At 36.1% G+C, this 72,089-nt stretch overlaps 3 protein-coding genes and 4 non-coding genes across 8 annotated transcripts; 5 read left to right on the forward strand and 2 right to left on the reverse strand.

Moving 5' to 3' along the window:
• Window positions 1-11,944: 11,944 nt before the first annotated feature.
• LOC122044235 (11 kDa late embryogenesis abundant protein-like) lies at window positions 11,945-12,964 on the reverse strand. The gene is made up of 2 exons (XM_042604758.1): window positions 12,636-12,964; window positions 11,945-12,008 (listed from the first exon to the last, which is right to left on the reverse strand). Exons 1-2 carry the CDS (start codon window positions 12,962-12,964, stop codon window positions 11,945-11,947), a joined length of 393 nt encoding a protein of 130 aa, XP_042460692.1.
• A 233-nt stretch (window positions 12,965-13,197) lies between these two features.
• Window positions 13,198-26,621, forward strand: LOC122043183 (citrate synthase, mitochondrial-like). 2 transcript variants are annotated; one of them, XM_042603676.1, is made up of 20 exons: window positions 13,198-13,261; window positions 13,458-13,523; window positions 13,665-13,727; window positions 14,427-14,468; window positions 15,074-15,139; window positions 15,251-15,316; window positions 15,429-15,542; window positions 21,734-21,797; window positions 22,343-22,425; window positions 23,055-23,104; window positions 23,175-23,252; window positions 23,561-23,689; window positions 23,777-23,819; window positions 24,378-24,464; window positions 24,613-24,714; window positions 24,907-25,014; window positions 25,105-25,155; window positions 25,632-25,705; window positions 26,119-26,170; window positions 26,253-26,621. In XM_042603676.1, the coding sequence occupies exons 2-20, from the start codon at window positions 13,473-13,475 to the stop codon at window positions 26,343-26,345; spliced, it is 1,416 nt and encodes a 471-aa protein (XP_042459610.1). In that variant the 5' UTR covers window positions 13,198-13,261; window positions 13,458-13,472; the 3' UTR covers window positions 26,346-26,621. The 2 variants fall into 2 exon arrangements, with proteins under 2 accessions (XP_042459610.1, XP_042459609.1); XM_042603675.1 differs by having other exon boundaries at window positions 13,232-13,365.
• A 2,066-nt stretch (window positions 26,622-28,687) lies between these two features.
• On the forward strand, window positions 28,688-28,759 carry TRNAQ-CUG. Its single transcript has one exon. It is a non-coding gene; the product is annotated as a tRNA-Gln (tRNA).
• Window positions 28,760-28,951: 192 nt separating this feature from the next.
• Window positions 28,952-29,023, forward strand: TRNAQ-CUG. Its single transcript has one exon. It is a non-coding gene; the product is annotated as a tRNA-Gln (tRNA).
• A 175-nt stretch (window positions 29,024-29,198) lies between these two features.
• Window positions 29,199-29,270, forward strand: TRNAQ-CUG. The gene has a single exon. It is a non-coding gene; the product is annotated as a tRNA-Gln (tRNA).
• Window positions 29,271-33,311: 4,041 nt separating this feature from the next.
• TRNAQ-CUG lies at window positions 33,312-33,387 on the forward strand. Its single transcript has one exon. It is a non-coding gene; the product is annotated as a tRNA-Gln (tRNA).
• Window positions 33,388-41,406: 8,019 nt separating this feature from the next.
• Window positions 41,407-43,069, reverse strand: LOC122040263 (exopolygalacturonase-like). Its single transcript, XM_042599592.1, has 6 exons — window positions 42,937-43,069; window positions 42,728-42,868; window positions 42,482-42,658; window positions 42,128-42,417; window positions 41,823-42,051; window positions 41,407-41,739 (listed from the first exon to the last, which is right to left on the reverse strand). Exons 1-6 carry the CDS (start codon window positions 43,066-43,068, stop codon window positions 41,515-41,517), a joined length of 1,194 nt encoding a protein of 397 aa, XP_042455526.1. The 5' UTR covers window position 43,069; the 3' UTR covers window positions 41,407-41,514.
• Between the last annotated feature and the right edge of the window lie 29,020 nt (window positions 43,070-72,089).

Consider the following 72,089-nt stretch of genomic DNA (forward strand, 5'->3'; position numbering starts at 1 on the left):
GGCCAATTTGCTCCAAAGCTCCTTGGCATCTTCGAATTCTCCAACTCGAGCCAAGATGTGGCTAGGCAATAAGTTGACCAGAAGCTTGGTCACTTTGTCATTTGCCTCGCCCCTTTGAATTTACTCTGAGCTCCATCTGCTTTTCTTTAGAAGCTTGCCCTTGGAGTTCGTTGGAGCTTTGAAGCCTTCCATTAGAGCAAACCATTGCTCTATCTCCATCATAAGAAAGTTTTCGATTCTTGATCTCCAAGAATCGAAGCTTGCCGATGTGTATGGTGGAGCCACCCTTGTGTCAAATCCAAGTCCATCTTGGAATTGCATCTTGAAGTTGAGCTTGATAGAATCTTGAACTTGAAGAATTTGCTCCAACTTCTTCACCCTCTAGCTTTTCTTGATATGTTTGCCCCTTCCGGCGGTGATTCCGGTGAAGAGCAACCTTGCTCTGATACCACTTGTTAGGACCAAAAGTAGCTAGAGGGGGGGGGGGTGAATAGCTCGTCGCGCTTCGCTCATTGCTCGGCGTTGCTTGTTCCTTCAAAGATGTGCAGCGGAAAATACAGAAACAAACACACAACGCTAACACGGTTGGTTTTACTTGGTATCCACCTCACAAGAGGTGACTAATCCAAGGATCCACACCAACACACACACCCTCCACTAAATAAAACTCTCCTTTGTGGTAACTACCAAGGGCGGAGAAGCCCTACAATACTCAATACAAGAAGAGAGGGAAGGGATACAAGAAATACAAGCTTACAAGCTCACAATGAGTACAAAACCCTAACCCTAGCTTCTCTTCTTGGCTTTGATCCGCCTCTTGACTTGGAGAGCTTCCAAGATCCTTCAAGAACTGGCGATCTGAGCTTTGTGAGCACTGTGGAGGAGTTGGCGAGAGCTCTGGAGTGAATCAGTGAAGCTATACCGCAGCCATCGAACGCTGCAGCTATAAACGACGCCAACGGTCGGATCCCGATCGATTCGAATGTTCCCAATCGATCGGGGAGGCTTTGGATCGATCCACAGATCGATCCAGAGCGCCTCTGATCCACGGATCGATCCCGCATGCTGACACGCTCCCAATCGATCCACTGATCGATTGGGACCTCTGGATCGATCCACGGATCGATCCAGAGGCTCTCTGTTCGCTGGGACAGGTCTGGATCGATCCACTGATCGATCCAGAGCCTGGATCGATCCACTGATCGATCCAGCACTTGATTTTTGTCCAAAACCAAGTCCCAAACCTCCCAAACCAACATCCGGTCAACCTTGACCTGTTGGTATGTCATGCCTAGCATCTAGTCACTCCCTTGACCTGCTAGGACTCCCTTACCAAGTGTCCGGTCAATCCCTTTGACCCACTTGGACTTTTCTCTGTGCCAAGTATCCGGTCAATCCCTTTGACCTACTTGGACTTTTCTTTCATGCCAAGTATCCAGTCAATCCTTTGACCTACTTGGACTTCCCAGCACCAGATGTCCGATCATCCTTGATCCATCTGGATTTTCCCTTGCCTGGCTTCACTCACCAGGACTTTCACCTAGCTTCACTCACTAGGGTTTTCCATCTGCCTAGCTTCACTCACTAGGACTTTCACCTGACTTCACTCACCAGGATTTCCATCTGCCTAGCTTCACTCACTAGGACTTTCACCTGGCTTCACTCACCAGGATTTCCATCTGCCTAGCTTCACTCACTAGGACTTTTCTTCTGCCTGGCTTCACTCACCAGGACTTTTCTTCTGCCTGGCTTCACTCACCAGGACTTTCATTTTGCCTAACATCCCAGTTAGGACTTCCCAGTCAAGTATCCAGTCAACCTTGACCTACTTGACTCTTCTTCAATCAATATCTTATTGTCAAACATCTAAACCCAAACCAAGACTCAGCTTGGTTACCCAGGTCAACCTTGACCTGAGGGATATTGCACCAACAGAGATCAGATTGGGAAGAATTTCAGACGAAGGCAGTGACAACAATCAGACTTTGTCTTACAAATGATGTGATGCATCATGTCATGGACGAGGAGTCACCAGTAGCAGTTTGACAAAAGCTAGAAAGTCGGTACATGTTAAAGTCATTGACAAACAAATTGTATCTTAAGTAGAAGTTATTCAGGCTGAAGATGGCAGAGGGAACTGATCTGAGCCAGCACATCAACATATTCAATTAGATTGTGAGCGATCTAAAGTGGGTTGATGTGAAGATCGAAGACGAAGACAAGGCGCTGATGTTGTAGAATTCTCTACCTTCATCTCCTACATACGAGAATTTGGTTACTACTTTGATGTGGGGTAAGAAAACTCTTAAATTGGAGGAGATCACAGGTGCGTTGCTATATTTTCACCAAAGAAAGAAAACAAGTGATGAAGTTTCTCAGGGAGGACTTGTGGTAAATAACAACCAAGAGTGTAGTAGGAGCAAACCTCGAAATGAATCTGACAATAATAACAAAGCTCGTTCTAAATCGAGAAGGAAGAAGGTGATCATATACTACAAATGTTGAGGCAAAGTTCATATCAAGAGAGATTGTCCAGAGATAAAAAAAATATGTCGCAGATGTTAGAGTGTATACTAAAAGACTAGTTTTTTGTATAAACATATAAGAATCACATTGGTCAAATGCCTACATTTATATTAAGTGTAGTTGTCCATTTAATTTATATTGTAGATAACATGGTGTGAGGAGACACACAGAAGATCATGTTATCAGATCCTTATAAATTATAAACAGTTGCTCACAACCAAGATGGAATGAGACAAACCATTAGAGTGGTTGTAGTGTAATTAGGTATTAGTTTATCTTGACTAATAAATTACACTAGTACACTGTGAGTGTATTGAGCAGGACCAATTGAGGTAGTATTTTTTTATACTGACTATATAAAAGAACAATACCTCTGTTATTATGGAAGTGTGTACTCTTAATCATGATATAATAACAAACACATATACTTAGTATTTATTTCTTTGATTTATCAAAGGGTGTGATTTAACTCGTTAAATCAATAGGCGATAAGTTAGGAAATGATATTATTTATATGGTGTGTTATTGATTATAGAATAAAAATGTGTCCTAATAATCTAGGTTGATGATGTCCCCTTGAGGAGCTCATAAGGATTGTCATATAAACCCTGCAGGTGGACTTAGTCCGACATGACGATAAGGTTGAGTGGTACTACTCATTGAGCTAGATATTAATTAAGTGAGTTGTCAGTAACTTATTTAATTAGTGGGCATTCAATATCTTAAATACAGGGAGACTAACGCACTCATGATAAGGAGCCCATATAGTAATATGGGATTGGCGCGGTAGTGCAAAAATAACTCTGTAGTGGAATGAGATATTATTGATGAACTTGAGTTGGGTGTTCGGGGCGAACACGGGAAGCTCAAGCTCATCGGGAGACTAAAACCAATTCCTCTTCTCGGTCCCTATTGTAGTCTCTTATTTATAAAGTCTTATATCCACCAAAACCCAACTTCTTACCCACCTTAAGGTGGTCGGCCAAGCCAAGCTTGGAGCCCAAGCTAGGGCCGACCAAACCAAGGTTAGACGGGTTCAAGTTGTGGCCGGCCCTAGCTTGGAGCTCAAGCAAGGGTGGCCGACCACATTGAATTCAAAATGAAGTTTTATTTTGTAAAATCTTTCCTTTTATAGAGATCCATTAAAAGGATGATTTTAATATAAAACTTTACTTTTTTAGATCGGTCATAAAAGGAAATAAAAGGAAGTTTTTATTTGAAAACTTTCCTTTTATGTTGGTTTTAAAAGAGAGTTTTAAATTTTTAAAATCTTTCCTTTTATAGCTTTCTACAAAGGAATAAAAGATAGATTTGAAATCTTTCCTTATTTGTAGTTATCTATAATGTGAAAGAAAGATTTAAATTTTTTGATAAAACTTTCCTTTATTGAAATCATGTTTTATTTTAAATCTTATCTTTTATAGATATCCATAAAAGGATTTAAAAGAGAAAGATTTTAATTTATAAAACATTCCTTTTAGAACTATCCACAAAAGGAATTTTTAAAAGAGATATTTTAATTTTTGTTTAAAATCTTTCCTTACTTGGAGAACAAGCATGTGGTCGGCCATGACAAGAAGAAAAGGAAGTTTTAATTTTTTATTTTAAAACTTTCCTTTTTAGTCATTGGCAAGGAATATAAGGAAGTTTTAATTATGTTTAAAATTTTCCTTATTTGCCAAGACCAAGGAATATAAAAGAGAGAGTAGAGGTACCTCACCTCATAACAATACATCTTCTATTCCTCTCCTCTCTTCCTTGGTGGTGGTCGGCCCTTACTCTTTCTCTCTTCTCCTTTGTTTTCCCTCTTGGTGGGCGGCGGCATATTGGTGTGGAGATCCATTGATGGCCGATTGCTTGAAGGAGAAGAAGAAGAGAAGGAGGTTCTCTTGTCTAGCATCCCTTGGAGGAAAGTTAGTAGCCGAACTTCATCATCTCTTGGAGAAAGTTGGTGGTTGAAACTTGGAAGCAAGAAGAAGGCTTGGGTGGATTCTTGTCTTGGTAGATCGCCGCTCACACGACATTCGAGATAAGAAGAGGAATACAATAGAATATCAAGAGATCTATAAGCTATGAAAGGTATAACTAGTTATAAGTTTCTGCATCATAACTAGTGCATCCTTTTTGTATAGATCTTGTAAAACCAAACACAAGAGGTTATCGATTTTAATTATCGTTTTTGTTATCGATTTTCATTTCGATTTCATGTTTCGATGATGTGTTTCTATTGAGGTCTCTATTGTTAAACCTTGTTTACTGTGAGAAGTTTAAATATCCGATTTCTTTGAAAGGCTTTGTCTAACCAGTGGTAGATGATCCCAGTGGTAGATGATCCCATACCCAAGAAGGCCTAGTACATCGCCACGTTTGACCTAGAAGTCGATCCTTGAAATAGATATTTGATCAACTTCTGTAATATGATTTAACTTAGGAAGATCACATCGGTTGAACTTGAAGTAAGAATGTTAAGTTTCGTTCCCAATTCAAATTTAACTTCTAAAGGGAAAATTTGGATTAATAATGTTAAACATTGTTTGCAATCCAAATTTAACTTTAGTAGAACACATGGGTAGCTAGGATAGTTCTATGCTTGTACAAATTTTTATACAGGGGAACTAGGACGGTATTCCGAGTAGCAACCAACAACAGAGAACAAAGATAGTTCGATAAAGTCTGCAAACATAGTTGAAGAGGAAAATTCAGAGAGCGATGATGGAAATATGCTATCAGTTATGTCGAGTTCGGAGTAGCTGATGGATGCATGGATTTTAGACTCTGTATGTTCATATCACATGACTCCAAATAAGGATTGGTTTGACACCTATAGAGCAGTGAATTTTGGTTCAGTGTTGATGAGAAACGATGCATCATGTAAAGTTATCGGCATAGGGAACGTCAGAATCAAGATGTTTGATGGTGTGATCAGAATCCTATGTGATGTCAGATATATACCAGAGCTAAGGAAGAACTTGATCTCACTAGGCACACTGGATGATATTGGTTGTAATTACAAATCAGTGAGCGGGGTGATGAAGTCAACAAGGGAGCTCTGACGATAATGAAAGGACAAAAGGTGACAGGAAACATCTATAAATTGATAGGGATTACAGTTGTAGGTGGAGTCTGAATTAGACAGTATTGTATTGTGGCATATATGGCTAGGGCATATGGGTGAACGTGGAATGCTAGAACTTCACAAGAAAGATTTGTTGAAGGGTGTTAAGATGTGCAAGCTTGAATTTTACAAATTATGTGTTCTAGGGAAACAAGACAAAGTGCAATTCAAAATGGCAACAAATAAGACAGAGGAGATTCTGGACTACGTACATACGGATCTCTAGGGATCAGCCAGTGTAGCATCACGTGGAGGACACTTGTATTTTGTGAGTTTTACTAATGATTTCTCATGAAAGGTCTGAGTATATTTTATGCATCACAAGTCGTAAACTTTGTAAAGTTTAAACTGTGGAAAACTAAAGTGGAGAACCAAATCGGAAAGAACATCAAATGTCTTAGGTCTGACAATGGAACTGAGCACACAGATTTAAAGTTTTAAGAATTTTGTGAGCAGCATGGGATAATGAGGTATTTCTCAATTAGCAGACCACCTCAGCAGAACGGGGTGGCGAAAAAGTTGAACATGACAATCATTAAGAAGGCAAGATATCTCAGGCTGAATGCAGAACTTGCAAAGAATTTCTAGGTAGAAGCAGTTAATATGACATGTTATCTCATTAATACATAACTAAGGGTAGAACTAGAAGGTAAAATGTCAGAGGAAGTATGGACAAGGAATCAAGTGGATTACTCCCATCTTTGAGTTTTTGGATATCTAGCCTATATGCACATATCTAGTGAGGAAAGATCAAAATTGGATGCGAAGTTAAAGCAGTACATTTTTCTAGGGTATCAGAAAGGAGTTAAATGTTTCAATCTTTGGGATCCTAAGGCAAACAAGGTGGTGATCAGCAGAGATGTAGTGTTTGATGAAAAAACTATGCTACAACGACTCAAGAAGAAGGAAAGGAAATGCCACAAAACAACATGGAGAAAGATATTATGCAGGTGGAGCTCGAGACTCATGACTCCAATGATTATAGCTCAAAGCACAAGGAGCATTGCACTATAGTTGGTGGTAGAATGGGATGAGTTGTAAAACTGCCCACTTGATACAGATTCGAAGGTTTGGTATCTTATGTGTTTGTCACTAGTAACAGAGACCCTACATCTTTTCAGGAGGTGATACATAGCTCTGAGAAGTACAGGTGGACGGGTGCTATGGCAGAGGAGATGAAGTCGTTGCACAAGAACTAAATGTAGGATTTAGTGGAACTCCCTGGAGAAGAGAAAGTTATAGAGTGCAAGTGGATATTTAAGAAAAAAGAAGCAATGTCAGAGGGAGAAGAAGTGAAGTTCAAGATTCAGTTAGTAGCAAAGGGGTATTCACAGAGAAAGAGGATTGACTATGAAGAAATTTTCTCTCTAGTGGTAAAACATATGTCAATTAGAGCGGTGTTGGTTTTGGTGGCACATAATGATTTGCAGCTAGAGCAAATGGATGTGAAGACAACATTTCTTCATGAAAATTTAGAGGAGCAAATTTTTATGTCACAACATGAGAGATTTAGTCATCTCGGACAAGAGTGGTTGATTTATAAGTTGAAGAAATCGCTCTATGAATTGAAATGATCTCCTAGGCAATGATACAAATATTTTGATTCATACATGATTCAAAACGGATATATGAGATGTGAGTATGACTACTGCATATATGTGAAGAGCCTTGAAGATGAATCACTATTTTCTTACTACTATACGTAGATAACATACTCATTGTTGTGAAAAAGATGAAAGAGTTTGACAAATTGAAAAGGCTACTAAGCAAGGAATTTAACATGAAAGATTTGGGAGAGGCTAAGAAGATTCATAGGATGGAGATTCACAGAGATGGAGCTGTAGGGAGATTATGGTTGTCTCCACGTAGCTATGTGGAGAAGGTGCTGGATAGGTTCAATATGAAGAATGCAAAGTCGGTGAGCACACCCCTGATGCATCACTTCAAGTTATCCAGTATACAGTGTCCAAAGATGGTTGACGAGATCCAAGAGATGTTAAAGGTTCCTTATGCCAGTGCAATTGGTTATACTCGTATCACTATGATTTACACAAGACCATATTTGGCACAAGTAGTTAGTATAGTAAGCAAATTTCTCTCAAATCCTAGTTGACTACATTGGGATGCAGTGAAGTGGATTTTCAAATACTTGAGAAATACAATTGATTATGACATCATGTTCAGTAGATAATCGAAAGATCCTTCAGTTGCTGGGTACGTAGATGCGGACTATGCAAGAGATTTAGATAACAAAAGGTTTACTACAGGATACGTGTTCACTATGGCAGGATGACCTATTTGTTGGAAATCTATGATACAATCTATTGTTACATTGTCTGCTATGGAGTCAGAGTATATTGCAGCAGCTGAAACAACGAAGGAAGCTTTATGGCTTATAGGATTGGTTAGAGAACTAAGTGTTTAGCAAGGTGAAGTCAAGTTGTTATGTGATAGTTAGAGTGTTATCTATTAGGCAAAGAATCAGGTGTATCATGCGAGAACCAAACACATTGATGTGAGATTTCACAAGATCAAAGAGTTGATTGCTTCCGGGAAAATTCAACTTGGTCATTGACAAAGCTAGTGACCACAAAGAGGTTCAAGCATTGCTTGAACTTAATCCATATCGCTAGATGTTAAAGGAAGGAAGCCCAGACCCAGAAATCTAGATGGAGATTTATTCAGATACTCGTGTTCTTCGAAGGGGTGAATATTCGCCAAGGTGGATATTATTGATGGCTAACTCATATTTGGATGAAGGTCAATGCGATGGATGCTATGGAAAAAAAATCTGTTAAGGTTTTTCGTAATAAAATTCTGTTACGATTTTATATAACAGAATTCTGTTATGGTTTTTCATAACAGAATTTTGTTACGATTTTTTATAACAAAATTTTATTATGATTTTACCGAGTCTGGAGTTTATACATTATTTATAGAGATCATTGTAAACCTATTGTATAGTAGCAATCACAAGAATCATGTAATATAATTATCTTGTGTAGAGAGAATTCTAATAAAGTTTCGGTCATTTTGTGGAGTAGGCACGTCGCCAAACCACGGTAACTTTTCTTCTTCTTCTTCCTCTTCTTCTTCTTCTCCTTCCTCGTGTTTGCTCTCCTTTTGTACATCTTTGTCTTGTTACTCCGCGTGATCTCTTTCTCTCTTCCGCTTCTTCCGAACCACGAGGTTCAGAGGTGTTGCCCCCTTCTTTGCGCAACACTCTCCGATTATAACCAAGTAAAATCCGGTAGCTTCTTTCATTTCTATGTAATTTATTTCTATTTTTCTAACAAGTGTTTTTTAATCTAAAGTCGAATAATCGAGAAGGGTATATTTCTTTTTTTAGACAATTCACCCCCTTACCGTCCACACGGGGCCAACACTACTACAACTGAGTTGTCGCACAGTTGTAGCAACTATAGTTTCATAATTATTATAACATATATCCTGGTTAAATTTTGAGAGATCATACTTGAGTTGAACCATGAGACGTACAATATATCAAATCGAAGATTTCTGAATAAGTTTTAATTTGATATGTTATGTGTCCCGTGGTTTATCCCGAATAAAAAATTATGATATCTCAAAGTTATAAGTTGTAGTTATAACAGCTATTATTTCGTAGTTGCTACAATTGAGTTGTCGCACAATTGTAGTATATGCAATTTTATAGTTGTTATAACATATATATTGGGTAAATTTTGAGAGATCATAATTTTTGACAAATTAATTCATTGGGCACACAATATATCAAATTGAATATCTCTAAATGAGTTTCAATTTTATATATTGTACGTCTCATAGTTCAACTTGAAACAAAAGTTATGATATCTTAAAATTAAACTTGTAATTGTAGCTGTTACGATTTAATAGTAGGAGTTGTCATATAGTTGTAGCAGCTACGATTTCATATTAGGAGTTATCACACATTTTTAGTAGTTACGATTTTATAGCAGGAGTTTCATAGCTACCACAATGTGTGTGCTAGATAAATTTTGAGTCTATGAACAAACTTAGATATGATATACTTGTGTGTTTCACGATTCAGCTCGAATGCAAAATTATAAACTCTTAAAGTTGAACTTGTAATTGTAATAACTATGATTTCGTAATTGTTATAATATGTATATTGAGTAAACTTTGAGAAATCATAATTTTTTCTCTGATTGAATCAGAGGACACATATATCAAATCAAAGATTTCTAAATTAGTTTTCATTTGATATATTATAACCTTTTAAAATTAAATTTATAGTTATAATAGTTACGATTTTATAACTGCTACAACTGAGATGTTGCATAGTTATAATAGCTATAATTTCATAACTATTAATTGCTAGCTGTTACAACATAATCAAATTTAAATGGAAATACACGCGTTAGAAATATACAATGGGTTGAAAGATATTGGTATCATTTTACAAGATAAGCCCCTTTAGGCTTCTATAAGAAAAGAAATGTCCTTTCATTTTAATTTTTATTTTATATATATATATATATATATACCAACAAAAAATGATAAATAATTATGCATATTTTCCAATCCAAACACAGAGGAGCAAAATTAGTGATAAATTTTGTGACAAATAAATTCATCACAAAATCTATTAAAATTTATCACAAAATTCATATATGCGATAAAAATAATTTTTATCGTAATCAACGATAAATTTTATGACAAATAAATTTGTCAAAAAAATTTATCAAAATTCATTGTATTTGGGACAAAATGATTTGATTTTCATCCCTAATGAGCGACAAATTTTACAATACACAAATTTATCGTAAAATTAGCCAAAATTCATTGGTGATCTACGAAGAAAATGATTTTGTCCCAAATTTTACAACAAAAACTTTTATAGCAAAATCTACTAAAATTCAACACTGATATGTGACAAAAAGCGATGAATAAAGTTTGTTATTGATTTACAACGACAACGATTTCATCATAAATTAGTGATGAATTTTACTATGAATAAATTATTTGTTACAATTTTTTTTTATGAAGTCCTATTTTTTTCATTGCAAATTTTATTAGCCAAATCATAGTGTTTTTTTCCTCGTAGTGTTTTAATTTTTACCCCTTTTTGTTTATCTAAAAATATATATGATCTGGTTTGAAAGTGGAAAGGCGGAAAATTAAGAATGTAGCGGTTTCATTGAACGATTGAAGTCCTCGCTTCGCTCTGTAAAATAAGTAACGTCAGTGCCGGATCAGGGAAAGAATCCCCGACGTTGGCCCTCCGACGCTCAAGTCAATCGTCGGAATACGGAGAAAAGTGAAGCAACTGTAAAACAATACGCAAACAGTAGATAATGTCCACCTTCGCTGATGATTGACCCCCTTTATATAGTGACCTAGGGTGACATGCACGTTTCTCAAGGTATGAGTGCATTCTCCAATATATTCTATGAAAAGATGTGTCAGGAAAGTACCTCTGACATCATACCTTAATAGGACATACATATTCTGAGACTAAACTTCCATCGTATGATCCGCCTATCAACCATATCTCATGTCAACGACACTGTCTCCCAACAAGATATTGAGAGATACTATAGTGGTCCTGTTGCTTAGCGGAGCGGAGAAGCCGTTCGACCGGGATTCTGCTCCGTCCATGATTAGATCCCGCTGCTTGGCCGAGCGGGGAAGCCGCTTGACCGAGACTCTGCTCCGTCTATGATTAGGTCTCACTGCTTGGCCAAACGGGGAAGCCGCTCTGTCGGGATCCTTTCGCTCTGCCCACCTCAATGGCTCTTCTGTGTGGTGACCGTGTAATAACATGTCTTTCTCCGTTTGGACCAGCTATTCGGTCTTCATCGACATTCTACTACCCCATATTTAGCGTCGACTATCTTACATATCATTCCGAGCTGGACTGGAAGTCTGCTCGGACATATCTTCCATCGATCGAGACCTGACTATCCGATTGACTATTGTAATTGTCCTCCGTTCAACCTTTACACCCCGAGCGTTGACTACTTTAACTTGGACCTCCACTCTGGCAATTAATACCGTGTCAAGTAGATCTGGCAATTAATACCGTGTCAAGTAGATCTCCCTTCATGGCCGCATCAATGTAGATATTTAAAATCACCAACACAAGGGGAAAAATATGGTAAATAATTATGCATATTTTCCATTCCAAACAAAAAAAAAAAAAGAGAGGAACAAACCATTTATTTTTTGTTTATTTATTTAAGAAAACATTTATTTTCAAACGCAAGTACGCACTCCAACCGTCCTTATCGCTAATTAACACGAACGGTACATTAACAAATTACTCCGCGCTCTTGATTTCTAAGTGTCGTGGTCGCCCGTGCCACGCGCCACCGGCTCCTCCGATCCCACGAAGGGGTTATGCCCCGCCGATCATGGTTCGTCGGAACGGACGTGGAACGGCTGGAACGGCCGTTCCGGCACGGGAACGCCCCACAGCGTTCCAAAGTTCCGGTATATAACGTGGGCTGCTTTGGGACGCCGTTCTCTGGCGTTATAACGGCCGGAACGCCGGAACGGAACGGCTGGAACGTTCAGAACGCCTGGAACGGCCGAAATGTTTTAGCAGTGAGGGAGGGAACAGGCGGAATGTTTCGGTAGTGAGGGAGTGGCGGACGGGCGGCGGCGACAGGGAAAGCCGAAGAGGGAAGAGAGGCGCGAGCGATGACGGCGCTTTAGGAAAATAGCAGAACGGGACTTGAAGAGAAAAATGAAAACAATTTCGGACAAAGGAAGAGAGAATGAGAGATGAGGGATTAAAAAAACAAAATCACCAGCTTTACCACGTGGGATCGTTGCCCACAGTGTCCATTTAGTGGTTGTCGTAAAATATTATATATATATATATATATATATATATATATATATATATATATATATATATATATATATATATATATATATATATCGCGCCGCGACCGTTCCATGAAATGATATTGGAACTGGAACGATAGAGTCCGTGACGGTTACCGCGACCGTTCCGACGAACCATGCCGCCGATGGCCGCCCCGTCCCCGTCGCCCTGCCGATCGGCCGTGACTCCGTCACCCCCTCTATGCCTTGCCCGCCGATCGGGTGCCCCGCCACCACCCCCGGCTCTTCGTGGCGCCACATCGCCTCCTGCTTCACAATCTCGGCCTCACGGACCTTCTCCTGCTTCTTCGCCTCCGCCGCGGCCTTCTCCGCCGGCGTCCGGGCCGTCGCCTTCTCCACCTTCTCCTGCACGGTCGCCTTGGTCTTCTCCATCCCCGCCTGCGCCGAGGCCGCGATGCCGGCCGCCGCCTCCTTCACGGACTCCGTCGCTCTCTTCCCCGATTGCATTTCGGGCGATCGAAAGTTACGAGTCAAAGTTGTCGCTCGAAGCATAAATAAACGAAGAGATATAAATTAAATTATTCTTAATTCACGACACATGACACGTGCTTAGTTCAACGAGCGACGCGAGTCGATGCGGAGCCTCGGTGTCCAGCCACGTTCCATGAAAATTCAGGGGGCCGTCAAATATTTTAAATAAAAATTCAAGTTTAAAATAAAAAGATAAAGAAAATTAATATAGAATAATATTGATCTATTGCCTCTTTCATTTTCTTCGGCCTCTTTCTTCGTTCTGTTCTACAGGTGATCAGCTCTGCGATCGCATCCATCTCCGCATTTCTCGCTTTCTAAAGCCTAAGCGCTCTCCTCCTTTCTCTTTCTGCCTCCTTTTCGAATTCCTTCGAGCCGTGCGATTCCGGATCGAGTCTTCCTTTTTGTTCCATTTTTCATCCGGTGATTTCCCGACATTTTGATACGGTTTGATGTTTTATACGCGCAGGAAATCCTCGGATCGATGGTGTTATTCCGGAGTGTGTCGGCGCTCTCTAAGCTCCGGTCTCGTTTAGTGAGTTTTCCTTTTTTTTTTTTTTGAAAAATAGATGGTGTTTAGAGACTTGTTTGCGGTTGAATCTTAAACGATGTTTCATTAGCAGTATTTTCTTTATTTGTCGTTATATATGTGTTTTTTTGTGGCCTTTGTTTACAGGCACAGCAGTCGTCCTCATTGGGTTCGATTCGATGGTTGCAAGTCCAGAGCGCAACGGATGTTGTGAGTTTTTATCCTTCTTTGTATTAGTTTAACAAATTGCAGTTGTTCAACTATTAAATGATTGTAGGCGATTGTGATATGAGATTTATTCGCTGTTATGCTTCATTTTATTTATGTTACAGACTGAATGTGAAAATCGAAGTCTGCAAAACCCTTGTTGGAATTCCAATTTTATGATTTAAACGATTTCTTCTTATTTGGACCATGGGAAGATAGGGATACAAATTCGAATTGCAAACGATATGCTATTCCTAATCCCATCAAAATATCATGTATGTAAATACTACATAATTTCTTATCTTCATTACCTATTTAATTTTTAACAGGTAACTCATGATAAAAAGTGGAAAAGCGCAACAACAAATAGTTCTTATTCCCAACTACTTGGGCTCCGTTACAAGAATAGCAAAGATAATTTATTAATATTTTTCTAGACTTTCTATTGGTTCAACATAAAATATAAGATCTATGTTGTTGAGAGTTCAATTCTACTATAAAAGTTCATATGATTTTTCTTTTGAAATTTGTTTCCAAAAAAATTGGAGTTTGTATTTACTCAGAAAAAATAATTAATTGCTGGAAAGACACCACTTTTTCACTAAGTATGGCCCATGTAATCTTGTTTGCAAAATTATCCTCATTTTCTGTCATTTGTTAAAATATTTTTCTTCTATATTCATGATTATGTTTCTTTTTCAGGATCTTCATTCTCAGTTGAAAGAATTGATTCCAGAGCAGCAGGTTCATATTTCCCTTTAAGTTTTGATTTTCTTTGTGAAAACCAATTGACGCATCACACATCCTTTGGTGTTCCATTCAAATAGCATTCTTCAACTAACAGATACAATTTTCTTCCTTTGAGTCAGCTGTTTTTTTTAATGGTATTGTACATTGTAACAAAAGAGTGTTGGGCAACAAATCTATTAGATTGTAGACATACGGGAACCAACTCATTTCGAATAAGTAAGCATCTTCATATTAACATTTTCTGCTTCTTGGGAGATTTAAATCCAAATTCCAATCATATATGAATGTGCACATGCTCACACTGGTAATGTTTCTATTAAGTTATAATTACATTGAGACTATGGTCTTTACTATGTGCTTAAGGGAACCTGAAATCAAGGGGCTAATCTAATACGTATGGAATTAATTTTTTCTTTGCCTTCAAGACATGGTTAACATGCATCTATGGTCTTATATGTAAGAGAAAACATATGGAAAATAACATTAATCCCGAGGAGTATAAGCTTTAGCTCCTGTTGAATCACAAATAATATATAGTGAACTCTTGAAAACCTTGCTTCTTTATGTATTTTTGGTAATTCTATTCTGTTTTCTTCCAGGAACGGTTGAAGAAATTGAAATCTGAACATGGGAAAGTTCAGCTTGGGAATATCACTGCAGACATGGTACAAAGACTCATATTGACACCATGAATATCACACCACAAGTCCACAACAAACTCACAATGGCCTGCATTTCCATATTCATGGTTTTACTATTTTATTTTTACATGGCAGGTCATTGGTGGAATGAGAGGAATGACAGGACTGCTATGGGAAACATCATTACTTGATCCAGACGAGGTGCATTTTCTTAGTTCTATAGACAATTTGCTTAGGTTTATACTTTTTTTGACAAACTATTGCATGATTCATTGTCTGAAAAGTTTCTATTGGCAATGAAATTTTTTTTCAGGGGATACGATTTAGAGGACTTTCTATCCCTGAGTGTCAAAAGCTGCTGCCTGCTGCAAAAGATGCTGGAGAGCCATTGCCTGAGGGTCTTTTATGGCTTCTTTTGACTGGAAAGGTAATTTGTTAACTTGCTTCCCTCAAACTAAGGTGGCGTTTGGTTAAATAACTGGAATGACTATGGATATGAGTTTGATAGTAAGATGGAATGAGAATAGAAATGGAAATGAAACCCACCTAGCTATATGAGTTTGGCTGATTCCCATAAATCTAGAAATCATTTCTAAATTATCATTTCCAAAGCCACAATCCAAACAGTATCTTTTACTATCATTCCATTCCCTCATTTTCAAACCCACCAACCAAACACCAGCTAAATTGTCTTCCTCTAGAGGGAGCTATGGGCGAGTGGACATAGGATTCAGGAAAGACATGAAGCAAGCAAAATCATTGCCTGTAACTTAAGTGGAAATTTAAAAATATTGGTAATACTGTTTCAAGTTAAAATTTAAAAATATTGGTAATACTCATGAAACAGTGCACAATTCTATGTAGATTTTAAAATTAATTGTCTATCATATCTTATGTAGATTTGGCATTAAATCTCCATACATGCAAGAGATGTGATTAAAGTTTCATATGTTTCGTTCCTTTACTTGGAACTTAAATTCCTGTGCTATATCTATACTCGTAGATTGTAGATGTTCCCAAACCCAAAGATTTGTGAAAAATATAAGAATAGCCAAAATAATTTTGGTCTTGTCTAATGAGTGAAATACTTTTTCGTGCCGGGCGGCACAGATGGTTTTTACCATACTGACACGGGAGTGAAATGGGCACAACACATTGGATATTTGGCGTGCGTCATTGCATGTGTCATGCAACAGAAGGAATCAAGCGCGTGTGTTGCATGACAGAAGGAATTGATAGACCCCGTGGTAGTTTTGATGTGATCAACCAAGTTGGTTAGGTCCTGCTTTGTGTTTGATCCCTGTGTCTGAGTGTGCAGGAGCTTAGGAGCGCAGGAAGTCGAGCGGAAGACGCAGCTAACGAGAAGGACGGCACAGGAAGGGAGCCGACAGGCTCGGTGCGTCCGAAGGACGAGAGAGTTGCGGAAGAGTACTCCGGTGGGCGTGAAGAGTGTGCGCGACGTTCGAGGGACGTTAAGTCGGGACGGAAGGCTACTCGAGGAGAAGGCCGGGAATTAGGTTCGGGTGAGCCCTATTCCGGTTGGCCGCAATCACCCAAAAGAACGGAGCTTCGGAAGCCAAAGCCGGAAAGAATCAGTGCTGGAATCACTGCTCAAGGCGCCTCTAGCTTGAAGGCGCCTTCAATCAGGTTGAAGGCGCCTCAAGTTGGTTGAAGGCGCCTTCAGCCTTGTTTAAGGCGCCTTCAACCTGGTCAAACAGACCGTTCGTGCGCGGATAAAGTTTTATTCGCTGACCCAGCTTGGAGGTGCCTTAGACCCTCAATGGAGGCGCCTTGGAGCTAGGAATTATGTACAACTTCTACATTCAACTCTGTAAGCATTTCCTAGCAGTAGTTCTGAGCCATTAGAGTGCAAAAGGCTTCTCCGCCTTCAGCAAAGGAGAATTTTCTTAGTGTGCTTTCTTACTGCCCTGGATTAACAACCCTCTTGGTTGTAACCAGGTTAAATTCGGTTTCTGCTTTTATTTCTGCCTTTATTTTATTTACTATTGCATTAATTGAGTTGAAAAATCCGAGGAGGGTAGTTTTATTTTTGTTTTCAGCAATTCACCCCCCTCTTGTCAGCCTCCGCTACACCTACAATTGGTATCAGAGCCTGATCGCCTCAGAAGGACTAACCGCCAACTGAAGCACTACGATCAAGACGATGGCCGGAGCGAACATTCATCTCCCAAAGTTCGACGGAGATTTCGCTACATGGAAGCGAAAAATGGAGGTATTCTTTAAAACAAACTTTGATATTTTAATTACTATGAAATATGGTTTTGCAGCTCCTAAAGACAAAGAAGAAAACATGTGGAGCAAGAAGGAGCAAGCCGATTTCGTCGCCAACGTAAAAGCTGAATTCCACCTCCTTAGCGTTCTGCCACCTCAAGAGGTAAGTCGGATCGGAAGCTACGACTCAGCGAAAGATCTCTGGGAGAAATTCCTGGAGCTTCACTAAGGTACCTCTGAAGCGAAGCTGGCGCGGCGCGACATCCTCCGGACACAACTAATAAACCTCCGGATGAACAACGGCGAGAAGGTAGCGCAACTCCAAGCGAGAATCAAGGAGCTGATAACGCAACTAATGAACCTTGGAGAAGAAGTAACCAACCGGGATTCCATCCGATACGCGCTCAATGCCTTCCCGAGGACTTCAGAATGGACGTCCTTAGTAGATGCTTACTACATCTCTAAGGACTTTGAGGTAAGTAGTTTAGAAAACTTGTTCTCAACTTTTGAACTTCACGGGTCTTGACTTGCAGAAAAATCAGTAAAGAAGTCAAACCTCAACGTTGCCCTACGAGCTGAAAAGGACGATCCCGACTCCGAAGCGTCAATCGACGAAAACGAAGTTGCGTTAATGGTAAGACGTTTTAATAAGTTTTTTAAATCTAACAAGTTTAGATCGCAGTCAAGTAAACGTCATCAAAAAGGAAGGACAGTCCGGTGCTACAATTGCAACCAAGAAGGGCACATCAAGGATGATTGCCCAAAATTGAAGAGCAAACAGAAAGATAAGGAAAGAAGCAAGAAGCCAGCTCGACCCAAACACAAAAACCTGAAGGCGACATGAGACGACCCTTCATCCTCCGAGTCAGAAGTCGAAGAATTCTCAGGATTAGCTCTACTAGCTAACCATCAGCTAGAAGAAACGTCTAGCTCAGATATGAGCATCGATGAAGGGGGAGGAACATCAGAAGAAGAAAGCAGCAGTGAAGGGGGAGCGTCACCAGATCAGGTAAGGAAGGTATGCAATCTAACCTCGTCTCAGTCTTTTCGATTTATTAAATCGCTTTCTAAAGACTTATTCGAATTAGAAAAAGAAAATAAAGAATTAAAAATGAAATTAACAAAAGCATGTCCACTTGAAATGTACGATAGTATAAAATCAGAAAATGATAAATTAAAATTAGAAATCGAAAAATCGAAATCTGATGCATGCTTAAATAAATTTCCTAAATCAAAATTAAGAACTTATGGAAAATTAAATTGGTACATTAGAAAACACCAGGGTCAACTTAGAAAAGTGTCCAAAAATCATGTACCCCCTAAGTTTTTGACCAACCCAGTAGAAAGGAACCTTTATTGGGTTTCAAAATCTTTGCTAGTTTAAATTTCTCTGTTAGTTAATAGCTTACAGTGAGAAAATTAAACATTGAAATTCTTTATGGAAGTTTTGTCTAAGGAAGTGGTTGTTGTTCCAATAACCAAGAAGGCCTAGTGCCTCGCCACGACATGGAAGCTGAAATATTGAAATAAAATGTTTAATTAACTTTCTGAAAAAGTATTAAAAATTAGAATTAAATAATGCTTTGAAAGTTTAATCAAACATTTTTGGAAAATGATTTTTATAAATTAAAAAAAAAAAAATTCAGTTTAGTTAGAAATATTTTTTCTGGAAAATTCTAAAAGTTCATATTACTTAGAATTTTTTTTGGGAAATTTCAAAAATTCAATTTAACTTAGAATTTTTTTTGTAAAATTCTAAAAATTCATTTTTGTTTAGAAATTTTTTCTGAAAAATCAATTTAACTTAGAATTTTTTTTTGTAAAATTCTAAAAATTCATTTTTGCTTAGAAATTTTTTCTGAAAAATCAATTTAACTTAGAATTTTTTTTGTAAAATTCTAAAAATTCATTATTGCTTAGAATTTTTTTCTGAAAATTCAATTTAACTTAGAATTTTTTTTAAAATATTCATTTTTGCTCATAATTTTTTCTACCTTAATAATTTGCTTAATATTCTCTTCTTGGTACCCCATTTTTGCTGTTATCAAAAGGGGAGAGAAAGGTTACAAGTTAAGGGGAGTTAGAAAGTTTAAAATTTTAATATTTTTTTAAATTGTGTTGCAATTTTATGCTTAAATATGTTAGTTTAGTAATTTCCTTTAAAATTACTATTTATGTCTATTTTTACCCTAACTTGAACTTGGGTTGATGCACATCAAAAAGGGGGAGATTGTTAGACCTCGTGATAGTTTTGATATGATCAACCAAGTTGGTTAGGTCCTGCTTTGTGTTTGATCCCTGTGTCTAAGTGTGCAGGAGCTTAGGAGTGCAGGAAGTCGAGCGGAAGACGCAGCTAACGAGAAGGACGACATGGGAAGGGAGCCGACGGGCTCGGTGCGTCCGAAGGACGAGAGAGCTGCGGAAGAGTACTCCGGTGGGCGTGAAGAGCATGTGCGGCGTTCGAGGGACGTTAAGCCGGGACAGAAGGCTGCCCCAAAAGAACGGAGCTTCGGAAGTCAAAGCCGGAAAGAAGCAGTGCTGGAATCACTGCTCAAGGCGCCTCCAGCTTGAAGGCGCCTTCAATCAGGTTGAAGGCGCCTCAAGCTGGTTGAAGGCGCCTTCAGCCTTGTTTAAGGCGCCTTCAATCTGGTCAAACAGACCGTTCGTGCGCGGATAAAGTTTTATCCGCTGACCCAGCTTGGAGGCGCCTTAGACCCTCAATGGAGGCGCCTTGGAGCTTCGGGATAGAATTTTCAGGGGTTATAAAAGGACCCCTGGAGTTAGGAATTATGTACAACTTCTACATTCAACTCTGTAAGCATTTCCTAGCAGTAGTTCTGAGTCATTAGAGTGTAAAAGGCGTCTCTGCCTTCAGCAAAGGAGAATTTTTTTAGTGTGCTTTCTTACTGCCTTGGATTAACAACCCTCTTGATTGTAACTAGGTTAAATTCGATTTCTGCTTTTATTTCTGCCTTTATTTTATTTACTATTGCATTAATTGAGTTGAAAAATCCGAGGAGAGTAGTTTTATTTTTGTTTTAAGCAATTCACCCCCCTCTTGTCGGCCTTTGCTGCACCTACAGGAATTGCGACAAACGTATGACGGAAGGAATTAGAATCGTGACAGAAGGAATCAAATCAATTTGTTCTATCCATCGATTAATAAAAAAGAATTCTATATAAAGTAGGGGAGGTAGCGACGAAGGCAATCGGTGAGCGATCAGTAGCAGGGAGGCAGCGATGGGACGACGATGAGGCAGCAGCGAGGAGGCAGGAGCAAAAAGCGAGCGAAGGTGTCCTGGAGGTGTATCAGAGGCGTCGAGAAGATGTCGCGGGACGCCTCCAGTGTTGCCGGAGGCGTCGCAGGACCAAGGCGTCCCGGAGGCGCCTCGGACCCCTTTCTGCAAATGGCCAAGATGTCCTGACCACACTTCGCACAAGTACTGTGTCCCGTTACACGATCGAAAATTAAACCTTTCGATTTAATTAATTCAAATAATTCCTAACAGTACAATATTTCGAACAAGCTTTCATAAACTTTAATTAAATTATCTCAATAATATATATCAAAAATATATTTAAAATTATTTTTAAATAAATTTTATTAATTAATATTCTGATTTTTTTTACTATTTTAAATTTTATTTAAAAAATTCTATTTTTAATAAATCATATTTATATTCTGATATCTTTTTTTATATTGTATTTTTTTATAGATTTATTGTTTAATTGATATTCTGATATTTTTTACTATTTAAAATATATATTATTTAAATTAATAATTCATTAAATGAATAAATAGTTAATTTATATAATTATTATATTTAAAGTAACATCTTTGTATTGATTTATATACTTATTATAGATAATATATTATTTTTGTCTTAGAATTAATTTGAATTTAGATCCATGAATATTAACATATTTAGCTTTTTTACTTTTAGGATTCTCGCTTCCTAAACATATGAAATATATATTTTTATCTTAGAATGCCTCTACCTAATCTGCCTAAGAAATATTGCTTCCTAAACATATGAAACATATTAATTTTAATTTGAGTTATTGATAGATCAATTTTTTTTTTTCTAACAATATTAAGTTATTCAATAATTGAGAACTTATATAAAATCAATATACAACTTATTTTTAAATTATACACAATAAACATATTTATCTAATAATTATTATATAAATAAAAAAAATATCGAAATTGTATCGACACGGCATGATACAATACTAAAACCGTATAGTTCCAGTATGTGACCAAAACTTTGGCACGGGTTGAGATTTTAAACCTTACTCTTGTCTACATACAACACTTATCATTAATGTTGCTGCTATTACTTTGCTTCATGCTAAAATGCCTTTTGTTTTCTTTGATCCTAGGTGCCTAATAAAGAACAAGTTGATGGACTATCAGCAGAGCTATGTAGTCGTGCAAAAGTTTCAGGTTTCTTTATTATTGACTTAATTTTATTTTACTTGTCAATTGAGGAGGGAGCAGTAAAGTATTATTTTTTTGGATATTCTCTGTTATCTAGGACATGCTTGTGGTCAAATTATTTTATATGTAAATTTTGAAATACTTTGACCAAAGAAAATTCATCAATAACTTGTGAGAAGGTTGGCATGATTACAGGTGAATTAGATACATGGAAGGATCAGGTGTCAATGCTTTGTTTCCCACTATAATATTTGATGAATTTTATACGTTCGTTGCATTTTTTCCCTCCTCAATATGAAATTATTATTTTACTAGATTACTAGCCTAATCTATATGTCCATTCCAATTATTTAAGTTATTTGGACTCTATGCACATATCAATGTATCACCCAACTTGCATTGTTGGTGTTGTATGCCAATATTTAGCGTTTGATGGCACGACATTTATACCCTTCTCAAGTTTGGTAATCGTCCTCATTGCAGGAGCTGAGATTTTTCCATGTATAATATTATTTATATTGACTCTTGTTTAATTTTTGTTTTTGATGTAGATCATGTGTTCAAGGCAATTGATTCTCTTCCTGTAGCAGCTCATCCAATGACACAGTTTGCAACTGGAGTTATGGCACTTCAGGTAATGAATAGTCTACTGTCAACTTCAGCAAAGGGGTCAAAGGTTGTGTTCCTAACTTTCATTGGAAGTGGCTAAGATTTATTTAATCTGAAATATATTTCCTCTCCCTGAAATAGTCCCTTCTCAATGACTGAAGAGCTAAAAATATTTCTCTCGTTGTAATAGGAGGTTGAAATTAACTTCTAAGACAATTGTATCAAATGGTTCTAAAATATGGTTAATTACTAATCTAAATTTGATGGCGTGATTTATACAAGGCCTGTTTCTATTTGTGTTATTTTCTAAATTAGTAAGCTATGTTTCGTACAGGATATCTGCCTACCTAGCACTATTGTGTTAGTTTGTGAGACAACTACCTTAGCCTTCTCATGGTTCCTCTGTCACAAATTTATCATTTATTATTCATTGATTAATTTTGTTTTGGTGGAAAAGGTTGGTTGATACTTTCATCTATTGTATCTCAATATTAAGTTTTGAATCTTGTTTCAGATGTATTTTTTTTAAAAATATTTATCATTATTTGGTCAAGTTTTAGATCTTGCATGGAGCAATCTAGTGGCATTCAGTTACAGAAGGGGTATTAAAATCTAGAATGTTGGGTAAGTGACAATCACTTTTCCCATTTTCAGGTTGATAGTGAATTTCAGAAGGCATATGAAAAGGGGATGCCAAAAGCCAAGTAATTTCTCTGTTACTTTTATCTATACTTTATTCGAGCTATAGTGTAACAAAATTCATCACTGTGTTAGGTTTTGGGAGCCAACATATGAGGATTCAATAAACTTGATTGCTCGTCTACCATCAGTGGCTTCATATATTTATAGAAGGTAAGTTTCCATCTATCTGCTAATTCGTTATTTCTATGTGAGTGATTCTTGACTTAAGTTTCTCCTAGTAATTAATAAAGAATTTTGCCTTTAGCAACTATATTACTTCTTTTTCATCTCTGTAGTCTTATTGTTATATACTCCTCATATATATTATCTATCATAACAAGTTGCCTAATCCCATCGCTTGATAGTTCTGCCAAAGAAAATTACTTTAGTTTTTGAGATCTGATGCTGCTTATAAATTGACAGGCTGACAGCCAGGAGATCCATTTTCATAAATTTTTTTCTTCCTGTTACACTTTTAGAATTTACAAGGATGGTGGAATCATACCCGCAGATAGTTCTCTGGATTATGCAGCTAATTTTTCCCACATGCTTGGATATGATGATCCTAAAATGCTTGAGTTGATGAGACTTTATATAACAATACACAGGTGTGTATATGTGAATAATAACTGAAAATCAAAGGATGCTTCTTATGATCATATTTTATAGTTGATGTTTCGGTTTATATGCTTCAGTGACCATGAGGGTGGCAATGTTAGTGCTCACACTGCTCATCTGGTAATCAGAACATTATATATGTATATATTTTTCTTCTCTTATTATTGTCTTTTATGCCGATCTCATCAAGTGGGATAAGGCTTAGTTGTTGTTGTTGCTCTTATTGTCTTTTATTTGTTGGCTGGCATGTGTATGCTTACAGTAAGTACTTGGAATAGGGATGACAATGGGTGCCCTAATAATTGGATACCCATGGGTACTCTATTTAAATGGGTGAGTTTCAGATATCTATTTCTGATTGCAGTTCAGGTTTGGTGGGAATTTATGAGTTTCATAATTGCGGGTATTTTAGGATGCACACATGTATATGGACCCCTACGCTAAGTGGATAGTTAAAGGATGGATACAAGTATAGTTATGTAATTTATATAAGTATTTAGTGGGTTGGATATTCCTTAAATTAAAATGGTACAAGTTTGGATAATATGTTAATTCATGGATATCCAATCTGTTGTCATCCCTAATTCTAACACAAAAGGTACTTATTAACCTTGGCATTCTATCCTATCATTGTATCTGCAAAATCTTTTCCTTACCGAACAAGTTTATAATTTTCAGGTCGGCAGTGCTCTTTCAGATCCTTACCTTTCATTTGCAGCCGCACTTAATGGTTTAGCTGGACCACTACATGGATTAGCTAATCAGGTACACCACAAATTAATAGTCAGTTTTCTTTTTTGGTTTCCATGCATTTGACTTTTATAAAAATAACAACTTTTTGGTATTGTTAATTGACCTGTCCAATTAGTTGCTCGATTAATGATAATGTTTACTGTTTTTGACTACTATGCAGGAAGTTCTTTTATGGATTGAATCTCTTGTTAAGGAGTGTGGAGAGGATATTACCACAGATCAGTTAAAGGACTACGTTTGGAAAACCTTAAAAAGCGGCAAGGTACTATAATTTGACTTTCCAATCCATGCAATTAGAATAAGTAGTCTTCCCGTGGATGATTTGGAAGTGACAATTCCATTTATTGCAAAAGGACAATAAAGCATTGAAAGCTTTCTTAATCTAATTTGATGGTGCTCGTCGAGTTTGAAGCGAACTAGAGTCACCAATCTCAAGTTCAAGCACTGTCTACAGGTTGTTCCTGGTTATGGACACGGAGTGCTAAGGAAGACAGATCCCAGATATACCTGCCAAAGGGAATTTGCATTGAAGCATTTGCCTCATGATCCACTTTTTAAGCTGGTCTCTCTCCATGATGACTTTTCCCTTAATTTCTATAATATCAGGAGCAATCGAGTTTAGCTGATACTTTTATCCTACATATTCTTGCAGGTTTCAAAGTTATATGAAGTTGTTCCGCCTATTCTCACTGAGCTAGGCAAGGTAATCTTACTAAGCAGCTTATCAATGATATTTGCTTATAAATTCTGTGGGGGAACATGTTCTTATGTTCGATCAAGTTAGATGGCAAACCTGTTTATCACCGTCAAAGATATTATTTGTCCTAACTATTTGGGTTCATGAAGTTTATTATCCCTCAATTGAACTTTATGCAAATTTACATAGTTATTTTTACTAGTAAACTCTGCCAGGTGTTTTCACTTTATATATAGACATATAGCACATATACCTACCTACGTACAAACATACAAACATATATATATATGAAAAATGATATGCTTAAGGAAAGAATCTCAAGGAAATACTCAATGATAGACATAGGGTCCACAAAAAGTGAAATGGCGGGCTATGAATTTGTCTATTCTTGAAAATTTTCCTTGTGTATATCATTGCTCTATATATATCTATCCTATTATTTTGAAGCTGTGAAATAATATTTTGGACTGGAATTCTTTCAGGTCAAGAATCCATGGCCTAATGTTGATGCTCATAGTGGAGTTCTTCTAAAGTATTTTGGTTTATCAGAAGCACGGTAAGCTAAATCATACTTGGAATGGGCATGTTTTTGAATTTATTGGTTTGGCGCCAAAAAAAAAAAAAAAAAAAAATGAAACGATATCGGTTGAAACCAGAGCCATTTTAGTTCGGTTTGAGCAAACCAAACTGAATTTCTTGTTTGATTTCGGTTTCATTTTGTTTGAACCTTAAATTAGAAAAAAAACATATATTATCCAAAATCAATCAAAAACTAATTTCCTTATAAGATTTTCAGTGAGAATAACAATAATATTGTTATTTTAAGAATAGAGAGAGAAGCTTAATAGTTCTCCAACTGAAACTAGATTGCCTGGATAACTATACCTAATTAGTAAATCGAACCAAAATTTTTTTGAATCAAATTCATGCCCATCTGCAATAAAATCATGCCATATTCGATATTTTCAGGTACTACACTGTTTTATTTGGGGTCTCAAGAAGCATTGGTATCGGCTCTCAGGTTCGTGAACTCTGCAATACATATCCTTATGTGATTATAAACACATCGTTATCAAGTCTTGAAATCTTTGGTATTGTTGTAGCTTATATGGGACCGTGCACTTGGTTTACCTCTTGAGAGGCCAAAGAGTGTGACGATGGATTGGCTTGAAAGCTACTGCAAAAAAGCTGCTTGAGCTTAGACTAGGTGAATTCCTTTTTGTTGGCTCTAGCTAAAATAAATATCTTGATGCTGGAAGCACGAGGGCGCAAAGTGTTTCGCGAGCTGTTTCTTTTGTTTTTGTTTGCGGAGATATATGGATTGATTGATTTGCTCTCTAACCTATTCATTGAGCTCTGAAAATCATCCGTATGATGAATTCCTGAGATTATTTTACTATCACTTGTAATAAATTTGATCCAAAGTGATCTTTGTAATTTACATACCAATAGAAGAACAAGGTCTTAATAATTAGGATTGAGACCGAATTCCATATTTGAGGATAACTTTGGTACCTTCTTAACTAATGTTCTGTAAAAGTCAGTGACACTTCCCAAATGGAAATCATACCATAAATCAGCTTTTGAGTCACATTTTTTTTTTTGTCAATTTTCTCAGAAGATGTTTTTTAGAAAAGAGAAAAATCTCTTTTAATATATTATTGGACAGCATTCATTTACTAAAATTATTACATAATCCTCGTGTTTATAGAATTAAAATCTTTTTTTATTTAAATATACAACAATCAAGCCTTTTCTCACTAGGTGGGGTCGATTGTATGAATCATTTTACGCCATTGAGCTCTATCTCCTATTATATCATCATCTATATTTAAATAAATTTTATCTTGTTTTATTGTTGCTAACCAAGTCTTTTTTGGTCTTCCTCGTTTTATATGCATGTTTATCATAGTTTTACATTGTCTAACTGGAGCATTTATTGGTCGTCTAAGTACATGTCCATACCATCTTAACGTGTCTCTCTGAGTTTTTCTTCAATAGATGCAACTCCTACTTTCTCTCTAATGCTCTCATTTCTTATTTTGTCCATCCTCGTATGTCCACACATCTACCTTAACATCCTCATCTCTATAACTCTCATCTTCTGCTCATGTGCTCGAGTCATAGCTCAACATTCAGCTCCATATAACATAGCAGGTCTAACTGCGGTTTTATAGAACTTACCTTTAAGTTTAAGAGGTATTTTACGGTCACATAAAACACTCGACGCTCCCCTCCATTTCACTCATCCTGCTTGTATTCTATGTAAGACATCTCTCTCAATCCCTTTATCATTTTGTAAAAATGATCCTAAATATTTAAATCTCTCGGTTCCAGGCAACTCGTCCTCTCCTATCTTAACAATTGTTTCATTACTTCTAATATTGCTAAACTTAAATTTCATATATTCCGTCTTTAATCTACTAAGCTTAAAACCTTTCCCTTCTAGTGTTTCCCTCCAAGATTCTAGCTTAGCATTTACTCCTTCACGTGTCTCATCTACCAAAATAATATCATCTGCAAACAACATGCACTGCAGATCTGTATCTTGAATGTGTGCGGTGAGTTCATCCATAATTAATGTAAAAGATAGGGACTTAGATGATCCTTGATGTAATCCTATCTTTATTGGAAATACTTCATTACTCCACTGAAGTCTTTACTCTGGTTATTCCTCATACATATCCTTAATTAGTTCAATATATGTTACGCTAACACCTCTCTTTTCTAAAATTCTCCATATAATTTCTCTTGGGACTCTATCATATGTCTTTTTTAAGTCAATGAATACCATGTGTAGATCTTGTTTTTGCTCCCGATATTTTTCAATTAATTGTCTAAAAAGATGTATAGCTTCTATTGTCGACCTTCCAGGCATGAACCCAAATTGATTTTCTGTCACTATGATCTCCTTCCTTAATCTTTTTTCTATTACTTTTTCCCAAAGTTTCATAGTATGACTTATTAGTTTAATACCCCTATAGTTTGCACAATTTTATACGTCTCCCTTATTCTTATATAAGGGAACTAGAGTATTTATCCTCCATTGATCAGACATTTTTTTCGTTTTCAATATCATGTTAAATAATTTTGTAAGTCATTCAATACCTTGTTTCCCTAAGTATTTTCATACTTCTATTAAAATATCATTTGATCCAACGACTTTTCCATTGTGCATCATGTTGAATGTAATCTTTCAGTTGCTAATTTAAGTAACGACTCTAACGTGTATTAAAATACGATCTACGAAGATACTTAACCTTTTTTATATTAGTAGTTTTTAAAATTTTTATTAGTAAGAACCAGTGCGAATAAGTCATATGAAAATTAAAACTAGTAACTAATTTAACGTAGATGTGAAAATGATTACTTTCTGGGCTACTAATGTAACGGACATATGAAAATTAAAACTTTGATCTTTCCTGACCTCGCCCAAGGCTGTGCTAGATAAAATATTTTAAAATATCTTTTATGAATTGTCTGATACGTTAAAAAATTAATTTACCAATATGTATATGTAAAGAAACATAAGTACATTGGTCCCATGGTCTAGTGGTTAGGACATTGGACTCTGAATCCAGTAACCCGAGTTCAAATCTCGGTGGGACCTAAATTTTTTTTAGTTTTTTTCCCTTCAAATAATAATACTTTCTTTTTGTTTTATATAATTTTATTTTGAAATAAAAATACCACCCAGTCCACATTTTTTTTTTTTACTCTTTTACTTTTCCAATTATCTCTCAAATAAATATTTTAAGAATAATAAAAGATTTATTCAAAAATAATGTATCCATTGTACAATGGTCCCATGGTCTAGTGGTTAGGACATTGGACTCTGAATCCAGTAACCCGAGTTCAAATCTCGGTGGGACCTAGTTTTTTAGTTTCTAATACTTTCTTTTTGTTTTATGTAATTTTATTTTGAGATAAAAATACCACCCAGTTCACATATTTTTTTTCAACCCTTTTACTTTTGCAATTATCTCTCAAATAAATATTTTAAGAAATACTAAAAAGAATTATTAAAAATAATGTAACAGTTACGCATTGGTCCCATGGTCTAGTGGTTAGGACATTGGACTCTGAATCCAGTAACCCGAGTTCAAATCTCGGTGGGACCTGCTTTTTAATATTTTCCCCTTCAAATAATAATATTTTTTTTCTTCATATAATTTTATTTTGAAATAAAAACACCACCCAGTACATATTTTTTTCAACTCTTTTACTTTTCCAATTGTTTCTCTCAAATAAATATTTTAAGAAATACTAAAAGAGTCATTCAAAAATAATTTTAATTTTTTGATTCAATGAATATTGAAGAGGAAAAATAGAAATCCTATTTACAAAATCAATTTTCATTAAATGAATCCCAAGACATGGAGGAACGAGTACTGAAAATTTCACTTTTAAAATTCATAATATTGTATTTTTATAAAGGAAATCCCCTAAACTCTTATTTTGAAATGGAGATGTTATATAAAATAAAAAATATATAAAAGTATAGTTTTAAAAGTTATTATGTGTTCCGGATTTATCCTCATGGATGATGTGTCAAATAGAGCTCTTTTTTATTTTTTTTTTATAAAAATAATATATAAAATACATTATCTTCATATATAATGTAAAATATAAATAAAATTATTGGGAGATTTTTTTTATATAATGGAGAGATAAGTGATTTTTTTTCGTGACATTGATATGACCTTGTAGGGAAAAAATCTTCAACAATAATACCTCTTACCATTATGATATGACCGTCTATCTATTATCCAAAAAAAATTATTATGCATCAATTTTGTTTTAATATTTTATTTGTTATAAAATGATAAAGCTACAGTGAACAATTGTGATAATGCTTTTGTGAGCATCATTAGAGTTAAGTAGCATTAACAAAAATGATTATCCTATAAACGAGTCTTGTCAACGTTACTAGTCGAATAGCATTTATTTTTATATATAATGCCATAGTTAACAAAAATAACCCAAAAATCTTCATTGTGCAATCACCACAATCAACAAACTCAAAAGGATTCCAAGATTTTCTTTAGAATGAAAGCACCTTTTAATTGAGAAATAAAGTGATAAAATTATGGATGCATGATCTAAATATCTTAAAATGGCATGAAACGAGTTCCTATGTGTTCGTATCGATCTCCTGATTGTAACAATGGCCTCAAACATTTTTTTCACTCAATATTTTGAGGTTCATAAATTTTTTTATCAACAATTAAAATTTTTATTTCCAAAAATTTAAAAACCTCAAAATATTAGGTAAAAAAATTATTTCGTATTGTCATTGTGATCAAAAGATCGATACGAATGCATAGAAATTTGTTCTACGTCATTCCGATCTCTATAGGTCTAATTTTTATTTTTTGAAAGATTTTATTTAGAATTTTTAAAGATTTAAATTTTTGGACGAACTTCAAAGTTCGTCCCAAATCTCTATTTTTTTAATTGAGGAATAAAGATAAAAATACGGATGTATGACCTAAACACCTCGAAATGACACGAAACGAGTTCTTATGCGTTTGTATCGATCTCCTGATAATGGTCTCAAACATTTTTTTCACTCAATATTTTGAGGTTCATAACTTTTTTTATCAACAATTAAAATTTTCATTTCCGAATATTTTAAAACCTCAAAATATTAGATAAAAAAATTATTTCCTACCATCATTATGATCAGAAATAGATACGAATGCATAAAAATTTGTTCCATGTCATTCTGAGCTCTAAATGTCTAGTTTTTAATTTTTGAAAGATTTTATTAGAATTTTTAAATATTTAAATTTTGGGATGAACTTTTTAGTTAGTCCCAGATGAACGAACTTCAAAGTTCATCCCAAATCTCTATTTTTTTTTAATTGAAGAATAAAGCGATACAAATATGTATGCATAACCTAAACACCTCGGAATGACACTTATCGATCTCCTGATCGCAATGATGACCTCAAACATTTTTCACCCAATATTTTGAGGTTCATAAATTTTTTTTATCAACAATTAAAATTTTCATTTCTGAAAAAAAACCTCAAAATATTAGGTGAAAAAATTATTTCGTGCCATCATTATGATCAAAAGATCGATAGGAACGCATAAAAATTTGTTCCATGTCATTCCGAGTTCTATATGTCAAGTTTTTATTTTTTGAAATATTTTATTTAGAACTTTTAAAGATTTTAATTTTGGGACGAACTTTTTAGTTCGTACCAGAACTTCTTTTCTCAAACCTCAAAGTTCATCCCAAATTTCTATTTTTTTTAATTGAGGAATAAAGCGATAAAAATACGGATGCATGACTTAAACATCTCGGAATGATACGAAACGAGTTCCTATGTGTTCGTATCGATCTGCTGATTGCAATGATGGTCTCAAACATTTTTTTCACTCAATATTTTGAGGTTCATAAATTTTTTTATCAACAATTAAAATTTTCATTTTTGAAAATTGAAAAACCTCAAAATATTAGGTGAAAAAATTATTTCATGTCATCATTGTGATATGAAGATCGATACGAACGCATAAGAACTCGTTCTGTGTGATTCCGAGGTCTTTAGCTCTTGAATCCACATTTTTGTCACATTTTTTCTGATTTAAAAAAAAAAATTTGGGACGAACTATGAAATCCGTCCCTAATCTGGGACGAACTGTGAAGTTCATCCCAGATATGGTTTTCCTTAAACTGGGATAAAGAAAATTTACTCTATGTTTGCGAAAAAAAAAATTTGTCGCAAACCTCGTAAAATTTCCAACGAATTTCATATTTCGTCCCAAATTTACAAAAAAATTTGCGACAAAAGAATGTTTGTTGCTATTTTCCCATAATTATTTTTTCATTGTTGTTTTCATTGCTAATTAGTGACGATTTAGTTATTCGTTGCTAAATTCGAAGTAAATTTGCGATAAAAATTATTTGTTGTAAATTTTCATCCCTAAAAAATGATTTTTGTAGTGTGTGAAAAACATAAAGAATGACCGAAGAATGGTCTCGTTTAACTTAATTTTTAGGTCAAATCAAAATGATTTAATAGATTGATTTCGTTGGCCAATTGATTACTAAGCTTAAAATTATGAATGAAATCATTTCGGATCGGTCAACTAATTTCCTAATTGATTGAGAATTTTTTCCGATTAAAAATCTTAAGTCGTCATAAAATTATACTGTTAATTGATTAATTTTTTTAATCGATTAATAAATAAAATCATGACATATTCGATTAAAATTAATTGACTAATCGATTGGTACGTTAAATTGAAATCTAATCGATTAAATAATATTAACTAAAAAAATCAGATTGGATAATGTCGAGTCTGGGGATGAGTAATCCGATTTCACGAAAGTTTTCAACCGACTACTAAGATAAATTAGGAAGTGCTCATAGTGGACAGTCCAAGAACCCAATATCCTTTAATTACGTGCTTTATTTGAAAGAAATTTTTTTATAAATTTACTATAGCTGAGGTTTGAATTGTAAATATTTAGATAATCCTCTGAATATCTTATCGTTGTACGGTAGTTCGGGGGCGATTAAATAATCTTAACTAGCAACTAGCGACTGTGTCAATTAATCGATTAAATTGCCTTCTTACGTGAAACAGTGCAATCCATGCATGCGGTAATTGATTATTGGATTTCATATATCGATTAAGTGCCATGCATGCATGTAAATCGATTAATACATTGCATGAATCGATTAAAATCATTGAAACAGTAACGTACTATTAAAAGACATTAAATAATGTTTTTAATGAACATGCATGATAAATATTGTTTCATGGGATTAATTTGAATTAAATAATAATATATACGATTCTATAATTAAAGTTTTTAAATTGATTATGCTATTAAGGTAAAATAAATCTAATTTTATATTTGATGAGGTAAAATTTTATTATGGTATTAAGGTAAAATTTTATTATTTAATTGATAATATTTTTTTTATTGTTTAATATATATATTATTTAAATTAATAATTCATTAGATGAATAAATAGTTAATTTATATAATCAATTATACTATGTAATTTTATTTTGAAATAAAAATACCACCCAGCACACATTTTTTTTCCAACTCTTTTACTTTTCCAATTATCTCTCAAATAAATATTTTAAGAAAATACTAAAAGAATTATTTAAGAATAATGTAACATTTGTACAATGGTCCCATGGTCTAGTGGTTAGGACATTGGACTCTGAATCCAGTAACCCGAGTTCAAATCTCGGCAGGTGGGACCTGTTTTTAATATTTTCGCTTCAAATAATAATCCTTTTTTTTATTCATATAATTTTATTTTGAAATAAAAACACCACCCAGTACATATTTTTTTTCAACTCTTTTACTTTTCCAATTGTTTCTCTCAAATAAATATTTTAAGAAATACTAAAAGAGTCATTCAAAAATAATTTTAATTTTTTGATTCAATGAATATTGAAGAGGAAAAATAGAAATCCTATTTACAAAATCAATTTTCATTAAATGAATCCGAAGACATGGAGGAACGAGTACTGAAAATTTCACTTTTAAAATTCATAATATTGTATTTTTATAAAGGAAAACCCCTAAACTCTTATTTTGAAATGGAGATGTTATATAAAATAAAAAATATATAAAAGTATAGTTTTAAAAGTTACTATGTGTTCCGGATTTATCCTCCTTATGGATGATGTGTCAGATAGAGCTCTTTTTTATTTTTTTTATAAAAATATTTTATTATTTGATAAATAATATATAAAATACATTATCTTCATATATAATGTAAAATATAAATAAAATTATTGGGAGATCTTTTTTTATATAATGGAGAGATAAATAAATTTTTTTTTTATCGTGACATTGATATAACCCTGTAGGAAAAAAATCTTCAACAATAATAACTCTTACCATTATAATCTAACCATCTATCTATTATCCAAAAAAAGTTATTATGCATCAATTTTATTTTAATATTTTTGTTATAAAATGATCAAGCTACAGTGAACAATTGTGATAATGCTTTTGTGAGCATCATTAGAGTTAACTAGCATTAACAAAAATGATTATCCTATAAATGAGTCTTGTCAACGTTACTAGCTAGTCGAATAGCATTTATTTTTATATATAATGCCATAGTTAACAAAAATAACCCAAAAATTTTCATTGTGCAATCACTACAATCAACAAACTCAAAAGGACTCCAAGATTTTCTTTAGAATGAAAGCACGTTTTTTTTTTCAATTTAATAAAATCAAATAACATAATAAGGGCGACTAAGTGACAACCACCACTTCATTACATGAAACTTGACACCTCAACTCTTTAACTTTAGAAATCCTTTCCACAACCTTAATCTTCATCGAAAGTTCGGTTGCAACTAAAAATTCACCTAACCATTCAAACTATATGCTTCTTCTTTGCTTCAAGAATTAACATATAGTATTAGAGAATTAACAAATAGTATTAAAGTTATAAGACTCTATTTCATCGTTTTGTATTGAGTTTTACTTTGATCTTTATTTCTATAGATCAAGTTTTTCTAGTATAATATAATTTTTTATCATTAAAAAATATAAAAAAAATTAGGATAGACTTGTTTTATAAATTTTTCATATTTATGTGAAAAACACGAAGAACGACGGAAGAATGATCTCGTTTAATCTAATTTTTAGGTCAAATTGTGATGATTTAATCGATTGGCTTCGTTGGCCAATCGAATATTACCAAACTTAAAATTATGAATAGAATCATTTGAAATCAATCGGTCAATTAATTAAAGTTTTCCTAATCGATTAAGAATTTTTTTTTTTCAATCTATTAAAAGCCATGATAAAATCTTAATCGATTAAAAATTTTTCTTAATTGACTAATAGATTTAAATCATAACATATTCGATTAGAATCAATCAACTAATCGATTAGTACATTAGAATTGAAGTTTAATCGATTAAATAATCTTAAATTAATGGTAATTCCAGTTAGCATCATTGACTATCCCTGATAACCGGCTCGGTCCCACGGAAATTTCCCACCGACCATCAGGATAAATTGGGAAGCGCACTCATGTTGACGAATCATGACACTTGTAGCTCATTATGATTTGGAGCTAAATTAAATGGACATAAAGACTGCATTCCTCAATGGAAATATAGAGGAGTCTATATATGTATGGTGCAACCAGAGAACTTTGAGTCTAAGGACTCAAAGTACCTAGTATGTAGATTAAAGAAGTCTATTTATGATTTAAAACATACATCTTGTTAGTGGTACTAGAAATTTGATCAAGTGATTAACTCATTTATATTTAAAGAGAACCCGTTGATCAGTGCATATATGTCAAGTTCAGTAGGAGCAAGTTTATTATACTTATTTTGTACGTGGATGATATATTACTTGCGAGCAATAATAAATGTTTGCTACATCAAACTAAGTCATTTCAATCTGGTAATTTTAAAATGAAAAATTTTGGTGAAATATCATTTGTTTTAGGTATACAGATTTATCATGATCGTTTAAGAGACATTCTTGGAGGAGAATATTAGATTAAGTCTATGGGAGGTATATTTTTTGCATATTAATTATTTTAATATTGTATATTTATTAATTGCATTGCATATTTATTAATTGTAATTATTTTACTATTTTTTTTAACCCTAACTTAACTTGGGTTGATCACATCAAAAAGGAGGAGATTATAAGTACCCCGTGTCGGTTTTGATGTGATCTACCAAGTCAAGTTAGACTCTGCGTTATTTGATGTATTGCGTTTGAGTGTGCACAGACTTAGGAACGCAAGAAGTTAAGCAGCTGTCCAGGCGAGAAGGATGATACGGGAATCTAGTTGATGAGCTCGGTGCATCCGAGGGACAAAAAATTGTAGAAGAGTACACCGGTGGAGAGAGAAGGATGCGCATGACGCTTCCGAGGGACGAGAAGTTGAGTAGAAGCCTTCTCGAGAAGAAGGTCAAAGTTAGATTTGGGTGAGCTCAACTCTGGAAGGTCAGAGCATCACCCAAGCGACCGGAGTGGAAGGCCAGACAAAGAGTCAACTCTGAAGTTGACACTTCTCCGGGCACTTAGACTCGGAGTCGGAGTGCCCAGAGCTGGTCCAGGCACCCGAACCAGTTTGGTGTCGAAAGGGATCCTCGATACAGTAGATTAACTTTGGGTTCACATTAGTAACTGTTCGGGCGCTCGGAGTGAGTCCCGGCGCCTAAGAAAGGATAAATTTTTATCACTTCGTCGTTGCACAACCGTTGCATGGAGATAGAATTTGTCGTGCTAGGTGCCCAGACCACGCCACCACGTCAGTAAACAGTCATTGTGACCAGTGAGCCTATAAAAGGAGTCTTGATGCTCTTCATTTGAACAACATGTTTTGTATTCGAGTTATTTCACTTTGTTTTTCAAAGTCTGAGCTGTCAACGTCTTGTACAAGACTTCTCTATCTCTGACTTGTGTTAAAGGAGTCGATTAGTTGAACTTCATTTGCCTTGGATTAGCAACCTTCCCGGTTGCAAACAAAGTAAATCGTTTGTGTCTTGTAATTATTTTATGCATTTCAGTTTGGTTTATTAAAGTATTTTTCTAATCTAAAGTCGAAAGTTTTGGAAAGGGTATATTTAAATTTTCAGGGCAATTCACCTCCTCTTGCCGGCCGCACGGGACCTACACATTTTGTTTTGATTATTGTACATACTTAAAGTTTAAAATATTTATGGGATTTTATTTGTTTGTTGGACACTTTGAAATACAATATCATAATTTACTATTGTAGTTTAGCATACAATATTTGCAAATATGATCAGACTCTTTTGGGTCACTTAGGATCAATTGGCAATTGACATGTATTGATTATATTTCATGTAATTTCCACTCTACGCATCCACATCTTGATCTATGACATTAATGACACTAGTGTTATGATTACTGTTGGAGCTTGTTATGATCATATACAATAGCTATGACCTCTTTATTCCTATACCAATGAAGTTAAAGGACTAGATTATTTACATGAGTATCTTGTATAAAATATCATATCAATTAAAGTTACATTTATGTGTCGTCTATAATCACATATAGCCCAAGTAGGAGATTATTGGATTTAATATCTTCTAAGGTGGGCTCACATGTGATTTAAGAGACTTGCGATACCGAAACCCATTAAGTGATCTAACTTAAAGTTATTGGGTTTTGGATTATTGGATATAAGTTTAATGTGTAGAACCCTTTAGCTTAATCTGTTATTATCTATGAGCTAATAATAGATTGGATTCCTATATAAAGGGGAGGTCTCCAAGGGTTTAGAGAATTATCATGACATAGTTTTTTGTTCCCCACTGACAAGAAATTTTTCAGCACCATTATCCCCTAAGCCCCTTAGAAGATCCTTTTCGTTTGCTTCCGCTTCTTCTTCTTCTTCCTCAAGATCTTTTAGACAATGTTAAAGTACAAAGACATGACTCTTTAATCAAGTTCTGTATCATGCTTTTGTATTACTTTATTATGTCATGTTTCATGTTGAAATTAGATCTTCTTGTTCTTATTTTTTCCTATTTAAATTCTTATTTTAGTTATTTAGAATTCATGTGGCATAGATTTTATAAGAATTAACAGAAGTAGTATGAGGGAATTATTGAGTTGATACAAGGTCATCGCCCGTGCCAATGTTCGAGCTTGAAATGGTCACACTAGAATTGCTCTCAAGGTGTATACCATCTATTGTCAGGAGACTCGATGGTGATCCCGCTTCCCTGAAAGTTATTGAAATTCATCAAAGCTACATGGAAGAACTTGCTATTGATCGATGTTATATCCTTAACAATAGTGTTGTTTGTGTACTCAAAGTGGAGTGACTGCGAGCATACATGAATTAAGACTCATGAAATAGAATAATTAAGCCAATACAACAAGCATATAGTGTAGTTTTTGTAAAAATTAATATTTTTATGATAAAATATTATGTTCTGTATTACAAGAATTTTTTTTGATTTTTTTATTGTTATCTGATTTATTCTAAATTATTTACTGAAAACAATGTTTTTATAATTAAAAATTATCAAGACATTATTTTTAAAAATTTTAATTTTTAAAAGGATAAACATTAAATTTTATATACTTAGAAAAATTATCATGATTTTTAGAAATTAGATTCTATTTTTAAAGTATTTAACTTCAAAAGTTATTATTTTTATTAAAATATTCATACTGGTCAAAATAAATATTTATTTGTCATGAAATTTTTTATTCTGATCTTTTTATTTCTGTTTGACTATAAGAAAAACTTTTAGTATTTTTTTTAAAAATATAAAAATAATTTTAAAATTATTTTTGTCAAATCATCAAACTTATTCACTGGTTCATTCAACCTTAGATAGTTTTTTTTTTTCAGATTTTTTTTGCTACTTACCCCTAGTTTTTTTTTATGTGATCAAAGGGGGAGAGAGAATAAGTTAAGGGGAGGTAATTATGTAATATTTGGCAAAATTTTGATTGTACTTATTGTTGGAGATTTGTGAATGGAGAAGAGGTGGAAGAGGCATGGAGCTCCATTGTGAATGAGACTTTAGTTCCACATTGGGAGCTCTAAGGCAAATAAGTTGGTTTATACTGATTCACATGTGTTGAGGATGTGAACAAATGTATAGGGAGAGACTCTCTCTCATATGTGGGTGCGAAGGGGAGGGGGGCACTATGTGTTGATTGCATTGAACTATGTTGACTCGTGTGCGGACATGATTTGCGTGTGCCAAATGTTGGACCGGTCGGGGCAAAATTTACCTAAACGAAACAACCAATATTTTGCCACGTAAACCTTTTTGTTGCCTGTGTAACGGATGCATTAAAGAAAGATTAATGCAACCGAGTGAAACGTTGGCGTTACATAGATGGTAAATAGTGATCATTAAACGATCATTCACGCTGCCATTGGTCTGAGCTCCTATATAAGGAGGCTACGATCACAGGCAAAATGTTACACACATAGAAAACCAGCAGAAACTCTTCGCCTACATTCCCTCCTCCTCTGTCATGCAACTTTTGCTTGGTGGAATGCCCGTGATAGTTCAGGTATCACTCAGTTCGCCGTGACCATCAGTGCTTGGGGAATCACGGTTCACCGTTGTATCCTCGGAAACAAATGTCTCGAGAAAACCTCGAAACATAGTCAGATGTGGGGCAAATCTGTTTCAAGGAAACTACATTTATCGTAGGCCTCAGTTCGCTTAGCTCTAGATCAGTCGCTTTGCTCAGCTGTTCGCCCGCCCGATCGCTTGGAAGCGTGCTCGTCCGGTCGCTTTCTAGTTTTCGCCCGACTGACCTCTAACTCGCCCAGTCGGTCAGCTCGCTCAGCCTCCTAGCCCGGCCGACCTCCAGCTCACGCGACCTCTTTGCCCTGTTGGCCTCCAGTTCGTTTGGCCGCTCGGTTGGCCGCTCTACTAATCTGCTCGGCCGACATTCAACTCACTCGGGCTCTCTGCTCACCCGACTGACTATAAGCTCGCTCGGTCACTATGCTCGGCAGTTAATTTGATCGGTCAACGCTATTTCGCTCGGTCGGTAGCTAATTCGCTTGGAAACTAATTTGCTCAGTTGGCAGCTATTTCGCTGGTCGGCCTCTTCGCTCGGTCAGCCTTAAACTTCGCTTGGTTGACCTAAGCCTCTACTTTCAGTTAGCCATAGCCTATTTCACCCGATCGACCATTGTGACGCCTGCGTTCGACACTTGGCAGACATTAACCCCTGCTGGCAGTCTGAGATTATTAGCTCAGGTCATTTCAACAGATAAGTGAATTTAATTCAGTGTATTTGAATTCATCTAATACCTTGTAAATCTCAGGCAACAAATTATTTTTTGGTAACACTTATTGTAATTTGTTACTTGTAATAAATTCAATAAATTGCAAACTTATATACTTAAATAGTTTTATTGTTTTATTTACCCTAACTTAAATTGGGTTGATGCACATTAAAAAGGGAGAGATTATAAGTACCCTGGATTAGTTTTGATATGGTCAACCCGGTTAAGTTAGGTCCTGCGATTTTGATGTCTTGTGTCTGAGTGTGCAGAAGCTTAGGAACACAGGAAAAGTGGAAGACGGGGCTAGCGAAAATGATGACACGGATAGGGAGCCAACGAGCTTAGTGCATCCGAGGGACGAGAAGCTGCGGAAGAGTATACTGGTGCACGAGAAGGACGCGTGCGACATTTGAGGGATGAGAAGCCGGGGAGGAAGCTTACTTGAGGAGAATATCAGAGTTGGATTCGGATGAGCTCAACTATGGATGATCGGATGATCGCTCAAGCGAGCACAAGGAGGAGTCAACCTTTTGAAGGTTAACTAGATGGACTGAAGGTGCCTCCAAGCGACTTTGAGGTGCTCTCGTGCCTCCTGTTGGAGGTGGCCTGGACGAAGCTAAAGACACCCTCAAGGTGATGGGAGGCACCCTCGTGCCTGTTTGAAGGATACACCCTGAAGCAGATTGGAGGCGCCCTCAAGGAAGCTGAAGGCGCCCTCAAACGCAAAAAGTCGTTGGTTAACCGTTGACTGACCGTTGAAGTGTGGATAACATTTTATCCACTTGAAGACGCCCTAGAATGCTTTGGAGACGCCTCCAACCAACAGTAACTCTTTTCAAGAGCCTATAAAAGCCCCCTGGATTTAGAAATTAATCAACAACTTCTGTAATCAATTCCTAATTATTTTCTGAGTTTTTTCAAAGAGTGTAAGAAGTTTTTCTACTTATAACGAAGTAGATTTTTTTAGTGCTTTCATTGTCTTGGATTAACAACCAACTAGATTATAACCAAGTAAACTCTAGTCTTTTTACTTATTTTTAAGTTGTTTCTTTAATATTAATTCTTGCTTTAATTAATTGTCTATCCTTGCTAAGTTTGAAAAGTAAGCAAAAAATTTCTAAACTACTTGTAGGGCACAGGACCTACACAATGTTCTTAATCTTTGACATCTCTTGATTGCACATGAGAAGCCCCTTACAAATACATAAAGAATGTGTCCAATGATTTACATTCATGCAAACAAAGTAATTTTACACAAACACTGATGACAACACTACCAGTGCTAGTCGAATACATCACAAAAAACTGAAAAAATTTCAACGCGCAAGCACCACAATGGACAAACTCACAACGATCACAAAGATTTTCTTTAGAATGAAAGCACTTTTTTTTTCAATTTAATCAAAATCAAATAACATAATAAGGGTGACTAAGTGAAAGCCACCACTTCATTACAATGAAACTTCATACATCAACTCTTTAACTTTAGAAATCCTTTGCCAAAACCTTAATCTTTGTCCAGCAAAGCTTGGCTGCAACTAAAAATGCACCTAATCATTCAAACTATATGAGCTTCTTCTTCTTATTTGTCATCAATTGCAAGGAGTAGGATTGACTTGGCCAGAATAGACTGCTCGAGCATTAAGACAAACAGACCCTGCACTCTGTGTGCCAGAACTTTGGAGGTTAACATTCTCAAGTTTAAGCCCTTGGCACGGAAACCCTTTGCTGCATTTTAGTGTTATTGCCTCCTTATATTGCGCTGTTCCCCGAATGTCCTTGAACGTGATGTCTTTTAGTTGCACACGGGAAGGCACCTATCAAAATGTGCACAAAGAAAGTATCTTAGTGATTCAATGAAGCTAGCTGCAATGGTCTACATATAGCCATTTATACAAACCGAGTTGTCGCAATTTGAATAGGGGCAGTAAGTTTGGTCGACGATGATGGGATTTCCAACATTCTTCATGATGAGATTTGCAAAGGTAATGTTTTTAGCTGTAGTTTGAATAGGCGAGTTAACCCAAGTCTTGATACGAACTCCCATTAGTGTTCCAATGAAGGTGCTATCTCTCACAAGGATATTTTCGACATCCTTCTCGGTGTTATACCTTCCTAAGCTCCCAACACTATTACAAAGAAGCTAAGAAGCAGTATGAGTGAATTATCGAATCGAACACACATAGTTTGTATGTGGAAGTTAACCTGATGCCATGGCCAGGACCACAATTGATCCCGCTAACTGTGACAAAAGAGTTGCCTTGTCCAATGGAGACACAGTCGTCGCCTGTGCCGATGTTCGAGCTCGAAATGGTCACACCGGAATTGCCTTCGAGGTGAATGCCATCGGTGTTGGGGCTATTGACAGGGGCCTTGATGGTGATCCCACTGCCTTTAAAGTTATTGCAATTCATCAAAGCTACATGGAAGAACTTGCTATTCATGGACGTTATATCCTTGACGAAAGTGTTGTTTGTGTTCACAAAGCTGAGTGACTGCAAGCATAAAGGAATTGAGACTCGTGAAACTGAAAATTTTAGACAGCAACGGAAGGAATACCGTTGGCAGAGGAGTGCAGTCCTTTTGCTTGGGGCAGTTATTGAGTGGCCAAGAGACTGCTCCTTGGCCATCGAAGGTCCCTCCGCCGGTCAAGGTCAAGCGGTCGACATGCGAAAACGCCACCCAACCATGGGTCTGTTTGTATTTGTTCAAGTCTGTCGACGCCTTCACTGTTCCCTGCATTCATAAACGGAGCAGTGATGAAGAAAGAGTGTGACTGTCGTGCTCGATGCGATATGAGCTTGCCTGGAACTGGAATGTCAAGTCCTGGACGCCTGGGCAAGGGCCTCTGAATTCGACAGGGTTGAGGAAGTATGTCCCGACAGGTACCAAGACCTTGGCCTGTCCAGAGGAGTTGCAGGCTTCCTTCCATGCGGCCAAAAATGCCTGCATCATGAGCCAGGCAAAACGAGTCAGGCAAAACCTCAAACAGGCGATGAGCAGAGACTCCGAACCTGGCTGTCATCGGTGGTGCCGTCGGCCTTGGCGCCGAAATCCATGACATTGTACGTTCCGCTCGCGCTCGCCGGTGCAACGCCGCGGCACAGGAAGCAGAGGAAGATGACCAGCTTCATCTTCATTGCCATCTCCAATGATTTCTTCTTTAATTCTTCTTTTTTTTTTCTTCACTTTTTTATTTTTTTATATTTTTTTTGCGTGAAATCTCTGGGATTGCTTTATTGATCGAAATGAGAGTTGATGTTGTGATTAAAAGGATCGATGAGAAGCGATTTTTATACTGCTCTCTGATCGCCAAAAATAGCGAGGGAGCTCCTTGATCCTTGATTATCGCTAGCTCTTGCATCGCCATCACGCCACGAAGAACTTGCGAAATGGTTTACTATTTAATTATTAGTTTGAGAATTTTGGATCATCGATCATGCTTTAAGTAATGTACTAATTCATTAATTTTAGTTCAGGTTTCTTATAGCTAATTATAATTGAAACAATTAGGAAATCATGATTAAGAAGTTTATCTTTTTCTCCACGTCATGCTTATCCTAATTTTAATATTATCAAAGTAATTCAAGATTTGTATGGCGGAGAGGTTTATAGATGCTATTGCAAGGAAATTGGTTTCCTATTGTTAGTGTGGATTGTTAGTGTGGAGGAGTTTATAGTGCTATCGCAAGAAAATTTGAGCAGGGGTTTGAAGGAGAGTCACCACGTAACGATAAAATTATTATAATATAATTTAAAGATATGATAAAATTATTATAATATAATTTAAAGGTCATAAGTTTAAATTTCAAAAATAACCTTTTGTAAAATAGAATAAAATTATGTATAGTACATCCTTCTCAAAACCTTACATTAAACTGTCAATTTAATGTTGAGGATGTTAGAAAATTAGTTTTGGTGACCATTAGGGATAAGACGACTATTTCATAAGTAGATCATCATAAATTAATTTTTCGAGTGAATGAGAAATTAATGTCTAATGAAGACTTGGTCTGATATGATCGGACGAAAGTTTAATTTGCATATGAGTTGGATTCATGGATGAACATTAACTCGAGTAGTTGAAACTATTGAGGATATAAAATTATAATTAATTTTATTAATTAATTAATTGATTAATTAAAAGATTAATCAATGTGATATTAATTAATTGATTAATTAATATTTACGATAAATTAAATAAATAGTTAATTAAATAAATTAATTATAATGAAAAAGTTTAAGTGAAAAGGGTTAGACACATCTTATATCCTTTCACCTCTTAGAATAAACCTTTTACCTTTTGAGAGTAACCCTTAATCCCTATAAAATAAACTTCATTCCTTCCACTCAACTCACTCAATTCTCAAGTTGTGAATTCTTCTTTTGGGTTCTCTTCTCTCTCTCCTCTCTTAAGAGTTTCAAGACTTCGAAAGTTCGATAGGGCTCAAAATTTGGAGTACTTTCGAGACATAAGTTGTTGTATCTTGGGAGACAATTGCTATTAAACCGTAAGCACTTGGGCGGGGTAATATCGTCTTAAGGAAAGAAGGCCTAGCCTTCACCATGACCATAATACTCTTATCCTTAGGGATAAGTTTCCCAAAAACGGTTGCGTCAATATCTGAAGGGATAACTCGACGACTGACGAAATTAGGTCGGTAATGACAATACCAAGAAGCAAGGATGGAGCTAGGAATTTCATATCGAGAGGGCGAAATGTATGTGTTTATGTTGAGGAGAGGCAACTATGTCGTTGCCTCCCATTCACCTCTCTTTCACCCTTTATTCATATACCTGATACACTTCTTAAACACAAAATTTGAGGAGTGGCCACCGTGAAGAATAAATGCAATCATGGTCAGCACTCCAATCAAACAACTATAGCTATGATTCGATAAGATTGGAAGACCAAATGATATATACTTCTTGAGTCGAGTATCTCTCGAAGAGTGATACAATCTTAGTCAGCACTCCAATCAAACGATCGCAACCTTGGCTCAATAAGATTGGAAGACCAAGGGATATATACTTCTTAAGTCAAGTAAATGTCAAAGAGTAATACAATCCTGGTCAGCACTCTAATCAGATGACCACAACTTTGGCTCAATAAGATTGGAAGACTAAGGGATGTATACTTCTTGAGTCAAATGTCTCTTAAAGAGTAATACAATCCTAAATACAATCTTGGTCAGCCTCTGATCAGATGATCACAAGTTTGGCTCAATGAGATTGGAAGACCAAGGAATGTATACCTCTTGAGTCAATCCTGGTCAACACTCCAATTAGACGATCATAGCTCTAGCCCAGTGAAATTAGAAGATCAAGTGATGCATACTTTCTAGATTGAGTACTTTTTTGATAATAAGTGTAATCGTGATCATCATCCTGATTAGACAACCGCAATTTTAACTTGGTGAAATCAGAAGATTGAAGTTATGGAGACTTGCTTTTAAGCAAGATTGAGGCCCTTGAAGTGTTTAATAAAACACTGAAAATGTGATTACAAAAATCAACTAAGCAAGATCATCCATGATGATTGAGGGAGAGAATGCATGATATTACACAAGGAATGTTTCTTAAGGAAGAGCAATATTCAATAATCGACTATATTACATTCACCTCAATTCAATAGTGGTGGCTTAAACATTGAAAAGATGATAAATCTATGTTGATAAGTTTTGGGTTTATTCTAAAAATTATGGGGAAATTATCCTCTCGATAAACCACAAGTCTCGATGAGATAGAAATGAAAAATCTCTATAAGACATTGAAATGCTATAAACCTTCTAATGAGGCCTATAAATGTGGGGGTTAAATAATGTGCCAATATATATGATACATTATGGTACCTAAGAAATTATGAGAAGGGGACTAGTGTAAAATGGTAAGTTTTGAAATGACTTAATACCATTAAAAGCAGTAGATCTCTAATGTTAAAATCTCCATTAAACATGGAGAATTATGTAGATCCACTAGGCCTACCAAGAGATCAATTATACTGTATGTCTAGGAGAATGAGTCTAAAACTTAACATTTAAATCAAGTAGTGATAACCCAACCATGTTGACTGTGTTGGCGTAGCGGTGCCAGCAAGAGGGGGTGAATTGCCTATATAACAAAAATTAACCTTTCCCGATCTTCCAACTTGGATTAGTAGTACAATTATAACAAAAGAAGTTGAATAACTAAAAATAAAAGAGGCTAAGAAATTACTTGGTTACAACCTAGGTGGTTGTTAATAAAAAAAAAATAAAAGTACTAAAAAAGTCTCCTTTGTGGAAGGTGAAGAAGCCTCTTACACTCTTTGAACGCTCAGAAATAAGGTAGGAAATGAATAAATGAGTTGTTGATTATTTTCTAGGTTTATGGGTCTTTTAATAGCCCCTGGAAAACTTTATCCGCAACTTGAAGGCGCCTCCAATGAGGTCCAAGGCGCCTTCCATCAGAAAAGTTTTATCCGCTGTGGATAAAACTCTATTTGCGGCTAACGACTATCGGAAGACGCCTTCAAAGGCTGGAAGGAGCCTGTGTACTATTCATGGAAGGCACCTTCCACAAGGAAACTTAACTCAACACTGGTCTCTTAGTGTTGTTCTTCGCGTAGGTGGTACTCCAACTAACTGGAGTTAAGCTCACCCGAATCCAACTCTTACCTTCTTCTCGAGCAGCCTTCCTCCCTAGCTTCTCGTCCCTCGGACCGCCGTGCACATCATTCTTGTCTGTAGGTGTACTCTTCCGCAGCATCTCGTCCTTCGGATGCACCGAATCCGTCAGTTCCCTTCCCATGCCATCCTTCTCGCTAGCTGCTTCTTCCATTAGACTTCTTGTGTTCCTAAGTTCATGCACACTTAGACATAAGGATCAAATAAAACAGGACTTAACTAAACTTAGTTGACCACATCAAAACTATCTCGGGTACTAACAATCTCTCCCTTTTTGATGTGTATCAACCCAAGTTCAAATTAGGGTTAAAATTACAATAATATAGTAAACCAATGAATTAAACAAGTTAATTGTAAATATAAATACAAGGATAAAAATTATGGGAATTAAGCGAATTAAAAAAAAATGCAAACTTCGTAAAAAAACAAAAGAATGTCCTTACTCCTCCTTGTACTTATTTTCTCCCTTTGATCACATAAAAAAAAAAAAGAAAAATAACATAAACCTATTTCTAGGGGTACATAACAAGAATTTTCAGTAAGCTGATATTTTTCAGAAATAATTGTCATACTAGTTTTCTAAGATGTGGAAAACACATAGTTTTCTAAGTTTTCAAATTTCTATTTACTTTGAATTTTTAATTTTAAAATATAATTTTGACAAAATAATTCGTAATAATTCAGATAATATTAAAAAAATTAAAAAAAAATTTGTATGAACATAGAATATCATGTTTCATCACAGAAGAATAATTTAAAAAAAACCCTAAAATTATTGTTAATTTTTAATATACCATTTTCATTAATAAATTAATAAAAAATAGTTTAATGGTAAAAAAATTTCAAATATTTTTCGTTTAACAGATAATATTATATTTTATCACAGAAAATAGGATTTTTTGAATTTTTAGTATGTAAAATAATTTTAAATTTCAAAGTATGCTTTTCGTTAATAATTTTATATAAAACAAATTACGCAACAATTAAAAATTTAAAAAAAAATTGTTTATAGATTAAATCATCAGATAGAAAAAATTTTAATTCAAAATACGAACAGAAAAAAAATATTTTTCTAATTGAGATAATTTTTAAAATAAAATTTAATTTAAAAAAGATTTTGAAACTCAATATAGATTCTTACCTACTGGATTTATTAAAAGTTTTAGAAATACATAATTTCTAGAGATTTTCTTGATCTATCCCGGGTGATTTCTAATATATCAGTTGATTTTATCATAATTTTTAAATTTTAATTTTCGACAACTATTCAAACATGCATAGTCATTTTTTAGTTTTTCTATTTGTGCCTTCAATTTATCATTTTTTATTCTTAGATTATCATACATTATTATGGGGCATGAATTAGCTAAGGTTAGTTTTATCTTAGCATTTTCTCTTTCTAGTTTTACTAAATCCTTGGAGAGTACCTTAATAAATTGAAATAACTTTTTAGGCGGTAAGACACGTACTTTACTTACCTCATGTTCTGATGCTCCCCCTTCATCGCAACTTTCTTCTGAAGATCCTCCCCCTTTATCAATACTCATCTCTGAACTACTTTCAAATTCTTCTTGGTGGTCGACCAGTAGAGCTAGTTCAGCGTAGGCCTCGATCTTAGACTCGGAGGACAAATATTCATCCTATGTTGCCTTTAAATTCTTGAGCTTCGATCTTGATGGTCTTTTACCCTTATCTTTCTCTTTTTTTTTTCAGTTTGGGCAGTCGTCTTTGATGTGCCCTTCTTCTTGGCAATTATAACATCGAATCTTCTTTTTACTCCGAAAGTCCTTTTTCGTCTGTGACTTGAATTTATTAGATTTAATAAATCTATTAAATTTCTTTACCAATAATACTGCTTCATCTGCGTCGATGGATGCTTCGTAGTCTGAATTTGGTCCGCCCTTCTAGGCTTACAATGCTAGATTTTGACTTGGTCACTTTCTTTTGTCCCGCACACCTAGATATATTTTCTAATGTACTTACCTCGAGATCTTTGGAGATATAGTAGAATTCTACTATAGATGTCCATTCTGATGTTCTTCGGAACACATTTAAAGCATATTTGCGTGTCCTGATTAGTTACCGTTTCTCCGAGGTTCGTTAGTCCGGTGATTAGTTTCTTGATTCTTCCGTGTAGATGAGCAACCGATTCGCCTTTTGCCATTCGTAGATTGCTGATTTGCATCTGGAGCAGGTCCCATTTCGCGAGTTTTACTTCAAAAGTTCCTTTATGTAGCTTTAGGAACTTCTCCCAAAGTTCCTTTGTAGATTTGTAGGCATCGATTCTGTTGACTTCCTTCGGAGGTAGCACGCTCAGCAGATGGAATTCGGCTCATCCGTTTGCTATGAAGTCCGCTTGTTCTTTCTTTGTCCATGAATACTCCTATTTCTCAGCTCATTGTTGGTCCGTGGGGACTACAAAATCATATTTCATAATTACGAGAATTTCAAAATCCATTTTAAAAAATACTTCCATCCGACGTTTCCATTACGGGAAGTCTCCCTTGAACTTCGGCAGATAAATGCTCAGTCCGGCCATCTTCTTTGTACTTCAGTCAGCGGTTAGTCATTCTGAAGTGGTTGAACTTTGATATCACTTGTTGGCACAACAATGCCGACAAGAGGAGGGGGGGGGGGGGGGATGAATTGCCTATATAACAAAAATTAACCTTTCCTAGTCTTCCAACTTGAATTAGTAGTATAATTATAACAAAAGAAATTGAACAACTAAAAATAAAAGAGGCTAAGAAATTATTTGGTTACAACCTAAGTTGTTGTTAATCCAAGACAAATGAAATCACTAAAAAAGTCTCCTTCGTTGAAGGTGGAGAAGCCTCTTACACTCTTTGAATACTAAAACATGAGATATGAAATGAATATAGGAGTTGTTGATTATTTCTTAGGTCCAGGGGTTTTTTATAGCCCCTAAAAACTCTATCCATAGCTTGAAGGTGCCTCTAATGAGGTCCAAGGTGTCTTCCATTGGATAAGTTTTATCCGTTGTGGATAAAACTTTATCTGTGATTAAAGGCTATAGGAAGGCGCCTTCAAAAGCTAGAAGGCTTCTTCATACTGTTTATTGAAGGCGTCTTCCAGCCATGGAAGGCACCTTCCATAGGGCAACTTAGTTCAATACTGATCTCTTCGCGTAGATGATTCTCCGGCTAACTAGAGTTGAGCTCACCCGAACCCAACTCTGACCTTCTCCTCGAGCAACCTTCCTCCTCGTCTTCTCATTCCTTGGACCGTTGTATGCATCCTTCTCGTCTGCCGGTGTACTCTTCCATAGCATCTCGTCCTTCGGATGCACCGAGCCTGTCGACTCCCTTCCTGTGTCATCCTTTTCACTAGCTGCGTCTTCCGCTCAACTTCTTATGTTTCTAAGCTCCTGCACACTTAGACACAAGGATCAAACACAATAAGATCTAACTAAACTTAGTTGACCACATCAAAATTACCCTGTGGTACTAACAAACTGGAGATCCAAATATCATGGTTCAAAAGGAACAACTAAGCTACAAGATTCGAGGCACCTAGGAGTAATTACTCCAACTTATTCCTGGAGACAAAAGGTGCAACCTGTAAAATAAGTAAAGGATAGACAAAAGTTTTTATGATTCCTATATTATATCGTAAAGTGTATAATATAGTATTATTACAAGATACTCTTAATAAGAGATTACCTATATAAGTGTGAAGACAGACTGCTTCAATGAAACACTTATGAATCTTAAATTTTGTCCATGGTCAACATGGACACGATAGAGAACTAATAAAAGCCTAGGAGCTATTGTGTGGATTTGATTGTCTTGATTTACACCAACAGCTGAACAATTCAAGACATAGTTTATTGGACAACCAAGTAAATTCGATCATATTCCACTACGGAAGGTTCAAAGCCACAAGCTACCTCTCTTGATAAAACTCTTGTTTGAGACTTGAAATTTATCCATAATTTCCTTCATGTGGGGATTGTTGGAAAATTAGTTTTCGTGACCATTAGGAATAAGACAACTATTTCATGAGTATACCGTCGTAAACTAATTTTTCGAGTGAATGAGAAATTAATGTCTAATGAAGGGTTGGTCTGATATGATCGGACGAAAGTTTGACTCGCATACGAGTTGGATTCATGGATGAGCGCTAACTAACCATTGAAGGGTAGGAAATTATAATTAATTTTAATGATTAATTGATTAATTAATTAATTAAAATATTGATCATTGTGATATTAATTAATTGATTAATTAATATTTACAATAGATTAAGTAAATTGTTAATCAAATTAATCAATTAAATTAATTAATCATAATGAAAGGTTTAAGTGAAAAGGTTTAAGGGGAAAGACACATCCTGTATCCTTTCACCTCTTGGAAAATATCTTTCACCTTTTGGAAGTAACCCTTCATCCCTATAAAACAAATCTTATTCCTTCCACTCAACTCACTCAATTCTCAAGTTGTGAATTCTCCTATTGGGTTCTCTTCTCTCTCTCTTCTCTTAAGAGTTTCAAGGCTTCAAAAGTTCGACAAGACTCGAAATTTAAAGTGCTCCTATTTCAAGACACAAGTCGTTGTATCTTAGCAGATGATTATCAATAAACCGTAAGCACTTGGGCAGGACAATATGTTGGTGCAATTTGCACTAACGGTCTAACTCAGGTTTTGATAAATGACAAATAAGTTAAGTTAGGTTCTGTTGTGATCTAATCACATGATTAAGTGTGCAGTACAAAGTCCAAATAGGTCAACGGGCCGATCAGATATCTGGCAAGAAACCCTGCTAGGTTAACGGGCCGACCAGATAGCTGGTGCGAAGTCCAGATAGGTCAACGGGCTGACTAGATAGCTGGCATGAAGTCCAGATAGGTAGACGGTCTGATCGGATGTCTGACAAACTGGTAAGCTAAGGTAAGTCACTCGAGGAGAGTGACCAAGTGAGGACGCATCTCGGTTGAAGGGACAGTAGGTGTTGGTCCAGTTTAGGTCCATTTGGGATCTCTAAGCTGAGACTTTGACTAGTTCTTGGTCCTGGGAGGACATGAACTAATCTACTCTTTATTATTAAATTATTATTTGTCCTAATGCTTGTTTTACAAGTTATTTGGACTAACCTTGTTTTGCAGAACAAAAGGAGAAAAGTTGCCTTCAGATAAATAGTATCTGAAGGCACCTTCAAGCAGTGAAGGTGCCTTCGTACTGTTCATAGAAGACACCTTCCATGACTATGGAAGGTGCCTTCTACAGGATAAATTTTGGTCAAAGTCGTGGATAAGTGTCGGGTTATTCAAGATCAAATTTGCTTCATTGGAGGCACCTTCCATGCCTTTTATAAGACTGTCTCGCGAAGGCATTGGAACACAACTAATATACGAGCTATTATGCGTTCATTTAAGCTTCCGACTGCTCCAGGCTTCTGCTACGACTCTGCTACGAAGCTACTATGCCCGATGACTATTTTCAAAGACTTTCGATCGCGACCGACACCAACACACGAACGCTCTCACACTCGATCCTTAGGTGTTGGTAACAAGTTCTATTTTTGTACTTAAATTCTACAAACGGGAAGTGCAGTCTGTTGCACTTCTCCGATCTTATTTGTACTTGATTCTCTCTTCCGGAGGTACCGGAAGAGGTCTTTAGTGAATTACCCATTGATAGATCTGCGGGACCTGGGTCTTGGAGTAGGAGTTGCCGAAGGCTCCAAACCAAGTAAACCACTTGTGTTTTTTGGTGTTGGCTTTTCCTTTTAATTTTCCACTGTATACTCTACTCTGTTTTTAAAACAAAAAAGGAAAATTTTGAAAACCACGTGATTCAACCCCCCCCTCGCACGTGCGATCAATCCAACAAGTGATATCAAAGCAGGTTTTGCTCTAAATTGGTGTAACCACCAATCAAGCCAGGGAAATTGTTTTTAGATTTCTTTATTTTTCGCATTCTATTTAAATTGGTAAAACTTTATCTATTCAAATAAATTTTTTTCATTCGGTTTTAATTTGAGATTGGTGCAACACCTCTCAAATTTTTCTATATTTTTATATTTATATCTTAAACTCTACTAATCCACGACCAAGTCTTTGTACCTTCTTTAGTTTATCTTTTCAGCACTCAAATGACACAACTTGAAGGGTACAACACCGTTCGTCCTCCCCTATTCAATGGTGATGAATTTCCGTACTAGAAGAAGCGAATGCAAGTATACCTGAAGACTAACTTCGACCAGTGGTTCAACATCAGGCAACAAAGTGTTGGTGCAGGAAGCATCCGACGATTGAACCTAAGTTTTGATAATGGCAAAGGGATTCAAAGTTAAGATTCTCTGTTATCTAACATGTTGAATAAGGTTTCAGGAAAGTCCTAACTGCGGTTAGGCAGGTGAAAACCCTAGGGGGTGGTAACCCTAGGTCCTAGGGGGTGATAACCCTAGGTGGAGAAAAGTCCTAGCTGCGGTTAGGCAAAGGGAAAACCCTAGGGGTTGGTAACCCTAGGTCATAGGGGGTCGTAACCCTATGCGGAAAGTCTTGGCAGGTCGATGACTTCAGGCAAAAGTCCTAGGGGGTGGTAACCCTAGGTGGAAAGTCCTGGTGTCGCGAACCAGGTGAAAGACTGGACTAGCCGGGAAGCGGATGTCCAGTAGAAAGTCCGGAAGCGTCGAGTGCTGAGCAAAAGTCCAGTCGATCTGGAGGATCGCACTGGCAACAGGTAAATCTCCTGAGTGGAGTAGGTGAGGACGTGTTCCCCGTAGAGGGAACAGTAGGCGTCGGGTCGACCTAGGGTTTCCGGGGGGAAACCTGAAGTCAAACCCGGACAGTTCGAATGCTGTCAAAACTTTCATTATTATCATTCATTATGTTTCTGTGCTAACTTTGTTTTGCAGGGTATGTGTTTGGGACTAACACATTTTGCAGGAACAAAGGAGCAAGTTACAACTCGGATGAACAGTGTCCGAGGCGCCTCCATGGAGCTTGGAGGCGCCTCGGGTGCGAACCAGGAAAAGCCAGCGCAGAAGGTTGGAGGCGCCTTAGATGAAGTTCAAGGCGCCTTGGGTCAAAGGTTGAAGGCGCCTTGGGTAGGCTGAAGGCGCCTTGAACTGGATGAAGTTCGACCAAGTCTGTGCTGATCTCCGCGGGTGACTCGGCCTGTTTAAGGCGCCTTGAAGGGCTTCAAGGCGCCTTGAACACCCTTTATAAGGGGTCTCGAGCAGCAGCACCAGCACAACGAATTCCAAGTGATCTTTCATCAACGTGCTGCTCCAAAAGACGTTCCGAAGTGCTGCTACAAGTGTCCGACGACCCGAAGCTTCAGATTTAACATCTCTTGTTGTCGGTATAATATTTATAGCTTTTATTTGTACTCATAAGTGTAATCTTTTAACGAGCTTATAGTTGTTGCCCACGGAAAGCGATCAAGGATCGCGGGCCTTCGAGTAGGAGTCGCCTTAGGCTCCGAACGAAGTAAAATCTCTCGTGTCTCTCTGTGTGTATTTGTTCTTTATTCCGCTGCGTGTTTTTAAACTCTGATAGTTCTTCGATTTAACCGAACGATTTAGCCACGAGTGCTATTCACCCCCCCCTCTAGCACGTCTCGATCCAACAATTGGTATCAGAGCGGGGTCGCTTTGAACTGGTGCAACCACCATTCAAGCATTTTTTTTTGTGGCTTTGTCGTGTTTGTGGCTTTGTCGTGTTTATAGCACGCCTTTCGTTTTTTCCCTCCAAAATTATTTTCGAAAAATACATTTTCATCCTTTCACGATTTATTAGTATTGATAAAATATTGAATTTGACAAAATTTGAAATAATATTTTTAAATATTTTTAAATAATATTTTATTATTATTTTATTATTTTTTCTTGAAACTCGTAAATTTCTTTTTCTATCCTTCTACCACACTACTAATCCATGATTAAGTCCTGGGACAAGTTTTTTTGCTCATTTTTTCTGCAAGATTCAATGGCTCTCCAAGAAGGCTATAACACTGCTCGCCCACCGCTCTTCTCCGGAGATGATTTCGGAGACTGGAAGGGTCGGATGGAAGCGTATCTCCAGACTCACTTTGAAGTCTGGATGATCGTCAAAACCGGGCTTCACCTGCCAACTGACGGTGTCGGCAAGCCACTACCGTACGAGAACTGGGACGCGAACCTTATCAAAAAGGTAGAAGCAAACGCAAAAGCAACGTATACACTTCAGTGCGGCTTAACGAATAAGGAGCTGAATCGTGCCGGCCCATTCTCAAGCGCCAAGGAGCTGTGGGAGAATCTGATAGAACTTCACGAAGGTATGTCAAACACAAGTAAACATGATTTAAATGATTTATTTGAATTGGATGAACAGAATGATACTACTTCGGCCGAGGAAGGTATTACGATGGTTGCAGGACAAGTAAGACAGAGAAACATATGTTGAAAGCAACCTGGTCTGAGTCATCAGATGAATCCGGATCCGTTGAAGAGCAACCGAGCCTTCTCTCTCTACCAGTACTAGCGAACATTATCGACATCGAGTCCGAGTTCGAGTCCGATTCAGAGACCGAGAGCGAATCAGACACCGAGTCAGAGCGAAGCCACGGATCCGCATCCGTTTCCGAAGGACCAAAACCCACAGTAAGTGCTTTAATGTCTAGTATTAACTTAGATGACTCGCAAAATTTAATTCCATACTTGCTTAAAAAATTGGCTAAATCCAATGTCCGGGTTAAGTCGCTCCAAAAGGAGGTAACAACCCTTAAGGAAGCGACTGACTCGAGTTCTTTAACTGAGTCAGTTCAAATTGGAAGTTCAACTCAAGTCTAACAACTTGAGGAAGAAAATTCCAATCTGAAAGCTCAAATTAAAGAACTCAAGAACACATTGGAACGGTTCACCTTGGGTTCCAAGAATTTGGATCTGATTCTTGGAAAACAGCGAGCCATTTACAACAAAGCCGGACTTGGATTTAAGACCAAAACGAAATACAAATCGTATTTATCATTAGTTAATATAAATAATATAAAGGTAGTCCAAGCATGGGTACCTAAGTCCAACTTGGTCAATCAAGTTGGACTTGGTCAATATTGGGTCCCGAAGGATCAAATACACTACCTCGATAGACCATATCGAGGCTATGATCCAGGGGGAGCAAAAAGAAAAACAATCTTAAAAATTTAAAAATTAAATTTAAAATTCGAAATTAAATTAAAAATTAAAAAATTGAAATTAAATTAAAAAAAAATTAAAAAATAGATGGAGGATCCAAACTAGCTGGCACCTCCAACTGAACTACCCGATAGGGTAACTAAACCTAATTTACCCGAAATGGGTAAAACAAGAATAGATTACCCGGCAGGGTAATTAAGGTTAGATTAAAATGGGATAAGTTTAACTTGAACCACAGTACTGGTGAAGTTTTTGGATGATAGTACATTAGGGAAGCTTGGGCATCGCATGTCTAGGAAGATATGGCTTTGACCTGGTGCATTTGGCCAAGTGGAACTGACTGAAGCTACCCTTAAATGGATCATAACTAGTTAGACCAAGGTTTAGTATTAAGTTCAGTGGGTAGGACTATTTGGAAAACCTCGAAGGCATGGTTACTTTAATGAGTTCCTTGTGACTCACCATAGCCCAGAAGTTTATCCAAAGAATGCTTACTTGTTGAACCCAAAACTAAATCTAAATCTAACACAAAGTTAAACCAAACCCTTAAATTGAACCTCAATTCATCTCACAAAAATTATAGGATTACCTGATTGAAAACTTAGATCGGGTGAGATGACTAAGGAATTTAAAATTCAAATTAAACTCATAACTATAATTCTATAATCAATTAAATTTATTTGAAAAATATTTTCAAAATCATTTCAAAATCAATTTCAAAATTATTTGAAAATTCTTTTCAAAAACTTTTCAAAATTAATTTCAAAAATTATTTTAAAATCTTTTAAAAATCAATTTCAAAAATTATTTTAAAATCTTTTCAAAATCAATTTCAAAATTATTTGAAAATTCTTTTCAAAAACTTTTCAAAATTAATTTCAAAAAGTATTTTAAAATCTTTTAAAAATCAATTTCAAAATTATTTTAAAATCTTTTAAAAATCAATTTCAAAATTATTTTAAAATCTTTTAAAAATTAATTTCAAAAATTATTTAAAAATCTTTTCAAAATCAATTTCAAAATTATTTGAAAATTCTTTTCAAAAACTTTTCAAAATTAATTTCAAAAATTATTTTAAAATATTTTCAAAATCAATTTCAAAATTATTTTAAAATCTTTTAAAAATCAATTTCAAAAATTATTTTAAAATCTTTTAAAAATCAATTTCAAAATTATTTTAAAATCATTTCAAAATCAATTTCAAAATCTTTTTAAAATCATTTGAAAATCATTTCAAAATCAATTTCAAAATTATTTTAAAATCTTTTAAAAATCAATTTCAAAATTATTTTAAAATCATTTCAAAATCAATTTCAAAATTATTTGAAAATTCTTTTCAAAAACTTTTCAAACTTAATTTCAAAATTATTTTAAAATCTTTTAAAAATCAATTTCAAAATTATTTTAAAATCTTTTCAAAATCAATTTCAAAATTATTTGAAAATTCTTTTCAAAAACTTTTCAAAATTAATTTCAAAAATTATTTTAAAATCTTTTAAAAATCAATTTCAAAATTATTTTAAAATCTTTTCAAAATCAATTCCAAAATTATTTTAAAATCTTTTCAAAATCAATTCCAAAATTATTTTAAAATCTTTTAAAAATCAATTTCAAAATTATTTTAAAATCATTTCAAAATCAATTTCAAAATTATTTTAAAATCATTTCAAAATCAATTTCAAAAATTATTTTAAAATATTTTAAAAATCAATTTCAAAATTATTTTAAAATCTTTTCAAAATCAATTTCAAAATTATTTGAAAATCTTTTCAAAAACTTTTCAAAATTAATTTCAAAAATTAATTTAAAATCTTTTCAACATGAATTTCAAAATTATTTGAAAATTCTTTTCAAAATAATTTTAAAATCTTTTCAAAAATCATTTTAAAATCTTTTTCAAAACTTAATTTCAAAATCATTTTAAAATCTTTTCAAAAATCATTTTAAAATCTTTTTCAAAACTTAATTTCAAAATCATTTTAAAATCTTTTCAAAAATCATTTTAAAATCTTTTTCAAAACTTAATTTCGAAATCATTTTAAATCTTTGAAAAATCATTTCAAAATCATTTTAAAACTTAATTTCAAAATCATTTCAAAATCTTTTAAATTATTTTTAAACATAATTTCAAATTCTTTGAAAAATTAGTTTAATCTTTTAAACCTTAATTTCAAAACTATTTTCAAAATCATTTTAAAATCTTTTAAAAATTCATATTTGAAAAACTAATTTCAAAATCCTTTGAAAATACATGAAAAACTTATTTTTTTTTAAAAAACTAGTTTCAAAATCCTTTGAAAAATACTTGAAAAACTAGTTTCAACCTTTGAAAAATCTTTGGAAAACTAATTTCAAAATCCTTTGAAAAATACTTGAAAAACTAACTTGAAAATCTTGCTCCCCTAAATTTACTAGACTTACAGGAATATGGAATTAGTTCTGAAGGAAATGGAGAGTTGAAGTTTGAGCATGCTCATACTTTAGGGCTCTGATACCTGAACAAAACAATCCAGATAACTTAAAATCTATTTAACCTCATGCTTGGACATAAAGACCAACTAAAATAGATAACCTAAATTAAACATTTAGTCACTCCCTCTTTATCCAAAAAAAAAAAAAAACAAATTCTTACTCCTATCTTTTCAAAATTAAGTTTTAACGCTAAGTACCTTTTAAACTGAACCTACATTCATTGTTTGCAAAAGGCTTAGCTAAAGTGACTCATAGAGCAACCTTCAAACTTTCTCAAACTTAGCCACCTTACAAATTTTAACTCTAAATGCTAAAATACTTTTCTAAGTTAAAAGTATTAAAAAACATATTTCTTTACTTGCAAAATTTAACTCATTGCTTTCAAAAGACTTTTGCTAAGTAAATTGAGACTTTAAATTTCTCTACAAACAACTTGGCTCCAAAATTTAAAAAAAAAAAAAAATCTAGCTAAGTTTTTCTAACTTTAGTTAGGTATGTCTTTTTAAAAACAACTAAGTCTCAAAAGTGGCTAAAGACATCATTCGAAATAATTCATATATTAGCCTTTTAAACTTAGGTGAAAAATATTCCGTTTAACTAAGTTTCACAAGCCTTCTTCTTCCTTCTCTCAAAAAGATTGTTTTCTTAAAATCTTAAAACTTGCTTTCAATTGATTTTTGATATATGGCAAAGGGGGAGAGTAGAAGAAAATTCAAAGAATTAAAGAAAATTGAAAGAAATTCAAATTTTAAAAAGTGAGATTTTATTAAGGGGGAGTCTTTATATTAAGGGGGAGCTCTGCACTTAATTTAGCTCTGCACTTAACTATCATATGCTTGTATTTTCATGCTTATCTTTTAATGGCATTATTTTCTTAACTTTGAATTTTTGTTGCCATAATCAAAAAGGGGGAGATTGTTGGTGCAGGAAGCATCCGACGATTGAACCTAAGTTTTGATAATGGCAAAGGGATTCAAAGTTAAGATTCTCTGTTATCTAACATGTTGAATAAGGTTTCAGGAAAGTCCTAACTGCGGTTAGGCAGGTGAAAACCCTAGGGGGTGGTAACCTTAGGTCCTAGGGGGTGATAACCCTAGGTGGAGAAAAGTCCTAGCTGCAGTTAGGCAAAGGGAAAACCCTAGGGGGTGGTAACCCTAGGTCATAGGGGGTGGTAACCCTATGCGGAAAGTCTTGGCAGGTCGATGACTTCAGGCAAAAGTCCTAGGGGGTGGTAACCCTAGGTGGAAAGTCCTGGTGTCGCGAACCAGGTGAAAGACTGGACTAGCCGGGAAGCGGATGTCCAGCAGAAAGTCCGGAAGTATCGAGTGCTGAGCAAAAGTCCAGTCGATCTGGAGGATCGCACTGGCAGCAGGTAAATCTCCTGAGTGGAGTAGGTGAGGACGCGTTCCCTGTAGAGGGAACAGTAGGCGTCGGGTCGACCTAGGGTTTCCGGTCGGAAATCCGAAGTCAGACCCGGACAGTTCGAATGCTGTCAAAACTTTCATTATTATCATTCATTATGTTTCTGTGCTAACTTTGTTTTGCAGGGTATGTGTTTGGGACTAACACATTTTGCAGGAACAAAGGAGCAAGTTACAACTCGGATGAACAGTGTCCGAGGCGCCTCCATGGAGCTTGGAGGCGCCTCGGGTGCGAACCAGGAAAAGCCAGCGCAGAAGGTTGGAGGCGCCTTAGATGAAGTTCAAGGCGCCTTGGGTCGAAGGTTGAAGGCGCCTTGGGTAGGCTGAAGGCGCCTTGAACTGGATGAAGTTCGACCAAGTCTGTGCTGATCTCCGCGGGTGACTCGGCCTGTTTAAGGCGCCTTGAAGGGCTTCAAGGCGCCTTGAACACCCTTTATAAGGGGTCTCGAGCAGCAGCACCAGCACAACGAATTCCAAGTGATCTTTCATCAACGTGCTGCTCCAAAAGACGTTCCGAAGTGCTGCTACAAGTGTCCGACGACCCGAAGCTTCAGATTTAACATCTCTTGTTGTCGGTATAATATTTATAGCTTTTATTTGTACTCATAAGTGTAATCTTTTAACGAGCTTATAGTTGTTGCCCACGGAAAGCAATCAAGGATCGCGGGCCTTCGAGTAGGAGTCGCCTTAGGCTCCGAACGAAGTAAAATCTCTCGTGTCTCTCTGTGTGTATTTGTTCTTTATTCCGCTGCGTGTTTTTAAACTCTGATAGTTCTTCGATTTAACCGAACGATTTAGCCACGAGTGCTATTCACCCCCCTCTAGCACGTCTCGATCCAACACAAAGCTCTCGCCGACAATGCCAAAATTCCAATGGACCCGGAACATTGGAATCCGGAAATGAAGAAAAAGGCTCAGATCAACTTCAAGGCTCTCAACACAATTTAGTGCGGGCTAACGAAGGAAGAACTGAACCGTGTCAGCCCACACGAAAATGTGAAGGAGGTGTGGGATAACCTCATCAAATTGCACAAGGGAACTAACGATGCGAAGGTAACAAAAAGGATCTTTATTTAAATAAACTATTTAACATAAAAATACAGGAAGGAGAATTTGTAAGTCAACTTCATGCAAGAATAAAGGACATTCTCAATGGACTTCACACCATCGACCATCAGATGGAGAACCACGACCTAATAAGGTATGCCCTAAACACGTTTCCCCGAAATGCACTGTGGGCATCCATCGTGGATGCCTAAAAAATTTCAAAGAACCTATCTAAATTAAAATTAGATGAATTTTTTGTGAACTTGAACTCCATGAACAAACTAACTCAAAGCAAGTCAAGAAAAGTGTTGCTCTTTTTGCAGGTTCCTCAAAAGAAAAGTCTAGAACCAAACCTGAACCTGAAATTGAGTCTGACCAAGACTCAGAGGATGAAGAATACCTGGTGAACTTGGTAAGAAAGATGTTCATTAGGAGAAAGAAGAATTTCAGCAAAAATGACCTGCAAAAGATCAACTCCACCTCCAATTCTAACAATAAGAATGTGGCATGTTTTGGATGTAACAAGAAAGGGTACTACAAGAACGAGTGCCCAAAGGTGAAAGACAACAAATCCAAAACAACCAGAAAGAAGACACTCAAGGTAACTTGGGACGAGTCGTCCGGAGATAAATCAGACGACGGAGAACCAAAGTACACCAACTACCTTGCGCTGATGGCATACGAATCAGAATCGGAAGATGGGTCTGAACCTGAATTGAGCCACGAGTCCATACTCGTTTTTGAAGGTTCTGATGAGATACACTTTACTTTAAGCAAAAGATTTTTCAAAATTATTGCATGTTTAAATAAGAAATTAACTGACTTTAAAAATTACATAAATGAACTAATAAAAGAAAATAACAAACTTAATGAATAATTAAAATCAAGTTCAACAACTGAACCAATTCAAGCTGAAGTTCCAACTCAAAGTTCAAAGCTTTAGGAGGATAATCTTAGACTGAAAAATGAAATAATTAAACTAAAAGAATTACTACAAAAATTTATAACTAGATCCCAGTATCTTGACATGATACTTGGGTCACAAAGAGTTGTGTACAACAAGTCTGGACTCGGATACAAGTCCAGCTCAACCAACAAATCCTTTATATCATTAGTTAAACAAAATACGACCCAAACTAAAGCTTGGGTTCCAAAAGCGTGCCTAACAACGCAAGTAGAAATCAACCAATATTATGTACCTAAAAATAAGATACATTATATAAAATCAAATCCAACTAAAACATTAAATTCAAACCAAAATAAATATGTAAAACTAAATTCTAACATTAAAAAAAAATAAAATCAAACAAATTTAATTACCATCAAGTCCACTATAATTACAAAAGTAATCGACATAAATCTAAAACTTAAAAATCAAGCTCAATAATTCAGGGGAAGCTCCAAATTAGTTGACATCTCTAAAATAATAATTTACCCAGTAGGGTAATTAAGACTAGCTAAAATAGGGACATAGTTTAACTTGACAAAAGTACTGGTGAAGTTTTGGATGATAGTAGGTTAGGGAAACTCTGTCTATGCATGTCTTGGAAGATATGACTTCGACCTGGTGCATTTAGCTTAGTGCAACTAACTGAAACTACCCCTTATGGATCCTAATTAGTTAGACCAAGATTTTGTACTAAGTTCAGTGGATATGACTATTTGAAAAACCTCGACAGCATGATTACTCTAATGATGTCCAGGTGACTCACCATAGCCAGAAGTTTATCCAAAGAATGTTTGTTTGTTGAACCTAAAGCTAAACTTGAATCTAAAACAAAGTTAAACCAAACCCTGAAATTAAACTCAACTCATCTCACAAAATTATAGGATTCCCTGATTGAAAACATAGATCGGGTGAGATGACTAAGAATTTGACAAAATAAGATTAAATAAAAATCAATAACCAAACCCTAAAATCAAAATTTAATTAAACATATATAAAATTAACATATAACATAAAATTTTTTAAAAAGAAAATTACTTTAAAAATTCTTTTAAATTATTTTTACTTTAAAAATTCTGTTAAAAAGTATTTTGAACTACTTTAAAAATTAAAAGTAAAAAATTAAAATTAAACTAAAAACTTAAAATTAAAAAAATTAAAAATTAAACTAAAAAACTTAAAATTTAAAATTAAAATTAAACTCAAAAGCTTAAATTTTAAATTTTAAATAAAAAATTAAAATTAAATTAAACTTAAACTTAAAATTAAAAATTTAAATTTAAAATTAAACATTAAACATTAAACTTAAAACATAAAACTTAAAATTAAAAATTAAAATTTGAAACTTAAATTAATTTTTTTTAAAACTTAAAGAATTTCAAATCAAGGTTAATCTAAATTGGTCTTAACTCCTACCTGCTGTAGGAAACCAAGTGGATATTGGACAGTAGTTGTTCCAAACGTATGTCTGAGGATCACACCAAATTTACTCAATTAACATACAAAAGCTTAGGAACAATTGCTTTTGTAAATAATGGCAAACTCAAGGTAATTGGGATAGGTAATATTGAAATCAAAACTGATTTTATTATTAAGAAAGTATTACTTGTTAAAAATCTCAAATACAATCTTCTTACATCAGTCAATTGTGTAATTCTGAATATAAAGTTAGGTTCTTATCTTCTGAATGCTTAATTAAGCACATAGATAACCCTACCATAAAACTAAAAGGGTTTAGAAAGGACAATATCTATGCAATCAACCTAACTGGTTCCTCACTTAAGTGTCACTTGACATAAAAAGAAGAAACCTGGCTATGACATAAAAGAATATCATACACAAATTTTAGAAATCTAAGTAAATTAAATGAATTAGTTAGAGGCTTACCAAAATTACCCAACTTAGACTCAACAATATGTAATTCCTGTCAACAAGGAAAACAAACAAAGTCAACTCACAAATCAACTAATCAACTTCAAATAAATTCTATATTAGAACTATTGCACTTGGACCTATTTGACTCCCATGGAATCAAATCAATAAATGGAAGCCTTTACTGCCTAGTAATAATTGATGATTACTCTAGATTAACCTGGGTAAAATTCTTAAAAAGTAAGGATGAAACATTTAAAATATTCAGTAATTTTTGCAAACAAATTGAAAATGAAAAAAGACAGAAAAATTAAAAGAATCAGAAGTGATAATGGAAGTGAATTTAAAAATCACAACTTTAATCAATTCTGCCTTGAAAATGGATATCATCATGAATTTTCTTGCCCTAGGACACCCCAACAAAATGGAATAGTAGAAAGAAAGAATAGAACTCTACTTGAAGCCTCTAGGACAATGTTAAATGAATATAAATTATCAAAATATTTTTGGGTAAAAGCTATTAGCACAACTTGTTATGTACAAAATAGAACCACAATAAATAAAACTTATGATAAAACCTCATTTGAAATCTATTATAAATAACAACCTAATATTAAATACTTTAAAGTATTTAGATGCCCAACCTATATTCTAAACACAAGAGAACACTTAGGAAAATTTACCTCAAAAGTAGAAAATGAAATCTTTGTAGGCTACTCATTAAACAGTAGAGGTTACAGAGTATATAACAAAGTCACACTAAGAATTGAAGAAATCTCAAATGTAAAATTTGAAGAAACCAACCAAAACTTAGAATAATCCCAAAATTAAACAATTGATTTTGTTCAAGGTAACAGTAGTCAAGGGGGGCTAGTGAAAATCTAAGTCACGAAGAAGAAGATTAACCTCAAGTAAGTGAACCCACTAGAACTGTAAGAGTTAACCCAAACCATCCAATTGACTAAATAATTGGTGACCCAGACCTAAGAGTTTAGACTAGATCATCCTTTAGAAATTTAAGTCAAATATCTTTGATCTAAAAAATTGAACCCGAAATGATAGAAGAATCCTTACTTGACCCAGACTGGATCATAGCTATGCAAGAAGAACTAGTCCAATTTGAAAGAAACGAAGTTTGGGACTTAGTACCACTACCTAACAATAAAAAGGTAATAGAAACAAAATGGGTATTCAGAAATAAACTAAGTGAAAGTGGAGAAATTATTAGAAACAAGGTTAGACTAGTAGCGAAGGCGTTTAGTCAAGTAGAATGACTTGACTATGATAAAACATATGCCCCAGTAGCTAGACATGAGTCTATCAGAATGCTACTTAGCTATATAACCCATAAAGGATTTAAGCTTTATCAAATGGATGTAAAATCTGCCTTTTTAAATGAGTTAATAAAAGAAGAAGTTTATGTAGGTCAACCACCTAGATTTGAGAGTCTAGACCATCTTGACCATGTCTTTAAACTTAAGAAAGCATTGTATGGTCTTAAACAAGTACCTAGGGCCTGGTATGAAATGTTGACCTCTTACCTAATTTCTAAAGGATTCAACCAAGGATAAATTGATCCAACTTTATTTGTAAAATCAATCAACCAAGATATCTTTATAGCTCAAGTATATGTAGACGACATAATCTTTGGTTCAACTAATTCAGAATTTTTACAAGAATTTATAACCTTAATGGAACAAAATTTGAAATGAGCTTAATAGGTAAACTAACTTACTTTTTAGGTTTACAAATTAAACAAAATAATGAAGGAAATTATGTTTATTAACAAAAATATATTAAGGAATTACTTAAAAAATTTGGAATGGAAAACACCAAAGAAATAAAAACACCAATGACAACTAACACAACCTTAGATAATGACCCAAATGGAAAACCAATTGACCTAAAATACTATAGAAGTGTCATAGGTAGTGATCCGGCGGTAAGTGTTGGTGCAACCTTAGGTCAAGGTTGACCTGGTTGACCTGACTCGAGTTGACCTGACTCGAGTTGTGTTTTGATGTTTGACGATGTTTGACGAGAAGAGAGTTGTATTCTTGATGTTTGACAAGAATAGGTGTTTGGGAGATTGTAGGTGTAACCTTAGGTCAATGTTGACCTGGTTGACCTGATTTGGGAAAAGTCCAAGCAGGAAGCTTGGCACGCGAAAAGTCCAAGTACGGAGACTTGGCACGGGGAAAAGTCCAAGCAGGTAGCTTGGCACGCGGAAAGTCCAAGTATGGAGACTTGGCACGGGGAAAGTCCAAATAGGGAGTTTGGCACGGAGAAGTCCTGGTGAGTGAAGCCAGGCAGTGGGAAAGTCCTAACTGGGATGTTAGGCAGTGTGGAAAGTCCTGGTGAGTGAAGCTAGGTAGTGGGAAAGTCCTAACTGGGATGTTAGGCAGTTGGAAAGTCCTGGTGAGTGAAGCCAGGCAGTGAGAAAGTCCTAACTGGGATGTTAGGCAGTTTGGAAATCCTGGTGAGTGAAGCCAGGTAAAAACCCTAGTAAGTGAAGCTAGGTGAAAGTCCTGGTGAGTGAAGCCGGGCAAGGGAAAATCCAGATGGATCAAGGGTGATCAGGACATCTGGTGTTGAGAAGGTCAAGTAGGTCAAGGGAGTGATCGGATACTTGACACAAAGAGGAAAGCCCAAGTGGGTCAAAGGGATTGACCGAACATTTGGTGGAGAATTTTAGCAGGTCAAGGGAGTGACCAGATGCTAGGAATGATGAACCAACATGTCAAGGTTGACCGGATGTTGGTGTAGAAGCCTGAGAGTTTGGATCGGTCTGGGGACCGATCCAGTGATACACTGGATAGCCTGATCGGTCACCAGACCGATCAGTAACCATCCAGTAGCCTACTGTAGGTTATCTGATCGGTCTGGAGACCGATCAGACAACGATCAGGAGGCGCAAAGAAGTTCGGGAGAAGAGAAGCCTGATCGGTCTACGGACCGATCAGGAGGTTACCTGATCGGTCTACGGACCGATCAAGAGGTTACCTGATCGGTCTGTGGACCGATCAGGAGGTTCCCTGATCGGTCCATGGACCGATCAGAGACGGAACAGAACGAAGGCTAGGGAATGGATCGGTCTGTGGACCGATCCACATGGAGCCTGATCGGTCCACAGACCGATCCAGGCACTAGCCGTTGCGACGCAACGGCTAGATTTCTTCTGTGTTTCTTCGTTTTCTTCGCAGGTTATAAAAGGAGGGCTGCAGCTGCGAGCCTAAATTCTTCTTCTTCCTTGGATTGAAGCTTCTGCTTCTGTGCTCTGAGGTTCTGAGCTTTGTTGAGCTCGCTTCCGAAGCTTCGCGTGAGCTTCCAGTCGTCGATCAGCTGCTGCGTTTGGGTTGTGAAGTTGCTGCTTCATCGCCTCCGATCGACAGAGAAGGCAAGCGAGTGTTGCATTCATATTGTTGTTTGTATTTGCTTCTTGCTTTTCTTGTACTCCTTTCTTGTTGTTACAAGTATTGTGGCGAGGTTTCTCCACCCACAAGGAGCATTTATTAGCCGGTTCTCCGGGGACTCATCCACCGACGGATTGATAGGCTTCGTCCACCTTACGGACACGCCGAGGAGTAGGAGTTTATCTCCGAACCTCGTTACATCGGTTTGTTTGAGGTTTGTCTTCTTTCCCTTTCGTTTCTGTGTTTATTTTTCGCTGGCTAACACGTTTTGTAGAAACGCGATGATTTGGGGTCGGCTATTCACACCCCCTCTCTAGCCTCCGTACGAAGGATCCTAACAAGTGGTATCAGAGCAAGGTTGCTCTTCGTCGGATTAACACCCGGGGGAGCACAAGCTAGAGAATGGATCGACTCGGAGAAGACATCACGTTTCCACCATTCTACGAGTGCTGCGACTTCGAGTATTGGAAGGTAAGAATGAGGTATTTTCTTATGACTAACCTTGAAAATTGGAGTTGTGTGCAGGTAGGGTTTACTCATCCGGTGGATAAAGACGGAGAAACCCTAGAGAAGAAAAAGTGGACAAAGGAGCAAATCCACCAATCCACAATCAACGATGATGTAACAAAAATTCTTGAATTTTCATTACCTAATGACATTTTGCGTAAGGTAGGTGGTTATAACAATGCCAAGGAGTTGTGGAACAACTTGGCCAAGTTCCATGAGGAGAGCTCCACTTCAAGCCATGAAGAGGAGTCAAGTGAGCTAAGTAGCTCACACCATGGAAGAGAGGAATTAGAAGTTGAGGGTTACTCAACATCTAAGGAAGAAGAGGAGGAGAGCACTTCTTCAAGATTGGAGCAAGAAGAAGCATCTACCTCCGGAAGGGATGAAGGAGAGAGTCTACATTCATCCTCAACCCTAGGTAACTCAAGCACTTTAATTTCAAGCAAATTACACATAATGTGTTTTGAGTGTAGGGAGTTTGGGCACTACAAGAGTAAGTGTCCAAAGAGGATTAGAAAGTCTCCACCGGCGCCAAAGGTCAAGGAAGCCGGAGTCCCGATACGCAAAGGCAAGGAACACGTGGTGTGCTTCCAATGCAAGCGAAGGGGACACTATAGGAGTCAATGTCCGAGGGGGAGGCAACCTCACAAGGACAAGAGACCGAGCACGTCAATAGGGGGAGCGAAGGCAAACCCTAAGGTAACATTTAAAGCTCATTATTGCAATTCTAATAAGACACATGCTAGTAGTTTTATTGCAATTGCTAATAATGATAAGCATGTTAACTTAAGGAACCAATATATGTGCTTAGGTGCTAAACATGTTAGCCTAGATAAGGATAACACTAGGAAAGCCAACCCTAGGATCAACTCATCTAAGGCTAAGGAAAATCTAGGTAGAAACCCCAAGACAACTAGACATATGCCTAGGAACACCTCAAGAAAGAATGATAAATTAAAACTTGAGGTTTTAGAGAAAGAAAATCAAGTCTTGAGGTCAAGACTTGACACTCTAGAAAAGGCCCTAAAGAATTTAGAGAAGTCAACTCTAGGGTCTAAGGGTCAAATTTCAAAGCCCAAGGACAAGAAAGGTTTGGGTCACAAACCTAAGTCCCAAATGGTCAAGCCCACCTATCATAATGTTCCATTCGATTATGGAACAACACCTAGGGCTAGGAAGACCAACACCAAGGTCACAAGGGGAGTCACCCCTAGAGTTGATCTTGATGAGTCCCAAATGGCCAAGGCTTTAAAGCCTAAGAGGGTCATTAGGAGGGTTGCTAGGGAAGTTATTCCTAGTGAATATTTAGTGAACCCAATGAGCTCTAATAGGTATTGGGTTCCTAGGAGCATCTTCTCTACCCCATAGATGGGTTAGAGAGTGTCAACTCCGATTAGAAGGGTAGTTAACCCAACTTTGAGGAAATTGACACTCAAGGAACATTTTCAAGGTTTTGTGAATCTTTGAAAATGAAATGGATTTATCATTTACTCCTTGAAGAGTAAATTGTGCCATATTTGAAAAAAAATCGACTTTAACCTTTATTGGCACAAGTTAGGAAAACCTAGAGAAATACCAAGTTGGGGTCTTGGTACTCTCTTAGGAATTTAAGACAATCTAGGCCTTAATTAAAAAGGTGCTATTCTTGAGGAAATATGAAATATGCCAATATTTGAGGATATACTTAATGTTAAGTGGCATAAATTAATCAAGAAAAATAGGAATGCCAACTTAGGTTTGGGCATTTTCTTGAAGCACTTTGAGCAATCTAGGTTTAGATTTTAAGTTAGCTAAGGTGTTAAGGATACTTAGATAGGTAATCTAGGTATTTTATTTGTGCTAACTTACCATGGTTGTTTGCCATATGCCATGCCATGACATCATGTTTAACTTATTATCATTCGAAATGTCATGATCATGCTTAGGCTAATTATATGTCATGCTTATTTTAAGTTTTATACTTTATGCCATGACATCATGAAATTGGAACATGCTTCTATTTATGACATCATTTTATGCCATGTCATCATCTCTTGCATCTATAATCAATGAAATTGATCTAAGGATAAACAACACAATTTGATATGGAGATCAAGTTGTTGCTTTAGAAAATGCATGAAAACTTAGCCTAAGATAACCTAAACCCATATCTCACATCAAAATTGACTTGGATGTGTTTTATACACCTTAGATGTGTGTGAGATATTAGGATCATGAGTTAGGATCAAGGTGCATAGTTCTTGTACCTAGATGAGCCTAATTCGATATTGGAGATCATAGGGAAAGCTTTTGTACAAGTCATGTACATTTAGCCCTAAGATTATGGTCCTAAATTAAAAGGTTTAAAATCATTTTAAAATTGATTTGAAAAACCTTGATGAAGCTTTTCTAGTGATAGCATTCATCATTGAGCAAAATGATACAAAGATGAGTTAAACTTTGAATTATTTCAAAAGTTTTTGAACTTTGTATCAAAATTTAAAAATGGAAGTTATTTTCATCTAAAACTATTTTTCCATGATAGTATATGGTATGAGGAATGTATCCTCAAAATTTTACGATTTTTTGAATTTTCTGTAATTTTCTGTGAATTTCTGAATTTCTCCCGGGGAGAAAAATCAGAAATCTCTGATTTCAGAAGCTGGATCGGTCACCGGACCGATCCAGAGAAGTCCTGATCGGTCTGGTGACCGATCAGTGACGATCCAGAAAGCGAGGATCGGTCTGGGGACCGATCCAGAGGGGTACTGATCGGTCCGGTGACCGATCAGGCGCGCTGAATTTGCTGAATTTCGACTGTGGTCTGAAATTTCAGCTGTGGGAATTGAGTTTCGGGTTTCTAAAGGTCTGAAACTCTTCAAGACATTGTTGGTGCAATGGTCAAGGGAGAGTTGACCTTTAGGGGGAGTCTTAACTAATTGTCAAGGGGGAGTTGACTTTTAGGGGGAGTTTTTACTTCTTAAGACTTTTGAGGATTAGTGATAAGGAATTGTCACTAAGTTGAGTGTTGAGTTTAGTATCAAGGGGGAAATTAAGGGTTTCAATGAAAGGTATGGGACTTTCATTAGGAAGAAACTCTTGACCTTGATTCCCTCTTTTTGATGTGTGTCAAAAAGGGGGAGAGATGTCCCAAGGGGGAGAGTGTAGGTTTTGGAAGAATGTTCAAGGAAGAACATTGGAAAACCTAAGTTAGGTTATCGGGTTAACCTAACTTGATTTTGGATTTTGTCAAACATCAAAAAGGGGGAGATTGTTGGTGCAACCTTAGGTCAAGGTTGACCTGGTTGACCTGACTCGAGTTGACCTGACTCGAGTTGTGTTTTGATGTTTGACGATGTTTGACGAGAAGAGAGTTGTATTCTTGATGTTTGACAAGAATAGGTGTTTGGGAGATTGTAGGTGCAACCTTAGGTCAAGGTTGACCTGGTTGACCTGATTTGGGAAAAGTCCAAGCAGGAAGCTTGGCACGCGAAAAGTCCAAGTACGGAGACTTGGCACGGGGAAAAGTCCAAGCAGGTAGCTTGGCACGCGGAAAGTCCAAGTATGGAGACTTGGCACGGGGAAAGTCCAAATAGGGAGTTTGGCACGGAGAAGTCCTGGTGAGTGAAGCCAGGCAGTGGGAAAGTCCTAACTGGGATGTTAGGCAGTGTGGAAAGTCCTGGTGAGTGAAGCTAGGCAGTGGGAAAGTCCTAACTGGGATGTTAGGCAGTTGGAAAGTCCTGGTGAGTGAAGCCAGGCAGTGAGAAAGTCCTAACTGGGATGTTAGGCAGTTTGGAAATCCTGGTGAGTGAAGCCAGGTAAAAACCCTAGTAAGTGAAGCTAGGTGAAAGTCCTGGTGAGTGAAGCCGGGCAAGGGAAAATCCAGATGGATCAAGGGTGATCAGGACATCTGGTGTTGAGAAGGTCAAGTAGGTCAAGGGAGTGATCGGATACTTGACACAAAGAGGAAAGCCCAAGTGGGTCAAAGGGATTGACCGAACACTTGGTGGAGAATTTTAGCAGGTCAAGGGAGTGACCAGATGCTAGGAATGATGAACCAACATGTCAAGGTTGACCGGATGTTGGTGTAGAAGCCTGAGAGTTTGGATCGGTCTGGGGACCGATCCAGTGATACACTGGATAGCCTGATCGGTCACCAGACCGATCAGTAACCATCCAGTAGCCTACTGTAGGTTATCTGATCGGTCTGGAGACCGATCAGACAACGATCAGGAGGCGCAAAGAAGTTCGGGAGAAGAGAAGCCTGATCGGTCTACGGACCGATCAGGAGGTTCCCTGATCGGTCTACGGACCGATCAGGAGGTTCCCTGATCGGTCCATGGACCGATCAGAGACGGAACAGAAGCGAAGGCTAGGGAATGGATCGGTCTGTGGACCGATCCACATGGAGCCTGATCGGTCCACAGACCGATCCAGGCACTAGCCGTTGCGACGCAACGGCTAGATTTCTTCTGTGTTTCTTCGTTTTCTTCGCAGGTTATAAAAGGAGGGCTGCAGCTGCGAGCCTAAATTCTTCTTCTTCCTTGGATTGAAGCTTCTGCTTCTGTGCTCTGAGGTTCTGAGCTTCCAGTCGTCGATCAGCTGCTGCGTTTGGGTTGTGAAGTTGCTGCTTCATCACTGTTGGTGCAATATCCCTCAGGTCAAGGTTGACCTGGATAACCAAGCTGAGTCTTGGTTTGGGTTTAG

The sequence above is a fragment of the Zingiber officinale genome, chromosome 2A (assembly GCF_018446385.1).
Source record: "Zingiber officinale cultivar Zhangliang chromosome 2A, Zo_v1.1, whole genome shotgun sequence".
NCBI lineage: Eukaryota > Viridiplantae > Streptophyta > Magnoliopsida > Zingiberales > Zingiberaceae > Zingiber > Zingiber officinale.

Excerpts from the sequence above, each read along its gene's own strand:
- LOC122044235 (XM_042604758.1), bottom strand. The coding sequence starts at position 12,964 with ATGCAATCGGGGAAGAGAGCGACGGAGTCCGTGAAGGAGGCGGCGGCC. Across the intron at positions 12,009-12,635 it reads ACGGGGCGGCCATCGGCGGC|GCATAACCCCTTCGTGGGAT; the intron begins ATGGTTCGTCGG and ends ATGATCGGCGGG.
- LOC122043183 (XM_042603676.1), top strand. The coding sequence starts at position 13,473 with ATGGTGTTATTCCGGAGTGTGTCGGCGCTCTCTAAGCTCCGGTCTCGT. Across the intron at positions 13,728-14,426 it reads TCCAGAGCGCAACGGATGTT|GATCTTCATTCTCAGTTGAA; the intron begins GTGAGTTTTTAT and ends TTTCTTTTTCAG. Across the intron at positions 25,156-25,631 it reads TTCTCACTGAGCTAGGCAAG|GTCAAGAATCCATGGCCTAA; the intron begins GTAATCTTACTA and ends GAATTCTTTCAG.
- LOC122040263 (XM_042599592.1), bottom strand. The coding sequence starts at position 43,068 with ATGGCAATGAAGATGAAGCTGGTCATCTTCCTCTGCTTCCTGTGCCGC. Across the intron at positions 42,418-42,481 it reads ACTGCACTCCTCTGCCAACG|TCACTCAGCTTTGTGAACAC; the intron begins GTATTCCTTCCG and ends TTATGCTTGCAG. Across the intron at positions 41,740-41,822 it reads ATTCAAATTGCGACAACTCG|GTGCCTTCCCGTGTGCAACT; the intron begins GTTTGTATAAAT and ends ACATTTTGATAG.